Genomic DNA, 72,089 nt, shown 5'->3' on the forward strand with positions numbered 1-72,089 from the left:
TGTTTCCACTGGAAATCTCTCCTTCCGCAAGTAAACCATTACCACAATTCCTTCTCTGAACTCCTTATGTCTCCTATGTTCATCCGCTTTGGCCTTGTACCGAGCATTCATATCCTCGAGGCGCTTCTTCACATCCAACTAAGTAGTTTTAACCTCCTCTACTAAATTTTCTGTTGTCACACTTTTTCCAAGAAACTTTGGTAGGCGAGCTAAATCCACAACTTGCTTTGGAGCCTTTGAATAAATGATGGAAAAGGGTGATCTTCTGGTGCTCCTATAAACTGCACTATTATAAGCAAATTCGGCTTGGGGCAATGCATGATCCCAATGTTTTGGGCTGCTACCACAAATACAACGAATCATCATCACTTTAGTCTGTCCATCATCTGGGGATGCGCAGTGCTGCTGAATTTTAATGAAGTGTCAAACATCCTTTATAGAGTAAGTTAGAAGTAACTCAAAAATTTGGAATCCCGATCAGATGTGATGGATTGCAGGACTCCATGCAAATGAATAATCTCCCTGAAGAACAATCTTGCAATATAAGATACATTTGATGTCTTTCTGCACGGGATGAAATGTGCCATCTTGAAAAATCTATCTACCACCATAAAAACTAAATCCACACCTTGCTGCGTTCGGGGAAGACCCAACACAAAGTCTATCGACAAATCCTCCCAAATATCATTTGGCACAGATAGAGGCATGTAAAGACCGGTATGTTGAGGCTGTCCCTTCGCTGTTTGGCAAGTATAACACCTCCGGATGAACTTCCCAATATCTCTTTACAACTATGGCCAATAATACCTCTCCATCAAACTAGCAATAGTTTTATCCCGGCCTGGATGCCCACTAAGACTACCACTATGAAGGTCTCTAATTAGCTTCTCACGCAGCGACAACCTGGGAATGCACAATGAATTACCTCGGAACAAATAACCTTCCAGGATATGAAAATCTTCTATTGCATGATTGCTGGAACACTTTGCCCACACATCCTTGAAGTCGTCATCTTCAGCATACAACTCCTTCATGCATTCAAATCCTACAACCTCCATGTGCAAGGTTACTAACAAGGTGCTGCATTGACTCAGTGCATCCGCCACCTGGTTCTACTGCCCAGATCGGTGTTTCAACACAAAATTTTTTTTTTGCAAATAGCTCCCCCATCTGATATGCATGCGGTTTAGGTGACTCTGGCTATTGATATACTTCAAGGCCTGGTGATCACTGTATAGAACAAACTCTCTCTGAACCAAATAGTGCTCCCAATGCTTCAATGCCTGGATGATGGCATAAAACTCAAGTTCATATGTGGTCTACTTCTGCCGTGCTTCACTGAGCTTCTCACTGTAGTACTCCACGGGCTACCCCTCTTGAGTCAGAACAGCCCCTATGCCAACCTTTGAAGCATCACACTCTACCTCAAATAGCTTCTCAAAGCTTGGTAAGGCTAGTACTGGGGTCGAAGACAACTTTTCTTTTGTCAATTTAAAGCTTGCTTGTTGCTGCTCTCCCCACTGATACTAACCTTTCTTCATACACTCAGTGATAGGAGACACAATGGTGCCGAAATTTCGAATGAAGCGCCAATAAAATGTTGCTAACCTATGAAAGCTGCGGACTTGACTGACATTTGTGGGAGTTGGCCACTCCCGTATTGCTCTCACCTTTTCTTCATCCACATGTATACCATCAGCCCCAATAACATGTTAGAAGTATGCCCTATAAGCCAATTTGGCAAACGCATTGTAATTGTTCTGGGACATGAAATTTGTACTTGACATTTTTAATAATTAATAAAAGTAGGCATTTTGTTCATTCATGTTATTATGTGTCCATAAATCATCCTAAGAATTAATAAGATAATAACACATATTCTCAAGAGTTGAGAATTTAAGACATGTGTCATTAGATAGTTAATTTCTGAATTGCTCCTAATCGATGGATCATCACGAAGGACGGTGATCGATCCGACGAGATTAGTGCACAGATCACTTTTCTTGATGGACGAGTCTTAAGTCTACAGTGTGGGGACACTGGAGTGATTGTGTAAGTGCTTGTTAGAGAACAAGAGTACTGAGCGTGACCAAAGCAAGAAATCACTTGGATGTCTATCCACTTGTCAGTGACTTACTTGATGCTGTAGTTGTATGACTAGTACTTAGATCTGCGATGCCTCAGCTAATCATGGTGAGGTTGCTGTAGTTTGACGACACATAAACATGGGCCCTAAGGGTCCTTGTGGTGCAGATTGGCTGCAGTAAGTTTATTATCGGATTAGGATTGCATCTAGATGGAATCTATCGATCTTGATAGATTAGGAGTGATTCTACATAATTTATGAGACTAAGTTCGAAAAACCTTGACCAGGGCAGTTATGAAAAAAAAATTTCCAATCTCGAACTTAAGTCAAATAAATTTGATATAAAACAGACGATGAGATTTGACGAGTTATCCATAACCTCCGTCTTGTCGGGATCCACGATAGAAGTACTGTATCATACGTTAACTGCACCTAGAGATTCAGATATTCCGTTCTGCTGGGTTGCCACTATATGCTGCTAGGTATCACTAGTGGATTGTGAGACTCGAAAGCATTTACTTGATGATCAGTGAACCCTAAGAGAAGAGTTAAAATTATTTCAACCCATTGAAAGGAGTTTTAACAATATTATGATAGAGATCATAATATATCTTACTACTAGATAGAATAAAACTTACAGGGTTACACACATTAGATGTTTTGATCGTTCCAATGGTTGGATTGCGATTTAGAATCGTAATTAATCTTGATTGATAATTGGTTTAACCCACTAAGAGTTAGTGAGTTAAAGAAGAAGAATTTGCAATTGGATTGCAATTTAATTGATTCAATTGGATCTAATTAAATTAGACTTAATCTTATTGGATAAGGATGGGAATGTCTAATTAATTAGAACTGCTTATTAGATAAGAAACTTAATTCATGAAGTCCAATTTGAATCCTAATTGGATTAGGATTTACATAAATCAATTTGGAGGATACATTGGGTTCTAATTGGATTAGAATTCAATTGATTGAGTGGGACCATGTAATTTCTAATTGGATTAGGAGACCCATGCATGAAAGGAAGGAAAAGATCCCTTTCTTCATGCGTGTGAGGCAAAGAAAGAAAGAGGGAGGGGTGTCCGCCCCTCCTCCTTCTCACATGCCTAAAGGAAGGAGGGGCATCCGCCCCTCCTTTCCTTTTTGGTCCACACGCCAAGAGGAGGGGCAGATGCCCCTCCTCCTCCTCATCGTTCACGGTGATTGCCACACGGTGCAAGCTTGTGATGCCCCTCCTCCTTCTCACACTCCTAAAGGAAGGAGGGGCGTCCGCCCCTCCTTTCCTTTTTGCTCCACACGCCAAGAGGAGGGGTGGATGCCCCTCCTCCTCCTCCTCGTTCACGGGGATTGCCACATGGTGCAAGCTTGTCCCTTGGATTCTCTCCAATCTCTTTTAAGTAAGGGGTCTGATAGAATTAAGTAAGGGATGTGGTAGAATTTGGAGGGATGAATCAAGAAGTGATTCATCATTGAGATTATTCCTGATTTGTATGGGGCATGAGATGCCTATAAAATGGGACCAGGCGTGGGGCATAGAGCATAAAAAAAAAGTCCTCTTGCAGCCGGCCCACCCTTCCTCCTTCTTCCTCCTTGGCGTGAGCAAAAGAAAAAGAAGAAGAAGCATCTTCTTCTTCCTCCTCCTTGTCCTTCTTCGTCCTCCTTCTTCTTCCTCTCAAAGTAATCAAGGAGTTGATTAAAGGGAGAGAAAATCAGCCATCAAAGCGATCTCTGCAAGGGAGCTAGCACCCCAATGAGATCAAGGAGCGTGGAACGATCTACCTCGTGTAGATACCTGTAGAGGCCAGACACTTGTGCGACTTCCAGCGAACCAAATTCAACTGTTGAGTGATTGTTGTTCTCCTATTTGATTTTGATGAGCCTAAAATACTTGAGTATATTTCATATTATACTAATGAATTCAAATGAGTGTTTCAGGAAAATATTGTTGAATGTGCTAAAATGACTTAAAAATTGGTTCAAGGACTTTTTAAATTCCACCTTTACTATGTTTGGAACCAATCTCAATTTTCACCCTGCACTCGAGCCGATTCCGAAGATTCTCGAATCGACTCTGGCACAAAGGCTGTTAAATGACACACACTCGAGCCGACTCCCAGTTCGGGCAAGTCGACTCCTGATGGTTTGACAGAAAGCATGATTTCTAAGTGTAGAGCGCGAGTCGACTCCGACTTAGACCGAGCCGACTCTAAGAGCAAAGACAGAGAAGTATTTTTTAAGGTACAGTGCCTGAGTCGACTCCAACTGTAGGCGAGTCGACTCCTGAGAAAAGACAGAAGATCAGTTTTTAAGTCAACTGATATCGAGTCGTCTCCAACTGATATCGAGTCATCTCCAACTAATATCGAGTCGACTTCAACTGTGGATGAGTCGACTCTTGCGAAAAGACGAAAGACCAGTTTTCAAGCCAACTGATACGAGACGTCTCCAACTGATATTGAGTCGTCTCCAACTAATATCGAGTTGACTCCAACTGTGGACGAGTCGACTCCTGCAAAAAGACAGAAGCCTCATTTTTAAGCTAACTGATATCGAATCGACTCCAGCTATGAACAAGTCGATTCCGACAAAAAAGACAGAAGAATGGTATTTGTCCGACTGAGACCGAGCCGACTCGAGAAGATCACGAGTCGACCCCATACAGATGCGAGTGTTGGAAATTGTATCCTAAGTTTCAATCGTCAGTATGTTGATGATTAAATTTTGTAAATAAATTGACAAATTAATAAAGTATTATTTGGCATTATTCATCATTTCATTGTACATCTTCAAATGAACTCTTATATGATGAAGTTCTTAGGACTTATTTTATGATAAAGGAGGATTTATCTTTAAGTCCTTAAATCTATTCGCGATCAAATGATATGCTGTTACTAGAACGACAGCATTATCGAGATTAGGTCGTTGTGTGACATATACGTTGGTTGTCCTCTTAACCTGTCACGCCCCGGATCCGGATCCGTGACACGGCCGTGCTATTGCCGACTACTACCCGCAATAGCACGCAGCCTCATACCTGGGTAATAGGGTAGTCAAACCAACCGAATCTTTTCATATGAAAGCATTCTTAGTACAACATGCTGGTCAGTACCCAAATACAGAGCTTCTACATAGTTTATGTACACAAAAGTATACTTGCTTTACCCCAGAAGCCCTGATACCAAATTAACGTGTCTCTGGCAGCTATCAGTGGTGAGGATCTGAAAGAAAAAGTAAATGAACGGATATGAGCTACACGGCTCAGTAAGTAATCATACATAATCTTACCGGATCGAACATAACGATAACCATGTTTATGCAGGGTTTGAGAAGCTGACATGCATATTTATCTAATCATCTTCATGGCATAATATGTATGCAATTTAAAGGAGATATCAGTTATAGCAAAATACAACATTTCATAACGATATATTCAAAACCCGTTGTAAAACAATGTATGCTTTGGTCAGGCACGTTCATAAATGTCACGGCCCGCCTGCGCAGGGCACGTGACTATCGGGCCCACATGAGGAGGAAACACGGGGCTCCCCTGCCAGATGTTGGCCGGTTCCGGGGCTTCACGCAAGCGTCCTTCACCCCTCACCGATTTTGTTTCTCCCCAAAAACACATCTGCAGGATTTGGAAGCACCCGCCTCATATACCCAATCTCTGAAACGAGCCTCATGACCATGCTTCAAATATCATTTTCATAAATATGCATATGAAACCGTGCCCCCGGCATACCGTGGTCATGCTCTTAAATGCTACTGCGAAGTCATTCTTGGCCACTGGCGGGACCGGCTCAGTTATTAGGCGGCCACTGGCGGGGCTGGCTCAGTCATTCTCGGCCACTGGCAAGGCCGGCTCAGTTACATTGGGTCAGTAGCTCTTAAGAGTTCATAAATAATGCTCAGTATAGGTAGTACCTCATAGATGCTACGGCGAATTCATTAATGGTCACTGGCGGGGCCTGCTCAGTTATTAGTCGGCCACTGGCGGGGCTGGCTCAGTCATTATCGGCCACTGGCAAGGCCGGCTCAGTTGCATTCGGCCCGTAGCATTAGTAGTTCTTAGGTACCCCCTTACAAGCAATATGCAGCTAGGGCAAATCATTATCATTCTTTACACTCATGCTAAGAAAAATCATAACATGGAACTCCATTCATTTTGCATGTATCACAAGAGCTATGAAAACATAATATGTGCACAACTATGAATTATGTGACTGACATGTACCACTCATGTTCATATTTCATAACTCATATCTTAGCATGTAACGTAATCCCAGTATTTTGTAGGCATAACGGAATATAAAGCATATATCATCATATCTTGTGTAACTAGAGCATGTCAGATACACATATCGTTCTTAGCCTACAGTACATGCATAACATGTTAAATTTCATGTATGATCCATAAAGATTAGGGCAGATTACTTACTTTTCTCACCAATCATGTATACAATTCAAGTTGTATGAAAAGCACTGGTTCATCTTATAAAACATAATACAGGATCTACGATAAGATTAAGATAGATTACTTACTTCAATTCGCTTTCCAAATTGCTCAAGTCCAGGTGACTAATCCTCAATCACCTAAAACAACATCATAGGGATTACATTATTCCCCATTCATTTATTATAAAATTTCTTAGTTCATCATACTATGAACTTACTTGCTTGGATCCTATCCAAGGATTTAGCCCAAGTCCAATTTGAAGCCTTTGGGGTTCGATTTAAAACCAGATTGGGTCCAACCTTTTCTAGCCAATTGGGTCCTCTGATTTGGTCAACGTGGCTCATTTGGGTCTGAGTCAGGATTAGCCCAAGGTCAATTCGACCTTCTGTCAGTTAAATTGGGCTTGAATTGGGCCTGATTTACAATCAATTAGGTATGCTGAGACCAACTCAGCTTAATTGGATTCGGACCCAATTTGCAGTTTGGGCTTGTCCAGACTTAGCCCAATCTTATTGGGCTCGGGTTCAGGTTCAATTGGCTAAACCAATTTCTTATTATTGGGCTTACCGTGTTTCGGATCCGAACCCGATTCCGGCCCGTTAACCCACTCTTTTCTTTTCTCTTCTCATTTTCTTTCTTTTCTTTTCTTTTTCTTTTCTTTTCTTTTTTTTTTTGTTTCTCTTTTTCTTTCTTTTTCTTTTTCTTTTTCTTTTCCTTTTTCTTTCCTTTTCTTCTCTTCTCCTTTTTCTTTTCTTCTCCTTCCCGAAGCTTCCTCTCCTCCCTTCTTCTTTCATCCCGATCTCCCCTTCCTCTTCTCCTCTACTCTCCGGCGAAGAGAGGGCGACGGTCTCCTCTTCTCTTCTCCGACGAAGGGAGGATGTCGAGTGGAAGGGGGGCGGCGAGCGGAAGGGGGCCGGGCCACGACCGGCGGCGTCCCCGGCCGAGCCTGCATCGCGCGCCTGCGGCGACGGTGCTCGCGGCCGAAGCCAGCGGCCGCCGCACACGACGACGAGGATGAGTCCCCTCTTCCTCTCTTCTTTCTTTTTTTTTTTCTTCTTCTTCAACCTTCCTTCTCAACCCTCTCATTCTTTCTTCTTCTCTCTTCTCCTCCCTTTCTTCTCTCTCCCGAAGGCTCTCCCGAACCCTTTTTCTACTCTAATCTCCTCCCCTTCCCATCACAAGGAAGAAGATGAGGGGGCTCGGGAGAGGCCGAGCTTGGGGTCACGCCACGGCCGGCGGCGCCCGCGGCTGATTCCAGCGGCCAATGGGCTCGTCCGTGCTCGCAGCCGGTCCGCGGCCTGTACCTGCGGCCGAGCCGAGGCCGGCAGCGTTCACGCTGTTGGCGACGTCCCTGGCCGCGCACGGTAACCCCCTCCCCCTTCATCTTCTTTGCTTTCATTCTTTCTTTGTTATCCTAAATAAATCAGGAGGAGAGAAGGTAGAGGGCTTACCTAGCTTTTGGAAGAAGCCACGAGCATCTTCTCCGGCGACGGAAGTAGGTTTGGCAAACCCTCTCTCTCTCGTTCAGTGCTCTAGGGGGTCTCTCACTTGGGGTTGCCGGCAGAGGCTTAAATGATTATTTAGAGGATGAAACCCCCCTCTGAGAGGTCCCATCCTCTCCTTTCCTCCATACCTCGGGACTGGCCGCCGCCCCCCCTTGTCTCCGGTGCGCCGGCATCGGCTGCCAGCAGGGGGTGCGGGTCACCCTTCCCTGTCGGTCTTATCCCCTCGTTTTTTTTTTTTCCTAATCACGTAATTATACTGCCACAGTAAAATTTGGGCCCAAACCTTAACTGGGCCTATTCCTTATTGGGCCTAGTAGGTTGTGGGCCCGGACATTACATCCTACCCCCCTTAAAATAATTTCGTCCTCGAAATTAGTCATACCTTAAGGTTCAGGCTTTAAAAGTATTCAACCATCGAGTCACCCTCTAGTTCTCGGTTAGTCTCCCTCTTAAAATGCTTGCTGATAAGATTTTGGCAAAATCATGGCACCTCAAAACTTGATCCCTTCTATTTATGATATAGGAGTTCTTTTGATCTCTTCCAAAAGAAGACTAATCTTCCCACCTTAGATGCTATAATCCTTGGCCCGAGAAATTAATTGCTTTTGATTAAGTCCACACAAAGATCGTAATCGGCTTAACAAAAATAGGTGAGAGCATTAGCATCAAATACTTTTCATAATCTATAATCTTCTTTCTTCTCTTAACCTTGCCTACAATTTTATGATCAACTTTTATCCTAGCAAAACTTCAAACCCCTTTTAGATAGGTAGATCGAAGATGTCATAGCTAGGAGTAGGGAACATTTCAGGTCTAAGCCCAACCAAGGCACCATCAATCCGTTAATACTAAATTTAAGATGCCAAGATTCTCCCGGGAGTTACCAATAATAGAAAAACTCACGGGTGAAGATTATACAGCTCTCTCTCCAGATTATTCATAAAATCAACATCTTAATTCTGAATAAGAAGATCAAGTTTCTTTGTCAAAGTATCAACTGCTCTCGATTACCCGATCTATCACAAGATTAGATCATAAACAACTTCAATCCACCCTTGATAGTTATTCATCAAAGTCAATTGACAACCTTAATTTCTTTCAATCGAATAAAGGATGGATATTAATTAAAAAAATTCAAGCTTCAAATTTAGGAGGGAGAAGGTTCATACCAACATATTCTAGATCCAAGATCAAAATCGATGATCTATTAATTCATGTCAAAAGATGCTAAGAAGTTTCTTAGCATGACATAAAACTGGAGAATCTAGGATAGCACAGTGCTATCCAGAAATCAGAACATTCTCCTTTTATTTATCCAAAAAAAAAAATCTTACTATACAAGAAAACAGATCAAAACTTTCCGAATCAAAAGAATAATACTTCTGGCCAACTTAGATAAATAATTCCGATCACTATGTTTTCGCTGCGCATTCTGATCAAATTCCTTTGAATTCACAAATAACTTTTGATCAACATACTATTTGCCTACAAACAGAACTATTTAATTCCTCATCTGTATTTGCACTTCAAATCTTTCCTCCATCTAGATCGTATGTTACTTAGCCAAAACTTCTTTTTTACTTTTCCATGAGCGAGCAAAGAAAGGGTATCCCAACATAAGATCCTCTTAAATAAGCGACAACGCTTTAAAATGAATTTTACATTTTCAACAACTTCATTCATTGAAAATAAGCCTTCTTTCCTAATACGAGATAAGCTCTCAAGTCATCTTAGGACATTTTAAGCTCGAAATTGTGTAAACTTCTGAAAATTATTTCTCAATATCCCAATCTTATATTAGGTATTTTTAAATTGCATGAACAATAATCTGCCCTACTTTAGCATTGCTAGAAGGTGGTTCTGGATCTCACATCCCCGTTAAAAGAAAAGGATGTATACTTTTGTTGTAAGATCTCTATTTAAAAATCTTCTTCTATTGTACTCTTTCCACTAGACGATGATATGTGGAATTATCATTCATAATTTTTTTTTTTCACCTTCCTCATAAAACAATTTAGACTTGCTTCTTAGTGATAAATGAAAGCATTTAATAATTGCCCCTCTATTAGAGATAAAATAATTTATTTCAAATCTTACAAGCATGATCACTAATACAAACTCCTGCAACATCATGTGCTATTGGGCATGTTCCCGTATCAATTCTATTGCTGATTCCACTCGCATTTCCTAATGACCCCATGTCATCATCATTCTCTCTCTTTTTTTTTTATCAAAACATCAACTAATATTTGTTTAATTGATTTATCACAGGATCACAAACTACTGCACTTTATCCAATGTAGAACATTTGAGCCTAAAATATTCTTCAACATTAAAAATTATTCTCAGAATTTACTAAATGACTTCCAATCGAAATATTAATCTTGCATTATAATTTGCAAAGATCTAATATTTCACATTCCAAGTAAACAAAGGGGAAACTCTTAGATCTCATTTCTCAAATATACTTTCTTTCTATATAATAGTTGCCTGCATAATTTGTCATACAGATTTTATCCTCGAAGAATATTAAAAATATCTTTCCTTGTCCAAGCCTGAAACAACTTATGAATAAACCCTATCCTGCCATCAAAATAATTAACTTCAAACTAGAAGTATCATCCACAGTACCCAGTACCAAGTTAAACTTCCAATATCACCTATATACTGATACATAAATAATCACAATGTACTTTAATATTCCATGGCTAGTATTCCACTTAACATCAGTCAAAATCTAATTTAATCATAATCCAAAATACAATTTACTCCGTCGAGAAATCTCCAAAATAGCTTTTTCTTATTTTGGCATGGCTCGTTAGCATTCTGATTCAAAACACCAAAATCCTTAGTAGTCTTAAATCTTAAGCTCTAATACCATACCTGTCACAATCATGCCCCTAGAATGGCTTTGTATTAGCCCTAGCTTCTTTCTTTTTGTTGCTCATTATCACCTATCAAAATATTTGTGTCAAGCAATTTTCGTGACTGACCGATGATGCAACCAATAAAATCTTTTCTTTCTTTCCAATTATACGGAATTTCACTAAATGAGATTTAACTACCCCTGCCCTTATTAAAATTTGAAATTTTTTTTTACTCATGATTAACCTATTGCTCTGATACCACTAGAATGTCACGCCCCGGATCCGGATCCGTGACACGGCCGTGCTATTGCCGACTACTACCCGCAATAGCACGCAGCCTCATACCTGGGTAATAGGGTAGTCAAACCAACCGAATCTTTTCATATGAAAGCATTCTTAGTATAACATGCTGGTCAGTACCCAAATACAGAGCTTCTACATAGTTTATGTACACAAAAGTATACTTGCTTTACCCCAGAAGCCCTGATACCAAATTAACGTGTCTCTGGCAGCTATCAGTGGTGAGGATCTGAAAGAAAAAGTAAATGAACGGATATGAGCTACACGGCTCAGTAAGTAATCATACATAATCTTACCGGATCGAACATAACGGTAACCATGTTTATGCAGGGTTTGAGAAGCTGACATGCATATTTATCTAATCATCTTCATGGCATAATATGTATGCAATTTAAAGGAGATATCAGTTATAGCAAAATACAACATTTCATAACGATATATTCAAAACCCGTTGTAAAACAATGTATGCTTTGGTCAGGCACGTTCATAAATGTCACGGCCCGCCTGCGCAGGGCACGTGACTATCGGGCCCACATGAGGAGGAAACACGGGGCTCCCCTGCCAGATGTTGGCCGGTTCCGGGGCTTCACGCAAGCGTCCTTCACCCCTCACCGATTTTGCTTCTCCCCAAAAACACATCTGCAGGATTTGGAAGCACCCGCCTCATATACCCAATCTCTGAAACGAGCCTCATGACCATGCTTCAAATATCATTTTCATAAATATGCATATGAAACCGTGCCCCCGGCATACCGTGGTCATGCTCTTAAATGCTACTGCGAAGTCATTCTTGGCCACTGGCGGGACCGGCTCAGTTATTAGGCGGCCACTGGCGGGGCTGGCTCAGTCATTCTCGGCCACTGGCAAGGCCGGCTCAGTTACATTGGGTCAGTAGCTCTTAAGAGTTCATAAATAATGCTCAGTATAGGTAGTACCTCATAGATGCTACGGCGAATTCATTAATGGTCACTGGCGGGGCCTGCTCAGTTATTAGTCGGCCACTGGCGGGGCTGGCTCAGTCATTATCGGCCACTGGCAAGGCCGGCTCAGTTGCATTCGGCCCGTAGCATTAGTAGTTCTTAGGTACCCCCTTACAAGCAATATGCAGCTAGGGCAAATCATTATCATTCTTTACACTCATGCTAAGAAAAATCATAACATGGAACTCCATTCATTTTGCATGTATCACAAGAGCTATGAAAACATAATATGTGCACAACTATGAATTATGTGACTGACATGTACCACTCATGTTCATATTTCATAACTCATATCTTAGCATGTAACGTAATCCCAGTATTTTGTAGGCATAACGGAATATAAAGCATATATCATCATATCTTGTGTAACTAGAGCATGTCAGATACACATATCGTTCTTAGCCTACAGTACATGCATAACATGTTAAATTTCATGTATGATCCATAAAGATTAGGGCAGATTACTTACTTTTCTCACCAATCATGTATACAATTCAAGTTGTATGAAAAGCACTGGTTCATCTTATAAAACATAATACAGGATCTACGATAAGATTAAGATAGATTACTTACTTCAATTCGCTTTCCAAATTGCTCAAGTCCAGGTGACTAATCCTCAATCACCTAAAACAACATCATAGGGATTACATTATTCCCCATTCATTTATTATAAAATTTCTTAGTTCATCATACTATGAACTTACTTGCTTGGATCCTATCCAAGGATTTAGCCCAAGTCCAATTTGAAGCCTTTGGGGTTCGATTTAAAACCAGATTGGGTCCAACCTTTTCTAGCCAATTGGGTCCTCTGATTTGGTCAACGTGGCTCATTTGGGTCTGAGTCAGGATTAGCCCAAGGTCAATTCGACCTTCTGTCAGTTAAATTGGGCTTGAATTGGGCCTGATTTACAATCAATTAGGTATGCTGAGACCAACTCAGCTTAATTGGATTCGGACCCAATTTGCAGTTTGGGCTCGTCCAGACTTAGCCCAATCTTATTGGGCTCGGGTTCAGGTTCAATTGGCTAAACCAATTTCTTATTATTGGGCTTACCGTGTTTCGGATCCGAACCCGATTCCGGCCCGTTAACCCACTCTTTTCTTTTCTCTTCTCATTTTCTTTCTTTTCTTTTCTTTTTCTTTTCTTTTCTTTTTTTTTTTTGTTTCTCTTTTTCTTTCTTTTTCTTTTTCTTTTTCTTTTCCTTTTTCTTTCCTTTTCTTCTCTTCTCCTTTTTCTTTTCTTCTCCTTCCCGAAGCTTCCTCTCCTCCCTTCTTCTTTCATCCCGATCTCCCCTTCCTCTTCTCCTCTACTCTCCGGCGAAGAGAGGGCGACGGTCTCCTCTTCTCTTCTCCGACGAAGGGAGGACGTCGAGTGGAAGGGGGGCGGCGAGCGGAAGGGGGCCGGGCCACGACCGGCGGCGTCCCCGGCCGAGCCTGCATCGCGCGCCTGCGGCGACGGTGCTCGCGGCCGAAGCCAGCGGCCGCCGCACATGACGACGAGGATGAGTCCCCTCTTCCTCTCTTCTTTCTTTTTTTTTTTTTTTTTTCTTCTTCAACCTTCCTTCTCAACCCTCTCATTCTTTCTTCTTCTCTCTTCTCCTCCCTTTCTTCTCTCTCCCGAAGGCTCTCCCGAACCCTTTTTCTACTCTAATCTCCTCCCCTTCCCATCACAAGGAAGAAGATGAGGGGGCTCGGGAGAGGCCGAGCTTGGGGTCACGCCACGGCCGGCGGCGCCCGCGGCTGATTCCAGCGGCCAATGGGCTCGTCCGTGCTCGCAGCCGGTCCGCGGCCTGTACCTGCGGCCGAGCCGAGGCCGGCAGCGTTCACGCTGTTGGCGACGTCCCTGGCCGCGCACGGTAACCCCCTCCCCCTCCATCTTCTTTGCTTTCATTCTTTCTTTGTTATCCTAAATAAATCAGGAGGAGAGAAGGTAGAGGGCTTACCTAGCTTTTGGAAGAAGCCACGAGCATCTTCTCCGGCGACGGAAGTAGGTTTGGCAAACCCTCTCTCTCTCGTTCAGTGCTCTAGGGGGTCTCTCACTTGGGGTTGCCGGCAGAGGCTTAAATGATTATTTAGAGGATGAAACCCCCCTCTGAGAGGTCCCATCCTCTCCTTTCCTCCATACCTCGGGACTGGCCGCCGCCCCCCCTTGTCTCCGGCGCGCCGGCATCGGCTGCCAGCAGGGGGTGCGGGTCACCCTTCCCTGTCGGTCTTATCCCCTCGTTTTTTTTTTTTTCCTAATCACGTAATTATACTGCCACAGTAAAATTTGGGCCCAAACCTTAACTGGGCCTATTCCTTATTGGGCCTAGTAGGTTGTGGGCCCGGACATTACATAACCAAGGAGTGTTGAGACACTGATATGTCACACAGGTGAAGTGTAGAAGTATATTTCACTAAACGTGACTAATTTCGGAACGCTATACTGTCAAGAGATGTTCCGAGTGGATATGGATATAAGTATCCCTCAGACCTGAGATCACTACAATGATTAGCAAGCAACTCACTGTATTTGGTACCGAACTAGCAGAATTTCTAATTCTGGAATGGAAGGTTACTGGGTGTAGTCAAGTACTTGCAAAATCGGTGTGTGAGTCAAGATGGAATTGACCCCTCCTAGAAATAGGAGATAATGCTTTATGTTCAATTTAGCAAAACCTTGGCCAGGGTAATCGTTGTGATGAGTTACAGAATATCTAAAATTGATCACATAGTGAATGTACTGATTAGAGAGTTAACAGAACTCTGAAGTCATCCTAACATTAGGAGTCAAAGAGATGAATTATATAGTAACCATAGTCCAGGATTTTAGAATATTTGCTTCGCATATATTCGGCGTATCCGGACGTCGGGTACCATTGCTAGATGGTCACATCGATTAGTGCAGAAAGTCATTTCTGTACTGCCGACTTAGGTTCGAACCTATGAGGTCACACACATAGAAGTTTCCTGATTGATCAAGATGGCTGATGGATGATTGAGAATCATTCAGGGATAATTTGATCAATTCGATTGGCAAATTATCCTATAAAATAATTAAAATAATTATTGGAGGATTAATTAGTAATTAGATTACTAATAAACTCAATTTGATTGAGTAAATGGACTAAGGATGAGCCAAATTGAATTGGATTCAATTTTGGGTTCAATCAGGGTTTTGACCTGATTCGGGTCGACTCAAAGTAAAGAGGGGTCGACTCAAGATGGGATCGACTCAAGCTTGGCTGGGGTCGACTCTCTCAGAGAACCTAGAGGATGACCTCTTCTGTTTTCCTAGGTGGGGTCGACTCGAGTTTTTTTGGGGTCGACTCGAGCAAGTTGGGGTCGACTCAAGCTCTGAAGGGGTCGACTAGCTGGGTGTATCAGGGGAAGAAGCTCTCTGTTGTCTCAGCTACGGTCGACCTGCGAAGCTCTAGGGTCGACTCGGGTCGACTTTGGAGTTGACTCGAGGCGACTTGGAGTCGACTCGAGATCGGAAAGGTCGACTCCTTCTGAAAATTCTGGAACTCACAGACGGGCTGAACTTGAGGGATTCGATCCGGATATGGTTTTTCAATGAAAAGTGATGAGATTTAGATCGTGGGAGATGTGGAAGATTGGCTAGATGATTATCAATGGAATTTCGAATTAAATTTGAATGAAATCAAATCAACACCATCCATTTCAAATGATCTCACCCGCATGAACTATCTATTGTTTGAATTTTTAATTCAAGCAAGATAGGATCTATCTTGTTACAACCATCCCCTTCATGCGCCAACAAGATACCAGATTTCCATTTGAATTTCGAATTCAAATGATCAGATGGCGTGCTTTTAAAAAGGGATTAATTTCTTGTGTTGCAAAAAATGAAAATCAGCCTTCCATCTAGCCGACTTCATTCTCCTCTAAGTCCATCTCACCATAGCTGATAGGGATCCCTAATAAGAGCCTTTAGAACAGATCTAAGTCCTCTTTAATCCCTACAAACCATTCCTCCAAGTTCTTCCAAGAAGGCGAATCAAAAGTTGATAGCGTCGGAAAGATCAAAATTCAGCAAAAGAAGATCCCGCGCAAGCTAGCACTTCCACGGGATTGGATTACTCCAAGAGCTTCGCGTGGATTACTCGTAGAGGCCAAATGAGTGTGTGGCTACGAAGCTCGAGCATCAGATCCATTACTTTCAGATTTTATAAAGGTATGAATCTAGATCAAAAGATATTTCTTATAGGTTCCAATCTCCAAGGGTTAAACCTCTTTTGGGGCTCTTCACAGAGTAATCTTCATAGCCTATTCGATGGGCATTCGAAGATTAGTTGGGTGTTAAATTAATTGAGTTTAGAACTTAATTAATAATCTCATTTTAGATCTGAAATTAATCGTGCAATGATTTTAGCATAATCGTTTAAACGATTCCGGCATATTGATCATATTGAAATTTGATTTCTTATGCATGTTAGAATTAAAATGTTTAATTCGATTTTTTCGCTGTGAATTTTAAAATTAAAAGAACTACGTATGACTTGATCCCCCTTGTGAAGGGGTATGTAGGCAACCCGAACAGGTACAGCCATTGATTTTGAAAAAGTTTTAATTTCAGCATGCTATCACTACTAGCATCATAGGATTGCTTTCAGTGGTATCAGAGCCAGGTTCTTTGTTTAATCTTTTATGTTTTAATTATTGCAATTAAATCTGGAATCATTAATATGTTTAGATTAGATCCAAAGTATTTTTATAATTAATTTAATTGCTGATGATGCATGATTAACTAGATCTGAAATTTGAATGCATGTGATGCAATGTTTATGTTAATATATGTAACATGAATAAATTTGAAATTATAAAATTGTTTAGATTAGATCTAAATAAAATATATGATTCATTTAATCACTGATTTTAAAAGAATTATCATATCTGAAAATAAATGCAAAAGTTGTTTGATGTTTCAATTAATTCATGATAGTTTATGTATATGATGTGTGAACATAAATCATAATGATTTAAACATGAATTAAAAGGTGAATTACACATGATTAATTATCAAACTCAGATCTGAAAAAAGTTTTAAGAACTGAAAGTTTATAATTAAGGTGTAATTAAAAGGATTATACAAAGATCTAAACTTTCATAAGCTTACACTTAATTAAGAATTAAGTGATATGAAAACCTAGATCTAGAATTGTAACTCAATTAAATGATGCTAACCCTAAAGGATGAATTTTGATGATTACAAAATACTTGAGATGATGTTGTGTACTAACGATGTTGGCTTAATTGTGAAGTTTTCTAAGTCAAGAAAAATTAGAAAAAATGAAGCACTGCAAAATTATAAGTTCTTCGCAAATAATTCATTTGATGTGTTCTTAAAGGAAAATGATCTTAATCCAATCCATGGAGATCAAAGATGAAGTCTAAAGTTTTCTGTTTGAAAAACTTGAGTCAACCCCTAAGCAAAAAGGACAAGTTTGAGTTGACTCTGACATGTTTTCTTCGAGTGGCACAGTCAATGAGTCGACCCTCGCATTATATGAATCGACCCTTGTGTAGTTAAAACTTAACAGAAAGCCTTTACCGCCTAAGACAAAGTTTGAAGAGTCAACCCTTATTCCAAATGAGTCGACCCCCGAAATTGAAGAGTCGACCCCAGTTCAGTCTCAACGTCAGCCAGAAAAATTAGTGCATGAGTTGACCCTTGTGTTTAAAGGGGCGACTCCTGAAGAAGATGAGTCGACCCTTTGAAGTTATCACAGCAAGAGCCGTCTCAATATCTTGAAGTGTCGACCCAGGATATGTTAGATGTATGCCCTAGAAGCCAATCTAGTTGACACATTATTAATTCTGGGACATAATTTTGTACTTGACTTTATTATTATTAAATAAAGATGGGCGTCTTTTTCATCCATATTATGTATGTGTCTATGAATCGTCCAAGGAATTAAAAAGATGATGATGCATATTTTCAAGTATTGAGATTTTGAGCTATGTGTCATTGGTGATTAATTCTTAAATGCTCCTTATTCATGGATCATCACGAGGACGGTGATCGATCCGATGAGATCAGTGCGTAGATTGCTTTCCTCATGGATGGACGAGTCTTGAGTCCATGGTGTGGCGACACTGAAGTGATAGTGCAAGTGCTTGTTAGAGAACAATGGTACTGAGCGTGATCAAGATAAGAAATCATTTGGATGTCTATCCACTCATCAGTGACTTGCTTGATGTTGCAGTAGTGTGACTAGTCCTTTGATCTACGGTACTTCGGCTGCTCACAGTGAGGTTACTGTAGTTTGATTACACGTATACATGGTCTTTAGTCATATGGGTCCTTGTAGTGTAGATTGGCTGCAGTAGGTTCACTGGAGGAGTAGGGTATGCACTTACAAGAAATTTATCGACCTTGGTAAATAAGGAGAGATCCTATATGATTTATAAGACTGAGTTCGTAAGACCTCGGCCGGGGGTAGTATGTACTGTGGAGAAAGAGTTTTTCATTCTTGAACTTAAGTCGAATAAATCTTGATATATGACAGACGATGGGGTTTGACGAGTTATCCATGACCTCCGTCCTGTAGAGATCCACGGTAGAAAGACTGTATCATACGATAACTACACCTAGAGGTTCATCATTCCATTCTGCTGGGTAGCCACTACATGCTGCTAGTGAAGGGAATATCTCCCGAGTTGTCCGATAAAATCGAATGCCAGGCATAAAAATCAGTTTTAATTTTTTTTTATTTATAACTGTTGCCCAGATAGACAACCCAAGAGGGGGGGATGAATTGGGTTTTAAAATAATTTTGCAATTAAAACGTTGTGGATGACTAATTAATGCTTTACCAAGATGATTAATTAATTGCTATGTGCTGTGAATGAAATGAGAGTAAAAGAAAGAGACAAACAATCACAAACATAAGGCTTTTATAGTGGTTCGGAGCTAACCCTTGCTCCTACGTCCACTCCCCAAGTCTCACTTGGGAATTCACTATAACCCCTTGGATTACAGCCGGTTGTTTTACAAGCTCACAACCAAACTTATTGTTTTACGAGCTCACAACGAACTCGGTCGGTTTTTCCTGGCTCACCGACTAGAACCACCCCGATTGTTTTCCCGGGATCACAATCGAACCCTTACACGTTGGTTTTACACTCGGCTCACCAACCAACCTCTACACCCTTGATTCAATCCCCCGATTGAACCAAGCAAAGACAAGATGGAAATAATGACAACAAACAGAAAAACAGAGCTTCTCAAAAGCAGATAAATAACAATATAAACTAGAGAGAAGTCAAGAGCCCTCAAACACGTTTGAGTTGGAGTAGAGTAGGGCTTCTTGAACTTCGGGTCTCCTCTTGAATGTCTAGTCGACTTGAATGCAGGAGGAGATCTCTTTCAATGTTTGGGAAGAGGTAGTTGGATGGAGTTATGGCGCTCTTCCCTCTTTTCGTTGAAAAACCACTTGCAGAGAATGAATGCTTGATTACTTTGAATGGAATGGTGCTTCTCTTCCTTGCTACAGTCCTCTGTGGCTATTTAAGCCATCCCCCACGGAAACTAGCCGTTAGACACCTTTTTCTGCCCGTTCTGCACACTCTGCACAACCTGACAATATGTCCGTTGGGGGTCGGAGTCGACTCGCGCGATCAGGAGTCGACTCGGCTGTAGCGGGAGTCGACTCGGCAACTGTTCCGGATTTGAATTAAAATGGCCTCTTCGACTGGGAGTCGACTCGTCTTGACCCGAAGTCGACTCGCCAACTTCTGGAGCTGACTTGGCATTTTCGGAGTCGGCTCATCTCATGAAATCCATGGAGCTAATTTTCAACTTGGCCCACTCGAGTCGACTCGACAATCCTGGGAGTTGACTCGGCGCTCAGAGCCCGAACTCCCGATCTTCTGTCTTTTGGCTCGTCCAGTCTTGGAGTCGACTCGAACTTCCCCGGAGTCGACTCGGCTCTCAGTTTCTGAAACATAGGCTTCTGCCTTTTTGGTGTAGCGCTGCCTTGGAGTCGACTCGAGCTGTCTGGGAGTCGACTCGGCTCTCAGAGACAGTAAATCGGTCTTCTGTCTTTTTGGGGTCGCGCTGTCTCGGAGTCGACTCGCGTATTGCGGGAGTCGACTCGAATCTCAGAGTCCGAAAACTCCTCTCTGACTTTTTGCCTTGTGTACCACTGAGAGTCCACTCTCGCTTTCTTTGGAGTCGACCTGCCAACCATCGGAGTCGACTCGCGTTCCACAGGAGTCGACTCGAATCTCAGGGTCGAAATTCGCTCTCTGACTTTTCTGTCTGTAACTCCTTGGAGTCGACTCATACTACTCCGGAGTCGACTCGGTAAACATCGGAGTCGACTCGCGCACTTCAGGAGTCGACTCGCTGACAGGTTTTGAGTTGATGCTTTCTGCTCGTCTGTCTGTTCTCAGTCGAAGTCGACTCGTAATGATCCGGAGTCGACTCGAGCCCGTGCCAGTGATTCTGATACGCTTGGAGTCGACTCGTAATACTCTGGAGTCGACTCGAGTCTCAGACTTTGGTTCAAACTGACTTCTTAACTTATCCAAAATATTATGAACCAAGTCTAGAAACACTTTAGACAAGATTTTCACTGAAACACTCAATTGAATTCATTAGTAAACAAGAGATATACTCAGATGCTTTGAGCTCATCAAAATCAAATAGGGTTATGATCAATCACTCCACAATCTCCCCCTTTTTGATGATGACAAAACATTGAGTATATGTAAAGTGAATTGCTCAATAAACAAGGAAATAAAATCCATAAATGAATTCAAGTGTCTGGTTATTTGATTTATCCAATCTTGAAAGGTGTGAAACAATAAATTTTGGAATTAAAGCTCCCCCTTTCATTTGGAATTATATAAGCCTTCATATCATGCAATCAATTGTTTGGCTTATATATATTTAATGATTTAGCTTTCTTAAAAATTCAGATTCTCCCCCTCAACATATGCATTCAACTTTGTTTTGATTCTCTGAATTTCCTTTTAATGCATTGAAGTTTTTGAACTGAAATTTTTTGGTTTTTAGAGGGAAAATCTGACAATTTGTTCTTGAGTTGGATTCAACTAATCTCCGAATATCCCTTGAATAGATTCTGGAGATTACTCCATTAGGAGCCCCAACAGAGAGATAATGAGCCTCGAGGTACCAAATCCACTAAGAACAAATTATGTTTGAATTCTCATTATTCCTTTTATGTTGATTCCATTTACATATCTATTAAGTATTTCTCTCCCTTTTTGTCATCATATCAAAAAGGAGGTAAGCAGAACAAACAATCACTTAGAGATCAAATTGCACATAATTGAAGAGAATATGTCTACTCATTGTATTGATGTGTATGTAAATACATTTTAGAATACAATAAGTAAAGCAAAAAAGTACATGTCAAAATAACACAAAATGATCTAAGGCTTCCTCGAGGAGGATGCGGCTCCTCCTCTCGAGGATGTGGCTCCTCCTCTCAATCTGTTCTGCTCCATGAGGAGGGTGACCGCATCTGTAACATGCCCGAGCTGAGAGATAATGGACGAAGTGGCCCTGCTATGTGTAGTGGAGAGCTCGGTCACCGACTTCTGAAGTGCGTCCAGCTTGTCGATGAGCATGTTCGACAAGCGCTCGGTCCCCTGAGTAGTGGTGCTCATGTCCTTCCGGATGTCATCGCGCATCTTCCGAGTGATACCCGTGACCTCACTCATACTGGAGAATTGAGCCTGGATCAGGCTCCGGACGTTGTAAATCTCTTCCCGCACATGGGCCGTCATCTCAGTCACAGCTGTCAAGGAAGGGACCAACGCTGACGAAGGTGCAGGAGTGGGAGCAGGCACTGAACCCCGGAGCTCCCGAAGTAGATCATCTCGCAGATCTCGGACAATCTCCTGCAGCAACTCCCGGAGCTGCTCAGGAGCGATCCGGACCTCCATGACCTGAGGAGCTGAGGAGGAGGGTCCGGCTGAGGTGGTAGGAGCAGAAGTGGAGGGAAAGTCAGGATAATCTGAGTCTGGCTCAGGACTAGGGGAATGTCTGGTGGTATGTGTGGAGGTGGAAGACTTCCTAACCCAGGTTCCCTCTACCTTCCAAAACCCCATCCTGTGTAGGGTCCCCGGACGCATGCGATCTGTCCATCGCAATGCGCGAGAGGGTTCCCCCTCAGGAATGGGAATCTCGGCCTCCCTAAACAAAAGGGTGAACATCATGCCGTAGGGGAGGGTGAGCCTAGGTCTATCTAGTGGCTCACATAGATATCTATAAATAAGTTTTGGGAAGTTGACTGGGGTGTCCTGGAGAATATAGAACATAAGGGCGATGTCCCTCTCAGAAACAAAGTCGAAGCGCCCAGTCTTCGGGAAGAGGGACCTAGACAGGATGCTCAGGAGGATCCGCACCTCAACTGGAAGTGAGCTAGCGGATACCTCATCCAAGGGGACTGGGGTGGATGCCCTAGAATGGCCGTAAGGGCCTCAGTCCTATCCTCAGGGTGTGCGGGTGCCACCCCAACTTGGGGAAGATGGAGGACCTGAGCAATGATATCCTCCGAAATGAATAATGGGACACCGGCTACCGTGCCCTCTATACCCCCATCGCCCCTGTGGACGGTACCGTAGAACTCCCTAACTAGTCCAGGGTATGTGGGGAGATCTAAGGTGAGGAAATACTCTAAGCCTTGGGCCCTAAGTCTCTCTCCTATCGTAAAGCCCTTCCGGGAGAGATAGTCGAAATCGACGTATCTCCCGGTGGAGACCGCCTTCCCGGCGCACGGCCTCGAGGGAACCGCCCTCGGCGGGGAACGAGCTGGAGGTTGTGGCCTCGCGGGATCGTTCTGAGCCTTGGAACGTCGCTCGGTGCCGGTTGCGGATTGGGGCCTCTTCCGGCTTGGGACAACGGTTTTACGAGGCATGGTCGACCTAGAATGGAGTAAAGCGCTAATGGATGGTGAAAGGTCGACGGGAAAAAGCTTAGGGACGGCCGGAGACGATCTAGGAGTCGGCTCTAGGGTTTTGAACAGTGGCGGCGGTGAAAATAAGTGTTTTCTAAACGATGGAGTTAGGGTTAAAAAGTCGGATCCCGACTGCGAGTCGACTCCTCTGAGTCGCGAGTCGACTCGACCTCGAGTCGACTCCAAAATAGGCGCGAGTCGACTCTCCTTATGTGCCTGTTAACCTCGAGTCGACTCCCGTCTGTATGCGAGTCGACTCCCCCTCTGCTGCCATCGATCTCGAGTCGACTCCCGCAAATGCGCGAGTCGACTCCCCCTTACGAGCCGACTCTGAAACTTGCTCGAGTCGTCTCGAACTCTGGCACGCACCTAAAAATCATGCTATGTTCGTGCCGAATGAGGGAAAATCACTAAATTATGATCTGATTTGATGATCATTGAAACGAAACTCTATATTAATCACAATCTAATCATCAAAATCAAATGAATCTAGTGAAAAATACCACTAGGATGGATCAATCACTCCTAATCCCCTCCTAAGCACACTAAATCTCTCTTCACTTAGGGGTTTTGTAAAAATGTCAGCTAATTGATCATCAGTACAAACAAATTGTAGTGTCACATCACCATTCAGTACATGATCTCTTATGAAGTGATGTCTTATCTCAATATGTTTAGTTCTTGAATGCTGAATTGGATTCTTAGTTAGATTAATGGCACTTGTATTATCACAATTAATGGGTATTTTATCTTGTTTAATGCCATAATCTTCTAATTGTTGTTTGATCCATAAGATTTGAGCACAACAACTCCCGGCTGCAACATATTCAGCTTCAGCAGTAGATAATGCAACCGAGTTTTGTTTCTTGCTAAACCATGAGATTAAGTTTTCTCCTAGAAATTGACAAGACCCGCTGGTACTTTTTCTATCAGGTTTACATCCAGCAAAGTCTGAATCTGTGTATCCTATTAATTTTAGGCTAGATTCTTTAGAATACCATAAACCTATATTCTTAGTTCCTATTAGGTATTTAAAGATTCTCTTAACTGCAATTAGATGTGATTCCTTAGGATTAGACTGATATCTACCACACATGCAAACACTAAACATGATATCAGGTCTACTTACAGTAAGATACAATAAAGATCCTATCATACCTCTATATAGTTTCTGATCTACAGATTTACCTGATTCATCTTGGTCTAATTTGCATGATGAGCTCATGGGGGTGCTGATTGACTTGTTTCCCTCCATATCAAACTTTTTTAAGCATCTCCTTGATATATTTGGCTTGATTGATGAAGATGCCTCCTTCAGACTGTTTGATTTGAAGCCCGAGGAAGTAGTTCAGCTCTCCCATCATGCTCATCTCAAATTCACTCTGCATCAAATCAGCAAATTCTTCGCAGAGGCGATTGTTAGTAGCACCGAAAATAATATCATCAACGTAAATCTGCACTAATAACATATCTTTGTTTTGCTTTTTCAGAAATAGTGTTGTATCTACATTACCCCTAGAGAACTCATGTTCTAATAGGAATTTGCTAAGTCTTTCATACCATGCTCTAGGTGCTTGTTTCAAACCATAAAGTGCTTTGTTCAATTTATAAACATGATTAGGGTATTGATGATTTTCAAAACCAGGGGGTTGTTCTACATATACGTCCTCATTAATATACCCATTTAAAAATGCACTTTTTACATCCATTTGAAATAGTTTGAAGTCCTTAGAGCATGCATATGCTAATAATAATCTAATAGCCTCAAGTCTAGCTACAGGAGCAAAGGTTTCATCAAAATCTATACCTTCTTCTTGATTATAGCCCTTTGCTACTAGTCTAGCCTTATTCCTTATGACAATTCCATTTTCATCAAGTTTATTTTTATAAATTCATTTGGTACCTATAATTGGATATTCAGAAGGTCTTTCAACTAGATTCCATACTTTATTTCTAGTAAATTGGTTTAATTCTTCTTGCATTGCATTTATCCAATTTACATCTTTTTCAGCTTCTTCTATGCGTTTAGGCTCAAAATGTGAAACGAAAGCTAGATGATTGTTTAAGTTCCTAAGGGATGCTCTAGTCCTAATATGTTGCCCAGTAGATACAACCCAAGAGGGGGGGTGAATTGGGTCTTTCAAAACTTTTATGCTACTTCTAAAACTTTTTGATTAACTATGCTAAGTTGTATAGATGCACAGTGAAAGTTAAACTTAGCAAGGGTTTGATGTATAGACTTCGACTTGATTAAATATGCTTGCAACTAAAGGATGTGCGGATAAGAATTAAGCAAGCAATTTATCTAAGTAAGTAAGTGTGTTAGTTAGACAATAACTAGAGGCATTACAAACACAAAGGACATATAGTGGTTCGGTGCACCCCAGCACCTACATCCACTCCCCAAGACCTCTTGGGAATTTCACTATAATCCTACCGATTACAGCCGGTTGTTTTACAAGCTCACAACCCAACTTGTTGTTTTACGAGCGCACAACGAACTCGGTCGGTTTTCACAGGCTCACCGACTAGAACCAACCCCGATTGTTTTTCCGGGCTCACAATCAAACCCTTACACGTTGGTTTTACCCTCGGCTCACCAACAAACCTATCTCCGTTGGTTTTCCCCTTTGGCTCACCAACAAACCTATCTCCGTTGGTTTTCCCTTTGGCTCACCAACAAACCTTACACCGTTGGTTTTCCCTTTGGCTCACCAACAAACCTTACACCGTTGGTTTTCCCTTTGGCTCACCAACAAACCTTTAACCCCTTGATTCAATCCCTTGATTGAATCAAGTTACAAGATATTAAAACAAAGAATAAAACAAATCAAAGCTTCTTAAACAAGCAAATATAACAATATAAACAGATAGAGTAAAGAGAAGCCCTCAAACGAGTTTTGAAGATGGAGGAGCTCGGCTTCTTCTTTACTTGATCCTCCTCTGATTTGGCATGAAGTAGAGGATCACTGAGGCAGCACACGGATGGAGAGGAAGCTTTGGGATTCACTTGGATGCTCTTCTTCCCTCTATTTCACTTTGAATGGCCCTTTTGTGCTTTTGGGAGATTTCCCTTGTAATCTGTTTGGAATCTCTTCCCTAAAAGTTCTCTCCCACTTCCATGAGTTCTCCCCTAGCTCTCTTCTTGTTTTTATAGCTTTAGATGGAGTGGAAACAAGAATATAGCCGTTAGAGACAAAAATATAGCCGTTGGAACCAGTCTGCACCTCCTGACAATATTACCGTTGGGATCGGAGTCGACTCGCGCGATCAGGAGTCGACTCGGCTGTAGCGGGAGTCGACTCAAGCTTTTCCGGAGTCGACTCGGCAACTGTTCCAAATTTGAATTTTGTCCACTCGAGTCGACTCGACTATCCTGGGAGTCGACTCGAATCCCAGAGTCCGAACTCCCGATCCTCTGTCTTTTGGCTCGTCCAGTCTTGGAGTCGACTCGAACTTCCTTGGAGTCGACTCGGCTCTCAGTTTTCGAAAGTTGGTCTTCTGCCATCTTAGTGTAGTGCTGCCTTGGAGTCGACTCGAGCTGTCTGGGAGTCGACTCGAATCTCAGAGTCGGAAAACTGATCCTCTGTATTTTGGAGCCGCGCTGCCTTGGAGTCGACTCGAGCTGTCTGGGAGTCGACTCGAATCTCAGAGGCAGTAACTTGTTTTTTCTGTCTGTTGATGGTCGCGGAGTCTCGGAGTCGACTCGTGCAATGCGGGAGTCGACTCGAATCTCAGAGTCCCAAAAATGCTCTCTGACTTTTTCTTTGTGTTCCGCTGAGAGTCGACTCTTGCTTTCTTTGGAGTCGACCTACCAACCATCGGAGTCGACTCGCGTTCCACTGGAGTCGACTCGAATCTCAGACCCGAAAACTGCTCTCTGACTTTTCTGTCTGTGACTCCTAGGAGTCGACTCATACTTCCCCGGAGTCGACTCGGTAAACATTGGAGTCGACTCGAATTCCTCAGGAGTCGACTCGAAGACTATTCTTTCGAATTTTTCCTTTGATTTTACTCCTCCAATTTGAACCTTTTGAACTTTAAACTTGGGCCAATGAATTGTAGCTTTCTTCTAACTTTTCTTGAGAGCTTTTGGAGGCCTTCTTGTGTTCTTCCAACTTGCTATGTTCCTTGCAAAATAAATATCTTTCTCCTTGCAACATAAACATTAGTATCCATACTTCAAGGTTTTGTGATCATCAAAATCAATCTATGAATCAATCTTTGGGTCATCAATCTCCCCCTTTTTGATGATGACAAAACTTGGAGTATATGCAATATAAAAGATATTGTATTTCTAGAAGTAATACATAGCTAAGTTGCATGAAGTGGAAAAACATATATATTTAAAAACATACTTCATGATAATGCTTTAGATTTAATCAGCTTAACACAATCAACATATTTAAATTTTAAGCTGATTTGTATTCAATTCAAAGTAATAAAGCATTCTGAGTATATAGCATATACTTAGATATTTCTCCCCCTTTTTGACAACATCAAAAAGATAGTGAAACATTAAGTACAAAGATCAGATCAGAACACATCGAGTGTGAATTCAAGAGATTTTCTAATTTGATACCACAGATAGTTTTCTAATCAAGTGTAGGTGGAATCTTCCTTAGGTTAATTCAAGAAGTACCACAAATGATATTCAAGGAAAAACATGAGTGGAAATCTAACCTCTCTTTAATAATAAGTATGAAAGCTTGTTCATTGAAGAACGTTTGCCCAATCTATTAAGTATTTTATCAACATGAGAGCAATTTAATTGATTTTCAGAGTAAAAGATCAAAACTTATATACTTGAAAAACATATCATCATGTTGGATCATGACTTCAAAGTTCTTTTTATGATAATAAGAGCATTGGGGCACAAATACCAAAATATGAATTCATGCAATTTATGATATATCTTAGAGCTCTTTTAAGGACTTTCTTTTATTCCTTTAGAAAATAAGCACGATTTGATACATAAAATAATGAATTTGCACAAAATTGAAGTTCCAAAAAGCAAGCCAATTAGAGCTCATTAGTGAAGTTTAAAAAAAAATAGATTTTCTAAGAGATACTCAAGAAAATTTAACACATTATTCTCCTCCTTTTTCATTAAATTAGAGGCTCTTAAGATTTGCAATTTGGTTCAAGAGTGATGCATGAGATATACTAACCAAATAACACGCCTCAAGGTGTATCATAAAGATTTTCAGATTTAAATTTCAGATGATACATATTGGAGAGTATTAGAATCACTTTTCATTTAGTATTCTTTCTCTCTCCTTTAGTTATAGATTTATGCGATTAAGTTCCATAAGACCTCTCCTTCTGAAATTTTCTTTCTCCCCCTCAATTGATCATTCCATTTAAGAGTTTAGAATCCTAAGATAATGTTCAATAAAATTGTCAATCTCAAAAATTTATTTTCTATAAGTTTCAGCTTATTTTCATAAGACTCAAGGTTTGAGATAAGACAACCTTTATAGAACTCATCTCAAGGTAATTTAAAGCATGTCTTGCAATATAAGGAAGTTCATAAAAATCAATCCATAAGATTTAAGGTATACATCAAATTGAAGTAACTTTAGGATAAGATACTGAATATCTAAAGCTCCCCCTCAAAAGATGCGTACTTCTTTAATCATTCTTTTCTTTTGTTGAATTTCAGATTTCAATGACAAACGTGAATAGAACTGAAATTCTATGATATCGAGAATGGAGAGTGATCAAGAATTATTCAAAATTTATAGCAATCACCCTTTTTAATCTATCAAGAACAAGTTATACTTCCTCTTAATCTTTGAGAAAATGTACTGAAATATTAATCAGAAAATGATTCATTTGACGCTCAGTTTCTTTCAAAAGCATTTACATTTTCTTTCTTTTAGAATCATTTGAGTGAGCTGAAATATTTCTAGCTTTAAGATCATTCACTCTATTTTATCTTTAATAATGTAGGAGAGAAAAACATATAGATGATCATTGAAATATATATATTTATAGAACTCAATTTCTTAATCATAGTTTTTCAGCAATGTATACATGAAGCATAATAAATATTTTTAATATCAAAATAAAATCATATATTTAAAAATATTTGCTTGCAATCAAGATCATTGATCATTTAGACCAATATTAGTAGATTTTAATGATAAGAAAGGATATGTTTCGGATGCGTATCGGAGCAATCAGCCAAGACATCAAAATTAATTCTGTTTTTCTTAAATTAAGATTTTATTTAGAAATCATATTGAGTTTAAGCTTTTATACAAAATCAGATTCTGAATTTTCATAAGAATTTTCAAGAAGGCTCTCAAAATTTGAGATATGTATCTTCTACTTTGTAGCTCATCTTAAATTACTAAGATTGAAAACACATATTTCAATAACATTAGAGCACTTTCAGAATCTTTGTATTTAGTATTGAGTTTCGATACAAAATGGAGGATATTTTAACAAGTATTAGGATATTATGTATCAAAGTTAGGCAAGTAGAAAGATAGATCAAGATCAATTCATTTTGCCTAAATAGAGATATCTTTCTCTTCTCATTTCAACTTTCACATTTTAACGATGATTGTGAATGACAAATCTGAATTTTCTTAACAAACAAAAATTTTATGTAGTATTTCAAACAATCAATCAAATTGTCCAAGCATGAAGCATTACAAAATATTGAGAATCCATAATTTAAAGCATCATGCCATATGCAAAATATATTATGTGTTAAGTCATGCATTAGAATATTAAGAGTAAGAATGTTAAGGATCAAAATCAATTCTTTTCAAATAAACTCCCCCTATTTAAATATAATTTTGCACTGATTTCATCCTTAAAGTGTGTTTTCAAGTGATTAAAAATTTGACTTAATTCTACTTTCATTTACTTTGTTTTTCATTTATAACTTTCTTATGCTCTATACTCTATTTGCTCCCTATCCGGTGGAGTTGGGAAGGGGCACGAGGTACTACCACTAGCCTCCCTCTTGTGCCGTCCCTAATATGCCCTACACCGAATAGTTGGGTCAAATAGTGCCGGGTACTACCACTAGCCTCCCCATTGGCACCATCCCTATGATAAGCAATATAGAAAGGTTAAACTATTTACTTTAAACTCTCCCTCTATTTAAGTGTAATTCATTACGGATTTTATCCTTCCAAAAGAATGCTCACACAAGTGCTGAATATATTATGCTTGTTTTGCTTTTTCTTAAGATTGGAGTATTTGCCTTTACTTAGATTTTACTTCTCTTGAATAATATCCATTATCTTTTCTTTATCTCTCTTTCTCTTTGTTATTCTCAAGTAATTTACTTGAAAGAGCAGAATAAAGAATTAATCAAATGTATCATATAGAGGTATATCATGCAAACAACATTTTCATTATGCTCAAGAATTCATAGCTTCTCACAAGTCATTTTAAATCAAAAATTTTAAGCATAAACTTGTGTAGTTCATGGTTATGACATAGGCAAAGATATATTTTAGTTTGGGCAAACCATGAAACAATTTCTAAAAGCATAAGTCAATCAATACATATATATAGACATGATATCAAGGAATTAATAATTAAAGATTTTAACCATGCCATACTAAGATTTAAGTTATTGACTTTGCTCAATTAATTTATGAGAGAGGTATCTAGAATTACCAATCCATTCTGCATTCTTCAGTCAAATACCTACTAGATTTCTTATGTATGAACTTTTGGCTGAAGAAGGTCCTCTCTCTTGTTTGCATGAGAATGTTTATTGTATCTTACGTGGAGATATCCTTCAAGTTGAAATCTCTCATTTTCTTGCTCAAGGATCCTGCAAGCTCCTTTTCTTCCTTGAAAGAAAGTTATTAGTTTCTTCAAGATACAAAACATTCATCCACCATATTTTTAACTAGATGACTCGATATAAGATATGATACTAGTTGAATGTTGAGTCACTTTACTCAAGAGATTCCCTAAGTATAAGCAAGCACATATCACTTGAACTAAAGAGATGGTTTCATTAACCAATATGGTTCAAGTACAAGCATGTGAGACAATAGAATGATTTATCAAGATCAAATCAATTTCTTATTTTCAACATCAATTTAGCTTAGATTCTATTTGCTTAAGATAATTGTCAATAAGGCATGCTAGCTAAGTTTTGATCAAATTGCCTTAAACAATTGTTTCTATCAAAATTCAGATTATGATTCATTTGTTATCAATAAATTATGATTCATTAGAGTTAGATTGAAGTCTTGCACAAGGGCACATAATGATCACACAATCTGGTCTATTAGGTATATGATAAAATAATTATTCTATCATGCTTTTGATGCTTGTTCCAAATCACATATTGCTTTATCATATATGTAATGTGTAATCTTTAAATATGGTGGTTATTTTACATAGATCTCCTTTTTTTTTTTAATGAAATAACCACATAGGAGTGAATTCTACACATTCATTTGACAGATTATAAAGCTCATGAAGCAAACAAATAATAATGGTGATCTTTACTTCTAATCATGCAAAAATCTTATCAAGATCTATCTTTTCTTGATTTAGTCTTTTAGTAGTTATCAATTTTTCTTCATTAAGTGCATATCTGAAAAATCCAATTTTGGTTCTAATTATTAACAAGTTTTTCAGATTGTTATATATAAAAGATTAACCATATACATATATAATTTGTTTTTAGTATTTTGATAATAAATCATTAGTCTCATAAAGAATAAAATGAATTGATACCTCTACAACTAGAATTTTTCATGAATGTTCTATATGCATTGCTTGATGAATGATATCCAAGGATAGAAGTATCTTTATCAGATTTGGCATTATTTTCATAAGAGCATATCAAGCATAACATGTACGACTGAAAAATATGAAAGATATGCAATGGTTCATTTTCCATTTTTCAGAAGATCAAAATTTTCATCAAAAATAGATCTAATAGAAATCATATGTATGACAAGCAGTGATGATAGTCTTTTAAAAAATTATTTGAGTAGATGACTATCATACATAATTGTCTTTTTCATTTCTTCAAGAATTCTATTAACCCTATTTTACTTATGATGTCCTTGGAGCTGAAATAATTGAATTTAATATTATTTTCTGTATAACCTTAATCAGGATTTTGGTTTTCAACACTGTGCCATGATCTTCACAGTTTGGAAACCTTTTTCATTTGAAACGCTTTTACAAGATTCAGTAAATACAGAAAAATACTTCAGTTTTATTTTCCAAGAACAAATCCAATGTAAGCTTTTGAAAACTTAGTGATGGAAACAACATCTTTAGATTTAGAAATGATTTTTGTTTGTTTCCTTAGTTAGCATGCATAGCAAAACTTTGACCTTTAAGTAGATAATCTAAGTAAGCCTATGGCAAGGTCTTTTGAGATTAAGTACATACTAGCATGAGTTGATTCTATGTGCCAAGGATGGTTTCTTTAATCTTGGTATTCATAGTGCATATATTCAAAAGCATACCAAGTACACATTATCATATCTATGATCAATAAACAATAATGCCATGGATAAAAACTCTCAATCAAGCATATAGAGAATTCATAGAATTAATCTTAATAATGATTAATCATTTAGCAACTTTATCCAAGGGTGAGTAAAGTATCCTATAAAATGAAGTGATTTGATTATATTTCCAAAAGTAGTTTCTATATCACAAAATTGATCAATACTAGCAATTCATACTAAAGCAAAAATAATGATGAGATGCAAGGATTACTGATTTCATTATTATTATTATTTAAAATTACTTTTCATAAGTATATTTTAAGTTTCAATGTGTCTAGAATACCCATTTGTATGAATCTATTTGTTTCATGGGTATCTTGGCACATCTATGTCTACATCCTCATATTTTCATTTTGGGTACCCAAGCTTGCTTGGATCCTTGAGAGTTAGGACATATAGTTCCTTTTGGAACCCAAATTTGTTTAATTGTAATAACTTTACTACTTGATTTAATTATGTTAGAACGATAGGTAAAGTTGTTATGCCCATTCTTTTCATGTTTGAAATAAGTTATCTTATTTAATGGATTGCTTGGTGAATTGATAACCTTTTTCTTTAGGGATTCATTGCTAAGTGAAGGAGTTAAGCCAAATTTTGATTTATCAAAATCTGTATGTTGGCTTTCAAACATCATTTTTAATCTTGCTGAACTTACAGTAAATTTGTTAATAAAAGACTTCAATTGGTTAATTTCTTTACTTAAGTTTTGATTTTCTTTAATTAAATTTTGATTTTTCTGAATTAATTGTTCTGAATTTAACCTTAAAATTTTATTTTCAGAATTTAGTTTATCTTGTATTTCATTATTAGAATTTCTTTCTTTTGAAATTTTCAGATTTAGTTTCTTAAGATTTTTATTCTTCACAGCTAATTTTCTACATTCACCATACAAATCATGAAAAGTATTTAATAATTCATCATAAGATAATTCTTCTTGAAAATCATTTGAGGTAAGAGTAGATTCAGATTTTACCTTGTCTTCTTGTGCCATAAAGCACGAGTTAGTTACCTCTTGTAGTTCCTTGGAGCTAATATCATCATTGTTGCTCCTAACTTTTAATTTCTTGCTTGACTCTTTCTTGGTCAAGGCTTTCTTCCTTTTTATCTCTTTCTTCCTTTCTTCTAGCTTCCTCTTCTTCTTTGTCTTTAGGAAGCTTTTGAATCTTTCTTCCTGATTTAGAGTGTTTCCTGCATGCTCAATGTTAGTCTTGCAATTATCCTCAAGTAAACTAACATGGGGTTCTTCGAAAATATCATAAGTTGCTTCAAGAGTATCCCATATTTGTTTGGCAGATGAACATATATAAATTTGGTTGAAAATATTTTTATTAAATGCACAGTAGAGAAGGTTCATAGCCTTAGCATTTAGTTCAGCCAAATTTTTATCGAACATACTTTCAATTAATTTCGTGGGTGTGTGTAGGCCATTTGTTATGACATTCCATAACTCATAGTTTTGTGATTGAGTAAAGATTTTCATTCTAGCTTTCCATTGAATATAGTTAGATCCATCAAACAGTGGAGGTCTGTTTGTGGAAAGTCCCTCAGCAAGTAATACGTTATGTGGGGTTGTCATGATCTTTGGCTCTAGTCGGTTAAGACTACAAATAATATTTGAGCACCTGCTCTGATACCACTTGTTGCCCAGTAGATACAACCCAAGAGGGGGGGTGAATTGGGTCTTTCAAAACTTTTATGCTACTTCTAAAACTTTTTGATTAACTATGCTAAGTTGTATAGATGCACAGTGAAAGTTAAACTTAGCAAGGGTTTGATGTATAGACTTCGACTTGATTAAATATGCTTGCAACTAAAGGATGTGCGGATAAGAATTAAGCAAGCAATTTATCTAAGTAAGTAAGTGTGTTAGTTAGACAATAACTAGAGGCATTACAAACACAAAGGACATATAGTGGTTCGGTGCACCCCAGCACCTACATCCACTCCCCAAGACCTCTTGGGAATTTCACTATAATCCTACCGATTACAGCCGGTTGTTTTACAAGCTCACAACCCAACTTGTTGTTTTACGAGCGCACAACGAACTCGGTCGGTTTTCACAGGCTCACCGACTAGAACCAACCCCGATTGTTTTTCCGGGCTCACAATCAAACCCTTACACGTTGGTTTTACCCTCGGCTCACCAACAAACCTATCTCCGTTGGTTTTCCCCTTTGGCTCACCAACAAACCTATCTCCGTTGGTTTTCCCTTTGGCTCACCAACAAACCTTACACCGTTGGTTTTCCCTTTGGCTCACCAACAAACCTTACACCGTTGGTTTTCCCTTTGGCTCACCAACAAACCTTTAACCCCTTGATTCAATCCCTTGATTGAATCAAGTTACAAGATATTAAAACAAAGAATAAAACAAATCAAAGCTTCTTAAACAAGCAAATATAACAATATAAACAGATAGAGTAAAGAGAAGCCCTCAAACGAGTTTTGAAGATGGAGGAGCTCGGCTTCTTCTTTACTTGATCCTCCTCTGATTTGGCATGAAGTAGAGGATCACTGAGGCAGCACACGGATGGAGAGGAAGCTTTGGGATTCACTTGGATGCTCTTCTTCCCTCTATTTCACTTTGAATGGCCCTTTTGTGCTTTTGGGAGATTTCCCTTGTAATCTGTTTGGAATCTCTTCCCTAAAAGTTCTCTCCCACTTCCATGAGTTCTCCCCTAGCTCTCTTCTTGTTTTTATAGCTTTAGATGGAGTGGAAACAAGAATATAGCCGTTAGAGACAAAAATATAGCCGTTGGAACCAGTCTGCACCTCCTGACAATATTACCGTTGGGATCGGAGTCGACTCGCGCGATCAGGAGTCGACTCGGCTGTAGCGGGAGTCGACTCAAGCTTTTCCGGAGTCGACTCGGCAACTGTTCCAAATTTGAATTTTGTCCACTCGAGTCGACTCGACTATCCTGGGAGTCGACTCGAATCCCAGAGTCCGAACTCCCGATCCTCTGTCTTTTGGCTCGTCCAGTCTTGGAGTCGACTCGAACTTCCTTGGAGTCGACTCGGCTCTCAGTTTTCGAAAGTTGGTCTTCTGCCATCTTAGTGTAGTGCTGCCTTGGAGTCGACTCGAGCTGTCTGGGAGTCGACTCGAATCTCAGAGTCGGAAAACTGATCCTCTGTATTTTGGAGCCGCGCTGCCTTGGAGTCGACTCGAGCTGTCTGGGAGTCGACTCGAATCTCAGAGGCAGTAACTTGTTTTTTCTGTCTGTTGATGGTCGCGGAGTCTCGGAGTCGACTCGTGCAATGCGGGAGTCGACTCGAATCTCAGAGTCCCAAAAATGCTCTCTGACTTTTTCTTTGTGTTCCGCTGAGAGTCGACTCTTGCTTTCTTTGGAGTCGACCTACCAACCATCGGAGTCGACTCGCGTTCCACTGGAGTCGACTCGAATCTCAGACCCGAAAACTGCTCTCTGACTTTTCTGTCTGTGACTCCTAGGAGTCGACTCATACTTCCCCGGAGTCGACTCGGTAAACATTGGAGTCGACTCGAATTCCTCAGGAGTCGACTCGAAGACTATTCTTTCGAATTTTTCCTTTGATTTTACTCCTCCAATTTGAACCTTTTGAACTTTAAACTTGGGCCAATGAATTGTAGCTTTCTTCTAACTTTTCTTGAGAGCTTTTGGAGGCCTTCTTGTGTTCTTCCAACTTGCTATGTTCCTTGCAAAATAAATATCTTTCTCCTTGCAACATAAACATTAGTATCCATACTTCAAGGTTTTGTGATCATCAAAATCAATCTATGAATCAATCTTTGGGTCATCATAATAGGTTGAGACGGATCATCTAGAATTAATTCCTTAGGATGCCCGTGAGCATACCTCCAAGCTTTAGTTAGCCCATGATCTACTATAGTCTCTTGGCTTGATGATGCATCTTCAATTAATTTTTGACTGTTATCTTGTAATGTCATCTCGTCAATCTTTTCTTCAAGAATTTCCGTATCATCATCAAAATTAACTCTCTTACTAGAAGAGATATCGCTAGAATCATCGAAGACAACATGTATGGATTCTTCTATAACTAGGGTTCTTTTATTAAAGACTCTATATGCTTTACTAGTTGTAGAGTACCCTAAGAATATGCCCTCATCAGATTTAGAATCAAATTTTTCTAGATTATCTTTCCCATTATTATGAACAAAACGCCTACATCCAAAGATATGAAAATAGTTTACTTTTGGTTTTCTGTTTTTCCAAAGTTCATAAGGTGTTTTCTTTATAATAGGTCTTAATAAAACTCTATTTAATATATGACAAGAAGTATTAATGGCTTCTCCCCAAAAGTACTTAGGGAGGTTACTTTCACATAACATAGTTCTAGCCATTTCCTCTAGAGTTCTGTTTTTCCTCTCCACAACTCCATTTTGTCGTGGTGTCCTAGGTGCAGAAAAATTATGTGTTATCCCCTTTTTACTACAAAACTCATCAAATAAATAATTTTCGAATTCGGTACCATGGTCACTTCTAATAGCTATGACTGAAGTATCTCTAGCATTGGTTACTTCTTTATGAAATTTCTTGAAAACTGAAAAAGCTTGATCCTTATGAGCTAAGAACATGACCCAAGTGTATCTAGAATAATCATCTACAATAACTAGACCATATTTATTTCCACCTAGGCTTGTGGTTCTAGTTGGTCCGAATAGGTCCATGTGTAGTAGTTCTAGAGGTCTAGAGGTTGAGACACAATTTATAGATTTAAAGGAGTTCTTTGATTGTTTGCCAAATTGACATGCTTCACATATTTTATTCTTTTCAAACTTTAATTTTGGCAAACCTATCACCGAATCTCTTTTAACTAGTTTAGATATTGTGTCCATGCTTGCATGACCTAACTTACGGTGCCATAACCAACTAGCATCATTGTCCTTAGTTTCATTAACAACTAAGCATGGGTTGTGTTTGGCAAGATCCTCAAGGTCTACAACATACACATTTCCACGTCTTATTCCTTTAAAAACTAAACTATTGTCATTTGGGTTTGTTACGATGCATAGTGATGGTTTAAACATAACATCATAACCTTTATCACATAATTGACTAATGCTTAATAAATTATGCTTAAGACCGTCAACATATCTAACATTATCAATAAAAGTAGAAGGGATAATTTGTACTTTACCTATACCAATGATGTGACCTTGGTTGTTGTCTCCAAAAGTCACAGCACCTCCCTTCTTAGCTTCAAGGGTGAAGAATTAATCCTTGTCACCCGTCATGTGTCTTGAACAGCCACTATCCAAGTACCAGCAATTTTTGTTGACCTCGGCTGCAAGACACTCCTACACAAGCAGATCATATAATTTTAGGTACCCAAGTTTTCTTGGGTCCTTCATGGTTAGTCATGTTGGTTCCTTTTGGAACCCATACCCTTTTGATTTTTCTTTTAGTTTTTTCTTTCCTATAGTCACATACATTTGCTTTATGTCCTACAGTTCCACAACAAAAACAGGTTATTTTTTTAATTTTACTTTCTCCTGCTTTAACAAAGAAGTTACTAAGAAGTTTTTGCTTGTTTTTAGGTTTGTATCCTAGACCTGCTCTATTGAATACAGCTCGTTGACTATTAAGTATCATATTTAATTTTTCAAAACTATATGTAAATTTTTCAACCAAGGGTTTATATTTCTCGAGTTCTTTAGTTAGTGTTTGTTTTTCTGCTTTTAGATCATTTAGTTCTTTTGTGATACTCTCATTTATATGTTTATAGTTTTTGGGTTCTAACGTTTCTTTGTTCAGCCTTTCATTTTCTTTAGTTAAGGTATTATTCTTTTGTATCAAGATTTGGTTGCTTGTTTTAAGTTCTGCATTTTCTTTGGTGATACAATCCTTATCCTTAACTAACTTATCGTATTTATGTAGGTAAGATTGATTAGCTATTTTTAGTTCTTTATTCTTAAGATTTATGGCCTTATATTCAATCATTAATTCATTAAATGCATCATACAATTCATCAAAGGTAAAATCGAGATGCGTGTTGGATGTTACCTCATTTTCATTGGCCATGAAACAGAAATTGGCCTTTTCTTCTTGTTCCTCATCCGATGATGAAGATGATGCGTCGGAGTCCGATAAGGTGGTGACAAGGGCTTTCTTCTTCTTGTACTTGCTGCCCTTCTTTAGTAAGGGACACTCAGCTCTGATGTGCCCCGGCTTCTTGCACTCATAACACCCAATCCCCTCATTTTCCCTTTCCTTACCTTTATCCTTGCGATAGGAATTTGAGGGGCCTCTCCTTTGATGATAGGACTTCTTGTGGTTGATGAATTTTCTGAACTTGCGCACAAGAAGAACCTCATCATCATCTCCCTCATGATCTTCTTCTTCACTGCTGCTACTGCAAGACAAATCTTTGTTAGATGATGTGGATTTGAGAGCTATTACCTTTTTCTTATGGGAGGACTCTTCTTCGCTGTGCTGCTTCATTGTTAGCTCGTGAGTCATTAGGGATCCAAGGAGCTCTTCAAGTGGAAGCTTGTTCAAGTCCTTAGCTTCTTGGATTGCCGTCACCTTGGCTTCCCATGACCTTGGTAGACAGCGAAGAATTTTCCTGACAAGATCACTGTTAGTATAGTTTTTGCCAAGGCTTTTTAGGCCATTGACAATGTCAGTAAACCTAGTGAACATGCTAGTGATTGTCTCATTAGAATCCATCTTAAATAGTTCATACTTATGAACTAATATATTTATTTTGGATTCTTTGACTTGATTCGTGCCCTCATGGGTCACTTCAAGTCTGTCCCAAATCTCTTTTGCAGAATTGCAAGTAAAGACTCTATTGAGTTCATTCCTATCTAATGCACAGTAAAGCACATTCATTGCTTTAGAATTGAGTTGTGCCTTTCTCATCTCATGTTCATCCCAATCCTTTTCTAGTTTAGGTACAGTGACACCCTCTACATAGATGGATGGGATGTATGGTCCATTTACTACAATGGTCCACATCTCATAGTCTTGGGCTTGGATGAATATTCTCATCCTAGCCTTCCAATATGAGTAGTCGGATCCATTAAAGAATGGGGGTCTTTGGGTGGACTGACCCTCAATGTGGGAAGATCCAAATGGGGTTGTCATTTTGATCTTTTACTCTTAGGGTAGAAGAGTTTAGGCTCTGATACCACTTGTTGCCCAGATAGACAACCCAAGAGGGGGGTGAATTGGGTTTTAAAATAATTTTGCAATTAAAACGTTGTGGATGACTAATTAATGCTTTACCAAGATGATTAATTAATTGCTATGTGCTGTGAATGAAATGAGAGTAAAAGAAAGAGACAAACAATCACAAACACAAGGCTTTTATAGTGGTTCGGAGCTAACCCTTGCTCCTACGTCCACTTCCCAAGTCTCACTTGGGAATTCACTATAACCCCTTGGATTACAGCCGGTTGTTTTACAAGCTCACAACCAAACTTGTTGTTTTACGAGCTCACAACGAACTCGGTCGGTTTTTCCTGGCTCACCGACTAGAACCACCCCGATTGTTTTCCCGGGATCACAATCGAACCCTTACACGTTGGTTTTACACTCGGCTCACCAACCAACCTCTACACCCTTGATTCAATCCCCCGATTGAACCAAGCAAAGACAAGATGGAAATAATGACAACAAACAGAAAAACAGAGCTTCTCAAAAGCAGATAAATAACAATATAAACTAGAGAGAAGTCAAGAGCCCTCAAACACGTTTGAGTTGGAGTAGAGTAGGGCTTCTTGAACTTCGGGTCTCCTCTTGAATGTCTAGTCGACTTGAATGCAGGAGGAGATCTCTTTCAATGTTTGGGAAGAGGTAGTTGGATGGAGTTATGGCGCTCTTCCCTCTTTTCATTGAAAAACCACTTGCAGAGAATGAATGCTTGATTACTTTGAATGGAATGGTGCTTCTCTTCTTTGCTACAGTCCTCTGTGGCTACTTAAGCCATCCCCCACGGAAACTAGCCGTTAGACACCTTTTTCTGCCCGTTCTGCACACTCTGCACAACCTGACAATATGTCCGTTGGGGGTCGGAGTCGACTCGCGCGATCAGAAGTCGACTCGGCTGTAGCGGGAGTCGACTCATGCTTTTCTGGAGTCGACTCGGCAACTGTTCCGGATTTGAATTAAAATGGCCTCTTCGACTGGGAGTCGACTCGTCTTGATCCGGAGTCGACTCGCCAACTTCTGGAGCTGACTTGGCATTTTCGGAGTCGGCTCATCTCATGAAATCCATGGAGCTAATTTTCAACTTGGCCCACTCGAGTCGACTCGGCGCTCAGAGCCCGAACTCCCGATCTTCTGTCTTTTGGCTCGTCCAGTCTTGGAGTCGACTCGAACTTCCCCGGAGTCGACTCGGCTCTCAGTTTCCGAAACATAGGCTTCTGCCTTTTTGGTGTAGCGCTGCCTTGGAGTCGACTCGAGCTGTCTGGGAGTCGACTCGGCTCTCAGAGACAGTAAATCGGTCTTCTGTCTTTTTGGGGTCGCGCTGTCTCGGAGTCGACTCGCGTATTGCGGGAGTCGACTCGAATCTCAGAGTCCGAAAACTCCTCTCTGACTTTTTGCCTTGTGTACCACTGAGAGTCGACTCTCGCTTTCTTTGGAGTCGACCTGCCAACCATCGGAGTCGACTCGCGTTCCACAGGAGTCGACTCGAATCTCAGGGTCGAAATTTGCTCTCTGACTTTTCTGTCTGTAACTCCTTGGAGTCGACTCATACTACTCCGGAGTCGACTCGGTAAACATCGGAGTCGACTCGCGCACTTCAGGAGTCGACTCGCTGACAGGTTTTGAGTTGATGCTTTCTGCTCGTCTGTCTGTTCTCAGTTGGAGTCGACTCGTAATGATCCGGAGTCGACTCGAGCCCGTGCCAGTGATTCTGATACGCTTGGAGTCGACTCGTAATACTCTGGAGTCGACTCCAGTCTCAGACTTTGGTTCAAACTGACTTCTTAACTTATCCAAAATATTATGAACCAAGTCTAGAAACACTTTAGACAAGATTTTCACTGAAACACTCAATTGAATTCATTAGTAAACAAGAGATATACTCAGATGCTTTGAGCTCATCAAAATCAAATAGGGTTATGATCAATCACTCCACAATAACAATTATAAATATTTAATTTAACTTTTATGTAAAATTACCTCAAGCCCGCAGCGGAAGTTGGTCGAGGTAATCTGGATCTGGATCTGGATCTGGATCCCTGAAGGTAGCTCTGCGAGGCCTGGATCTGCAAGCCCTCTACTTCGCACGCACGTCGAGCTTCGTAGGAAGGTTGGACGATATCTGTATTTTGCAAAACCACTTTTTGCAAAAAGGACCCTAGAAGAAACACTTTTCTTTTCTTCTCCTTTTTCTTCTTCCTTCTCTCCCGTTTCCAACCCGAGAGCTTCAATTTTGGACTGATCGCAGAGAAGAAGAGAGGAGACTAGAAAGCCGGATTTGAATGCTTGCCACTGGGAGAAGATTGAGAGAGAAGGACCACTTCTTCTCTCTTCCTCTTCTCCTTTAGAAAAAATCCCACTGAAGCTACCTCTGTCTGTGAAGTTTCTTCCAAAATTTCACAGACAGATTCACTTCTTTTTTTCTCTGATTCGTTCTGTATTCAAGAGGAAAACGTTGGTCTATCTGTAGGCCAACGCAGAGAGGATTTAAGAGGAGTAATGACTGTCTTTACGAATCCATACGTTATGAATTCATAACATTCGTTTCAGAAACAAACGTGGGGAAAAAATAGTAAATCCATCCGATAACAGCCGGATTTCAAAAATCAAATTTAACCGGAATGTAGCTGGTTCAAAACCAGACATTCCGGTCCAGACGGCAGAGCGGCCGGAGGCCAGACGGTGGCACGATGTGGAGACGAAGCCGGGAGGAAGAAAGCTCTGTTTTCTCCTCCCAGGCTTGTTGCCCAGATAGACAACCCAAGAGGGGGGGTGAATTGGGTTTTAAATTAATTTGGATAATTAAAACGTTATGGATGATTAATTAAAAACTATTGCAAGTTATTTAATTAATGCTAAGTGCTGTGAGTGATGTGAGAGGAAGAAGAGAAGAGACAATCCAATGCAAACACAGAGTTTTATAGTGGTTCGGAGCTACCCGTTGCTCCTACGTCCACTCCCCAAGTCTCTCTTGGGAATTCACTATAACCCCCTTGGATTACAGCCGGTTGTTTTGCAAGCTCACAACCAAACTTGTTGTTTTACGAGCTCACAACGAACTCGGTCTCACCGACTAGAACCAATCCTGATTGTTTTCCCGGGCTCACAATCAAACCCTTACACACGTTGGTTTTTAACTTGGCTCACCAACCAACCTTAAACCCCTTGATTCAATCCCCCGATTGAATCAAGTAAATACAAGAGATAGAAGAAAATAGAAAATAGCTTCTCAAAAAGCAGATTTAAAACAATATAATCGTAAAGGAGTTAGAAGCCCTCAAACGCTTTTAAGCTGGTGAAGAGGTATGGCTTCTGGAACTCCGGTCTCCTCTTGAAAGAGTGGTCGACTTGAATGCAGGAGGAGGAAGCTTTGATTGTTGGGAAGAAGTTGTTGGAGCAGTAAATGCAGATCTTCCCTTTTTCGTTTAAGAGCACTTGGAGAGCTTGAAAACTTGAATGCTTGGAGTGGAATATCTGTTCTCTACCTTGCTACAGTCCTCTGTGGCTATTTAAGCCAACCCCCACGGAAACTAGCCGTTACTCTGCTTTTTCTGGCCGTTCTGCACACTCTGCGCAGCCTGACAATATGACCGTTGGTGGGTTGGAGTCGACTCGCGCGATCAGGAGTCGACTCGGCTGTAGCAGGAGTCGACTCACGCTTTTCTGGAGTCGACTCGGCAACTGTTTCAAATTTGAATTAAAGTTGCAGTCTTGACTGGGGTCGACTCGTCTTGACCTGGAGTCGACTCGCCAACTTCTGGAGCTGACGTGGCAATTTTGGAGTCGGCTCATCCACTGAAGTCCGTGGATCCAAATTTGAATTTTGTCCACTCGAGTCGACTCGACTGTCCTGGGAGTCGACTCGAATCTCAGAGCCCGAACTCCCGATTCTCTGTCTTTTGGCTCATCCAGTCTTGGAGTCGACTCGAACTTCCTTGGAGTCGACTCGGCTCTCAGTTTCCGAAAGTTGGTCTTCTGCCTTTTGACGTGAAGCTTGTCTCGGAGTCGACTCGAGCTATCTGTGAGTCGACTCGAATCTCAGAGGCAGTAACATGGTCTTCTGTCTGTTGATGGTCGCTCAGTCTCGGAGTCGACTCGCGTACTGCGGGAGTCGACTCGAATCTCAGAGTCCAAAGATCGTTCTCTGACTTTTTCTTTGTGTTTCTCTTGGAGTCGACTCTTACTACCCTGGAGTCGACTCATTGAACATTGGAGTCGACTCGCGCACTTCGGGAGTCGACTCGTTGACAGTTTCTGAGTTGAAGCTTTCTGTCCTTCTGTCTGTTCTCAGTCGGAGTCGACTCGTACTGATCTGGAGTCGACTCGAGCTCGTGCCAGTGAACTTGATACGCTTGGAGTCGACTCGTGATACTCGGGAGTCGACTCGAGTCTCAGACATTGGTTCATGCAGACTTCTTAACTTATCCAAAATACTATGAACCAAGTCTAGAAACACTTGGACAGGATTTTCACTGAAACACTCAATTGAATTCATTAGTAATCACAAGATATACTTAAATGCTTTGAGCTCATCAAAATCAAATGGGGTTTTAATCAATCACTCCACAATTTCCCCCTTTTTGATGATGACAAAACTTTGAGTATATGTAAAGTGAATTGCTCATAAAACAATGAAGTAAAATCCATAAATGAATTCAAATGTCTGATAATTTAATTTATCCAAGTTTGAAAGGAGTGAAACATTAAATTTCGGAGTTAAAGCTCCCCCTTTCATTTGGAATTATATAAGCCTTCATATTATGCAATCAATTGTTCGGCTTATATGTCATTAATGATTTAGCTTGATTAAAATTCAGATTCTCCCCCTCAACATATGCATTCAACTATGTTTTGATTCTCTGAATTTTCTTTTAATGCTTTGAAGTTTTTGAACTGAATTTTATCTTTTTAGAGGAAAAATCTGTCAATTTGTTCTTGAGTAGGATTCAGCTAATCTCCGAATATCCCTTGAATAGATTCTGGAGATTACTCCATTAGGAGCCCCAAAAGAGAGATAATGAGCCTCGAGGTACCGAATCCACTTAGAACAAATTTGTGTGTGTTATTAAGAGTTTATCTTTTTATTTATTTCCATTGATTTCTTTTACATATTTTTTCATATTTCTCCCCTTTTTACATATTTTATACATATTTCTTCCCCTTTTTGTCATCATACCAAAAAGGAGGTAATCACACACAATCAATGGCACAACCAATCATCAAATGGCACATAATTGAAGATAAAATGTCTACTCATTGTATTGATATGAATGTGAATACATGTGAGAATACAATAAGTAAAGCAAAGCAAGACAAAACACAACTCAAACACATCTATGTCCTCCTCGAGGATGAAGCTCCCCCTCTCGAGGATGCATCTCCTCCTCTGGAGGGTGTGGCTCCTCCTCTCGAGGATGTGGCACCTCCTCTGGAGGATGGTGCTCCTCCTCTCAATCGGCTCTGCTCCATGAGGAGGGTGACTGCATCTGTCACATGTCCGAGCTGCGTGATAATAGACGTGGTGGCTCTGCTATGTGTAGTGGAGAGCTCTGTCACCGACGCCTGAAGTCCAGTCACCGATGTCTGTAGTGCGTCCAGCTTGTCGATGAGTACATTCGACAAGCGCTCGGCCCCCTCGGTGGTGGTGTGCATGTCACGACCTATCTCCTCTCGCATCTGTCGAGTGGAGCTCGTGACCTCACTCATGCTATGGAACTGGGCCTGGACCAAACTCCGGATATTGTAGATCTCTTCCCGTACATGAGCCGTCATGTCAGTCACGGCTGTCAAGGAAGGGACCAGGGCAGAGGAAGTGGGCGCAGAAGAGGGAGCAGGCACCGAGCCGCGGATCTCCCGAAGCAGCTCGTCCTTCAGATCTCGGACGATCTCCTGCCGCAGCTCCCGGAGCTGCTCTGTATCAATACGGACCTCCATAGATGGTGGAACTGAGGAGGAAGGTCCGGCAGAGGTGGTAGGAGCAGGAGGAGTGGATGGGAGGTCTGGATGGTCTGGAAGGTCTGGGTAGTCTGAATCTGGCTCAGGACTGGGTGATGGTCTGGTGGTCTGAGCAGTGAGAGTGGACTTCCTAACCCAAATCCCTTCTCTCTTCCGAAACCCCATCCTGTGCATAGTCCCCGTACATAAGCGATCAGTCCATCGCAAGGCACGAGAGGGTTCCCTCTCAGGAATGGGAATCTCGTACTGCCTAAAAAGAAGAGTGAATAACATTCCGTATGGGAGTGAGAGCCTAGGTCTATCTAGGGGCTCACACATATACCTATAAATGAGCTTTGGGAAGTTGATCGGGGTGTCCTGAAGGATATAAGACATAATAGCTAAGTCCCTCTCATTCACAAAATCAAATCTCCCTGTCTTAGGGAAGATGGACCTGGACAGAATGCTCAAAAGGATTCTCACTTCAATAGGAAGTGAGCTAGCAGATACCTCATCTAGGGGGGACTGAGGTGGATGCCCTAAGACGACCGTAAGGGCCGCAACTCTATCCTCAGGGTGTGCGGGAGCCACCCCTACTAATGGAAGGTGAAGGATATGGGCAATGAGGTCCTCTGTGACACGCAACGGGACACCTACTACCGTGCCCTCGATACCTCCATCTCCCCGATGGACGGTACTGTAAAACTCTTGAACTAGGCCAGGATAGGTGGGAAGGTCCAAGGTGAGGAAGTACTCTAGGCCCTGGGCTCTAAGCCTATCGCCTATGGTGAACCCCTCCCGGGAGAGATAGTCGAAATCGACAAACCTCCCGGAGGTGACGGCCTTCCCGGCCAACGGCCTAACGAGAACCACCCTAGGCGGGGAACGATCCGGAGGTGGTTGCCTCGCGGGATCGTGCCGCGCCTTGGAGCGCCGCTCGGGACCGGCCTCGGGACGGGACCTCTTCCTAACGACGGTCTTACGAGGCATCTTGACCTAAACGGGAAGAAAAATACCTAGAGGACGGTGAAGGGTCGACGGAGGAAGCTTGGGACGGACCGGAGACGACCTAGGAACGGACGAAAACCCTAAGAACCGGTGAAAAATCGACGGAAAAAGGGTTGGAGACGATCGGGGACGACCTAGGAGTCGGCTCTAGGGCTTTTTGAACAGTGGCGGCTTGAGAGAAAAGTGTTTTCGAAACGACAAATCTAGGATTAAAAAGTCGGATCCCGACTGCGAGTCGACTCCCCTGAGTCGCGAGTCGACTCGACCTCGAGTCGACTCCAGAATATGCGCGAGTCGACTCTCCTTATGCGCCTGTAGACTTCGAGTCGACTTCCGACAATGTGCGAGTCGACTCCCCCTCAGCTGCCATCTTTGCGAGTCGACTCCCGCAAATGCGCGAGTCGACTCCCCCTTAGGAGCCGGCTCTGAAACTTACTCGAGTCGTCTCTAACCTTGGCACGCACCTAAAAGTCATGCTATAACCGTGCCAAATGAGGGAAAATCACCTAATTGGGATCTGATTTGATGATCATTGAATGTAAACTCTATTTTAACCGTATTCTAATCATCAAAATCAATTAATCTAGTGGAAACTCCCACTAGGATGGATCAATCACTCCTAATCCCCTCCTAAGCACGCTAAACCTCTCTTCACTTAGGGGTTTTGTAAAAATATCTGCTAATTGATTATCAGTGCAAACAAATTGGAGTGACACATCACCATTCAATACATGATCTCTTATGAAGTGATGTCTTATCTCAATGTGTTTAGTTCTTGAATGTTGAATTGGATTTTTAGTTAGATTTATGGCACTTGTATTATCACAATTAATGGGAATTTTATCTTGTTTAATGCCATAATCTTCTAATTGTTGTTTAATCCACAAGATTTGAGCACAACAACTCCCGGCTACCACATATTCAGCTTCTGCAGTGGATAATGCAACCGAGTTTTGTTTCTTGCTAAACCATGAGATTAGGTTTTCTCCTAGAAACTGACACGACCCGCTGGTACTTTTTCTATCAAGCTTACATCCAGCGAAGTCTGAATCTGTGTACCCTATTAAGTTTAGGCTAGATTCTTTAGAGTACCATAGCCCTATGTTCTTAGTTCCTATTAAGTATTTAAAAATTCTCTTAACTGCAGCTAGGTGTGATTCTTTAGGATTAGCCTGATATCTAGCACACATGCAAACACTAAACATAATATCAGGTCTACTTGCAGTAAGATATAGTAAAGATCCTATCATACCTCTATAAAGTTTTTGATCTACAGATTTACCTGATTCATCTTGATCTAATTTGCATGATGAGCTAATGGGGGTGCTGATTGATTTGTTTCCTTCCATATCAAACTTCTTGAGCATCTCCTTGACATATTTTGCTTGATTGATAAAGATGCCTCCTTCAGATTGTTTGATTTGAAGCCCGAGGAAGTAGTTCAGCTCTCCCATCATGCTCATCTCAAACTCACTCTGCATCAAATCAGCAAACTCTTCGCAGAGGCGATTGTTAGTAGCACCGAAAATGATATCATCAACATAAATCTGTACTAATAGCATCTCCTTATTTTGCTTTTTCAGAAATAATGTTGTGTCTACATTTCCCCTAGAGAATTCATGTTCTAATAGGAATTTACTAAGTCTCTCATACCATGCTCTAGGTGCTTGTTTTAATCCATAAAGTGCTTTGTTCAGTTTATACACATGATTAGGGTATTGATGATTTTCAAAACCAGGAGGTTGTTCTACATACACTTCCTCATTAATATACCCATTTAAAAATGCACTTTTTACATCCATTTGAAATAGTTTGAAATTCTTAGAGCATGCATATGCTAATAATAGTCTAATAGCCTCAAGTCTAGCTACGGGAGCAAAGGTTTCATCAAAATCTATGCCTTCTTCTTGATTATAACCCTTTGCCACTAGTCTAGCCTTATTCCTTATAACAATTCCATTTTCATCTAGCTTATTTTTATATATCCATTTTGTACCTATAATTGGATATTTAGAAGGTCTCTCTACTAGATCCCACACTTTGTTTCTAGTAAATTGGTTTAGTTCTTCTTGCATTGCATTTATCCAATTTACATCATTTTCGGCTTCTTCTATATGTTTGGGCTCAAAGTGTGAAACAAAAGCTAGATGGTTATTTAGATTTCTAAGTGAAGCTCTAGTCCTAACCGGTTGAGATGGATCATCTAGAATGAGTTCCTTAGGATGCCCGTGAGCATACCTCCAAGCTTTTGTTAGCCCATGATCCACAATAGCCTCTTGGCTTGATGATTCTCCTTCAATCAACTTTTGATTATCATCTTGTAATCCCATCTCATCTATCTTTTCCTCAAGTATTTCAACATCATCATCAAAATTAACTTTCTTACTAGAGGAGATGTCACTAGAGTCATCAAATACTACATGTATAGATTCTTCTATGACTAAGGTTCTTTTATTAAATACTCTATAGGCTTTACTAGTTGTAGAATAACCTAAGAATATTCCTTCATCCGATTTAGAGTCAAATTTACCTAGATTATCTTTCCCATTATTATGAACAAAACACCTACATCCAAAAACATGAAAGTAATTAACTTTTGGTTTTCTGTTTTTCCAAAGTTCATAAGGTGTTTTCTTTATAATGGGTCTTAACAAAACTGTATTTAATATATGGCAAGAAGTATTAATGGCTTCTCCCCAAAAGTACTTAGGGAGGTTACTTTCACATAACATAGTTCTAGCCATTTCTTCTAGTGTTCTATTTTTCCTTTCCACAACTCCATTTTGTTGTGGTGTCCTAGGTGCTGAAAAATTATGGGTTATCCCCTTTTTACTACAAAACTCCTCAAATGACTGATTTTCGAATTCGGTACCATGGTCACTTCTAATAGCTATTACTGAGTTATCTCTAGCATTGGTTACTTCTTTATGGAATTTCTTAAAGACAGAAAATGCTTGATCCTTATGTGCTAGGAACATGACCCATCTAGAATAATCATCTACAATGACTAGACCATATTTATTTCCACCTAGGCTTGTTGTTCTAGTTGGACTGAATAGATCCATGTGTAATAATTCTAGAGGTCTAGAAGTAGAGACACATTTTATGGATTTAAATGAGTTCCTAGATTGTTTGCCAAATTGACATGCGTCACATATTTTGTTCTTTTCAAATTTTAATTTTGGCAAACCTATCACGGAGTCTCTTTTAACTAGTTTAGTTATTGTGTCCATGCTTGCATGACCTAACTTACGGTGCCATAACCAACTAGCATCATTATCTCTAGTTTCATTTACAACTAGACATTGGTTATGTTTTGCAAGATCTTCTAGGTCTACAACATATACATTTCCACGTCTAATTCCTTTAAAAACTAAACTATTATCATTAGGATTTGTTATAATGCATAGTGATGGTTTAAACATAACATCATATCCTATATCACATAATTGACTAATACTTAACAAGTTATGCTTAAGACCATCAACATATCTAACATTATCTATAAAAGTAGAAGGGGTGATTTGAACTTTACCAATACCAATGATATGACCTTGGTTGTTGTCTCCAAAAGTCACAACACCTCCCTTCTTAGCTTCAAGGGTGAAAAATTGATCTTTATCACCCGTCATGTGCCTTGAGCAGCCACTATCCAAATACCAGCGGTTTTTGTTGACCTTGGCTGCAAGACACTCCTACACAAGCAAATCATGTCATCTTAGGTACCCAAGTTTTCTTGGGTCCTTCATGGTTAGTCAAGTTGGTTCCTTTTGGAACCCATATCCTTTTAATTTTTCTTTTTGTTTTACTTTTCCTATAGTCACATGCATTTGCCTTATGTCCTATAGTTCCACAACAAAAGCAGGTTATTTTCTTAGTTTTAGTTTCTCCAGCTTTAACAAAGAAGTTACTAAGAAGTTTTTGTTTATTTCTTGGTTTATACCCTAAACCCGCTTTATTAAATACTGCTCGTTGACTATTTAGTATCATATTTAACTTTTCAGAACTATACGTAAACTTTTCAACTAAAGGTTTGTATTTTTCAAGTTCTTTAGTTAATGTTTGATTTTCTGCTTTTAAATCATTTAGTTCTTTTGTGAGATCCTTGTTTAAGATTTGTTTATGGTTTTTAAGTTCTGAAAGTTCCTTAGTTAGTTTTTCATTATCTTTTGTTAAGTTGTTAGTCTTCTTAATTAAGAGTTGATTGCTTGTCTTAAGTTCTAGATTTTCTTTGGTAAGATTATCTTTATCCTTAATTAATGAATCATGTTTATGAATGTAAGTTTGGTTAGTTACTTTTAGTTCTCTGTTTTTAACATTTATATTCTTATATTCAATCATTAATTCATTAAACGCATCATAAAGTTCATCAAATGTAAAATCAAAATGTGTATCGGAAGTTACCTCGTTTTCGTTGGCCATGAAGCAGAAATTGGCCTTCTCTTCTTGTTCTTCATCCGATGATGAAGATGATGCGTCGGAGTCCGATAGGGTGGTGACAAGGGCTTTCTTCTTCTTCTTGTACTTGCTGCCCTTCTTTAGTAAGGGACACTCAGCTCTGATGTGTCCCGGCTTTTTGCACTCATAGCACCAAATCCCCTCATTTTCTCTTTCCTTACCTTTGTCCTTGCGGTAGGAATTTGAGGTTCCTCTCCTTTGATGATAGGACTTCTTGTGGTTGATAAATTTCTTGAACTTGCGCACAAGAAGTGCCTCACCACCATCTTCCTCATCTTCTTCTTCTTCACTACTGCTACTGCAAGATAAATCTTTGTTAGATGAAGTAAACTTTAAAGCTATTACCTTTTTCTTATGGGAGGACTCTTCCTCGTTGTGTTGTTTCATGGTGAGCTCGTGCGTCATAAGGGATCCAAGAAGCTCCTCAAGTGGTAGCTTGTTCAAGTCCTTGGCTTCTTGGATTGCCATCACTTTAGCTTCCCATGACCTTGGTAGACACCGAAGGATTTTCCTGACAAGCTCACTGTTAGTATAGTTCTTGCCAAGGCTTTTTAGGGCATTGACAATATCAGTAAACCTAGTGAACATGCATGTGATTGTTTCATTTGAATCCATTTTAAATAGTTCATATTTATGAACCAAGATGTTTATTTTGGATTCCTTGACTTGATTCATTCCCTTATGGGTCACTTCAAGTCTGTCCCAAATTTCTTTTGCAGAATTACAAGTTGAAACCCTATTGAATTCATTACGGTCTAAGGCACAATAAAACACATTCATAGCTTTAGAGTTTAATTGTGCCTTCCTCATGTCATGTTCATCCCAATCCGTTTCTAGTTTGGGTACCTTGACACCATCTACATATATAGATGGGATGTATGGGCCATTCACTACAATGGTCCACATCTCATAGTCTTGGGCTTGGATGAATATTCTCATCCTAGCCTTCCAGTATGAGTAGTCGGATCCATTGAAGAAAGGAGGTCTTTGGGTGGACTGACCCCCAATGTGAGAAGATCCAAATGGGGTTGTCATTTTGATCTTTTAACTCTTGAGTGGAAGAGTTTCCTGCTCTGATACCACTTGTTGCCCAGATAGACAACCCAAGGGGGGGGGGGGTGAATTAGGTTTTAAATTAATTTGGATAATTAAAACGTTATGGATGATTAATTAAAAACTATTGCAAGTTATTTAATTAATGCTAAGTGCTGTGAGTGATGTGAGAGGAAGAAGAGAAGAGACAATCCAATGCAAACACAGAGTTTTATAGTGGTTCGGAGCTACCCCTTGCTCCTACGTCCACTCCCCAAGTCTCTCTTGGGAATTCACTATAACCCCCTTGGATTACAGCCGGTTGTTTTGCAAGCTCACAACCAAACTTGTTGTTTTACGAGCTCACAACGAACTCGGTCGGTTTTTCCAGGCTCACCGACTAGAACCAACCCCGATTGTTTTCCCGGGCTCACAATCAAACCCTTACACACGTTGGTTTTTAACTTGGCTCACCAACCAACCTTAAACCCCTTGATTCAATCCCCCGATTGAATCAAGTAAATACAAGAGATAGAAGAAAACAGAAAATAGCTTCTCAAAAAGCAGATTTAAAACAATATAATCGTAAAGGAGTTAGAAGCCCTCAAACGCTTTTAAGCTGGTGAAGAGGTATGGCTTCTGGAACTCCGGTCTCCTCTTGAAAGAGTGGTCGACTTGAATGCAGGAGGAGGAAGCTTTGATTGTTGGGAAGAAGTTGTTGGAGCAGTAAATGCAGATCTTCCCTTTTTCGTTTAAGAGCACTTGGAGAGCTTGAAAACTTGAATGCTTGGAGTGGAATATCTGTTCTCTACCTTGCTACAGTCCTCTGTGGCTATTTAAGCCAACCCCCACGGAAACTAGCCGTTACTCTGCTTTTTCTGGCTGTTCTGCACACTCTGCGCAGCCTGACAATATGACCGTTGGTGGGTTGGAGTCGACTCGCGCGATCAGGAGTCGACTCGGCTGTAGCAGGAGTCGACTCACGCTTTTCCGGAGTCGATTCGGCAACTGTTCCAAATTTAAATTAAAGTTGCTGTCTTGACTGGGGGTCGACTCGTCTTGACCTGGAGTCGACTCGCCAACTTCTGGAGCTGACGTGGCAATTTTGGAGTCGGCTCATCCACTGAAGTCCGTGGATCCAAATTTGAATTTTGTCCACTCGAGTCGACTCGACTGTCCTGGGAGTCGACTCGAATCTCAGAGCCCGAACTCCCGATTCTCTGTCTTTTGGCTCATCCAGTCTTGGAGTCGACTCGAACTTCCTTGGAGTCGACTCGGCTCTCAGTTTCCGAAAGTTGGTCTTCTGCCTTTTGACGTGAAGCTTGTCTCGGAGTCGACTCGAGCTGTCTGTGAGTCGACTCGAATCTCAGAGGCAGTAACATGGTCTTCTGTCTGTTGATGGTCGCTCAGTCTCGGAGTCGACTCGCGTACTGCGGGAGTCGACTCGAATCTCAGAGTCCGAAGATCGTTCTCTGACTTTTTCTTTGTGTTTCTCTTGGAGTCGATTCTTACTACCTTGGAGTCGACTCGTTGAACATTGGAGTCGACTCGCGCACTTCGGGAGTCGACTCGTTGACAGTTTCTGAGTTGAAGCTTTCTGTCCTTCTGTCTGTTCTCAGTCGGAGTCGACTCGTACTGATCTGGAGTCGACTCGAGCTCGTGCCAGTGAACTTGATACGCTTGGAGTCGACTCGTGATACTCGGGAGTCGACTCGAGTCTCAGACATTGGTTCATGCAGACTTCTTAACTTATCCAAAATACTATGAACCAAGTCTAGAAACACTTGGACAGGATTTTCACTGAAACACTCAATTGAATTCATTAGTAATCACAAGATATACTCAAATGCTTTGAGCTCATCAAAATCAAATGGGGTTTTAATCAATCACTCCACAAGGCTTTTCTCCATCGCGGTTCACAAAAAAATCCTTAAGGGTCCATGAGGGGAAGTGGTCCACGGGTCCATGGGAGTTTAAAAACAAGTCAGCCGTAACCATTTAAATGGGATTAGTCAAAGGAAGTAGAAGGCTAGTGGAAGGTACAGTAACCATTCGGGTTAGCAACAGGACAAGAGTTGCTGCTGTGGCTGTGGGCACTTATCTTTTGCGACTACCGTCTGGTTTTAGTTTATTGCTTAGAGACTGTTATTATGTACCTGTTGCTAGCAGAAATTTGATTTCTGTTTTGTGTCTAGCACAGGATGGTCATGTTTTTACATTTGACAAAGACTGCTGTTTAATTTATTTCAAAAATAAATTAGTTGCACGTGGTTTTATGATTGACAGTCTCTATCATTTGCATATGGATATATCTGTGAATGTATCTGAGCAAGAAGTGAGTGCCAAAGGAGCCAAAAGATCCAGAGATCAGATAAACCAGAAGTATTTGTGGCACCTCAGACTAGGCCATATTGGAGAAGACAGAATGAACAAAATGGAGAAAGATGGGCTTCTTGGCTCATTGACTACCGAGTCATATCCAGTTTGCGAATCCTGTCTTCAAAAAAAAATGGCTAGATTACCTTTTGTAGGACATGGGGAGAGGACCACTGAAATACTTACCTTGGTACACACAGATGTGTGTGGCCCATTTGATGTGCTAGCCATGGGTCGTTATTCGTACTTCATAACCTTTACCGATGATTATTCACAATATGGGTATGTGTATCTTATGAGACACAAATCTGAATCTTTTGAAAAGTTCAAAGAGTTCAGAAATGAAGTAGAAAAACAAACTAGAAAACCTCTTGAAGCTCTTCGATCAGATCGAGGAGGGAATAGGAAAGGTAAGCTTCTAAAGAGTCCTTATTATAAGTTTGTAAGAACGTCTCCTGAACCAAACTTTCAATCATGTCAACTTCATTGATTTTTTTGTCGTCTGGTGGTTGTTTACTTATGTTGAAGACATTAAGCTCGACTTTCATGTTGCCAAAAGATAACTTCAACATCCTATTTCGACAATTGTTCACAACATTTGCTGCGGCTAAGAAGGGTCTACCTAAAATTATAAGTGTGTGATTGTCTGAATACCTTAGTAGAAAATTCCAGGACTATCTTAAGGAGAATGGCATAGTCTCACAATGGACTCCTTCGGATACACCTCAACTCAACGGGATGTCAGAGAGGAGGAATTGGACTCTATTGGATATAGTTCGGTCCATTATGAGCTCCACTGATCTACCTATATTTCTTTGGGAAGATGCCTAACTTTCTGCGATTTATTTATTAAATAGAGTTTCCTCTAAATCTGTTTCTACCACACCGTATGAGATATGGTATGGTAAGAAGCCGAGTCTTGGTCATCTCAAGATTTGGAGATGTCCGGCCTACGTCAAGCGACTGCAGGCGGACAAGTTAGAGGCTAGGACCATAAGTGCTCGTTTTATAGGATATCCTAAAGAGTCATTAGGATATAATTTTTTCGTTTTAGAGGATCACAATGTGTTTGTGAGCCGACATGCTATTTTCTTGAAAAACAGTTTATCCTTGCTAGAGGCAGTGGGAGAAAAATTGAGCTTGAAGAAAAAGTCTCTAAAAAGCAACGAGTTATGGATCTTGTAGAACCTATTTATAAAGAGCCAGTACCATTGTACCTCCTCCACCTCGTAGATCTAGTAGGGTCTCCCATCCTCCTGATAGATACTTAGGTATGCTTATAGAGGATACCAAGAAAATGTTCCTCATGGGAGATAGAGAACATATACAGGATCCCAATACCTACAACGAGGCGATATCATATATCGATTCCGAGAAATGGCTGGAAGCTATGAAGTCAGAGTTAGACTCCATGCATTCCAACCAAGTCTGGACTTTAGTAGATCCACCAAAAGGTATTGTACCTATTGGATATAAATGGATCTACAAAAGGAAGATAGGTTTGGATGGAAAGGTAGAGACCTATAAGGCAAGGCTAGTGGCGAAAGGGTATAGTCAGCGCGAAGGCATTGACTATTAGGAAACCTTTTCACCTGTAGCCATGCTGAAATCCATTCGATCATTGCTTGCCATTGCAGCATTTCATGATTATGAAATTTGGCAGATGGATGTGAAAACTGCTTTTCTGAATGGATATCTTGATGAAGATATCTATATAGAGCAACCTTTGGATTTCACTTCCAGTGATGGAGATCACAAGGTCTGCAAGCTGCAAAGGTCCATTTATGGACTAAAGCAAGCATCTCGGAGTTGGAACACTCGTTTCAATAATGCAATCAAAACATTTGATTTCATCAAAAACGAAGAGGAACCATGTGTTTACAAAAAGATTAGTGGGAGTGCTGTCGTGTTTCTCATATTGTACGTGGACGACATCCTCTTAATAGAAAATGATATTTCTATGCTAACCTCGGTATTGTAGGGTCTCCCATCCTCCTGATAGATACTTAGGTATGCTTATAGAGGATACGAAGGAAATGTTCCTAATGGAAGATAGAAAACATATACAGGATCCCAATACCTACAACGAGGCGATATCAGATATCGATTGCAAGAAATGGCTGGAAGCTATGAAGTCAGAGTTAGACTCCATGCATTCCAACCAAGTCTAGACCTTAGTAGATCCACCAAAAGGTATTGTACCTATTGAATGTAAATGGATCTACAAAAAGAAGATATGTTCGGATGGAAAGGTAGAGATTTATAAGGCAAGGCTAGTGGTGAAAGGGTATAGTCAGCGCGAAGGCATTGACTATCAGGAGATCTTTTCGCCTGTAGCAATGCTGAAATCCATTCGAACATTGCTTGCCATTGCAGTATTTCATGATCATGAAATTTGGCAGATGGATGTAAAAACTGTTTTTCTAAATGGATATCTTGATGAAGATATCTATATGAAGCAACCTTTGGGTTTCACTTTCAGTGATGGAGATCACAAGGTCTGCAAGCTGCAAAGGTCCATTTATGGACTAAAGCAAGCATCTCGGAGTTGGAACATTCGTTTCAATAATGCAATCAAAATATTTGATTTCATCAAAAACGAAGAGGAACCTTGTGTTTACAAAAAGATTAGTGGGAGTGCTGTCATGTTTCTCGTATTGTACGTGGACGACATCCTCTTAATAGGGAATGATATTCCCATGCTAACCTTGATATTGTAGGGTCTCCCATCCTCCTATAGATACTTAGGTATGCTTATAGAGGATACGAAGGAAATGTTCCTCATGGGAGATAGGAAACATATACAGGATCTCAATACCTACAACGAGGCGATATCAGATATCGATTCCAAGAAATAGCTGGAAGCTATGAAGTCAGAGTTAGACTCCATGCATTCCAACCAAGTCTGGACCTTAGTAGATCCACCAGAAGGTATTGTACCTATTGGATGTAAATGGATCTAGAAAAGGAAGATAGGTTCGGATGGAAAGGTAGAGACCTATAAGGCAAGGCTAGTGATGAAAGGGTATAGTCAGCGCGAATGCATTGACTATCAGGAGACTTTTTCATCTGTAGCCATGCTGAAATCCATTCGAACATTGCTTACCATTGTGGTATTTCATGATTATGAAATTTGGCAGATGGATGTGAAAACTGCTTTTCTGAATGGATATCTTGATGAAGATATCTATATGGAGCAACCTTTGGGTTTCACTTCCAGTGATGGAGATCACAAGGTCTGCAAGCTGCAAAGGTCTATTTATGGACTAAAATAAGCATCTCGGAGTTGGAACACTCGTTTCAATAATGCGATCAAAATATTTGATTTCATCAAAAATGAAGAGGAACCATGTGTTTACAAGAAGGTTAGTGGGAGTGCTGTCGTGTTTCTCGTATTGTACGTGGACGGCATACTCTTAATAGGGAATGAAATTCCCATGCTAACCTCGGTCAAGGTCTGGTTGTCAAAAGAGTTCTCCATGAAAGACCTTGGGGAAGCATCCTATATTTTGAGAATTAAGGTCTATAGAGATAGATCTAAGATGATGCTTGGCCTATCACAGAAGTTGTACATAGAGGAGGTGCTGAAAAGTTTCAGCATGGAAAACTCCAAAAGGGGTTTATTACCCCTTAGGCATGAGATTCATTTCTCCAAGAAGATGTGCCCCAACACATCTGAAGAGATTCAACGCATGAGCAAGATCCCTTATGCTTCAGCAATAGGGAGCCTCATGTATGCCATGCTGTATACACAACCTGATATAGCCCTTGCTGTGAGTGTCACTAGCAGGTATCAGTCGAATCCAGACGAAGAGCACTGGATAGCTGTGAAGAACATTCTTAAGCACTTGAGAAGAACTAAAGATTTGTTCTTGGTGTTTAGAGGAGCATCAGAGTTTAAGGTAGAAGGATACACAGATTCAGATTTCATGACTGATATTGATGATAGAAAGTCTACATCTGGATATGTATTTTTGTGCAATGGTGGTACAGTAAATTAGAAGAGTTCCAAACAACCGATCATTGCTGATTCTACTATGGAAGCTAAATATATCGCCGCCTCAGAAGTTGCAAAGGAAGCTTTCTGGTATAAGAAATTCATTGCAGAGTTGGATGTAATGTCATCAGATGCCATAATACTCCACTGCGATAATAATGGCGCCATAGCTCTTGCTAAGGAGCCAAGGTCTCATCAGAAGTCCAAGCACATAGAGCGGCGCTTTCACCTCATACGTGACTATGTCGAGAAAAAATATGTCGAGGTGCAGGTGTCACGGCTCCTCGAATCGGGGCTGGATCGGACGCGGATCAAGGTATAAACCAGATCAGGTCGCTGGATGGGTTCGAGGTCTGACGGTGCTCTCTAGAGATTTGGGCAACTGGGAGACCAAATCTGGGCCCTAGGATCACCTAGGGAAACGTGTGCAAGATGTAGGTGGAATACCAAGAGCATGGGGCCGTGGGCACGTGCTCCAAGGCATATATTGTTGAGAATACATGTTGGTTCATCATTAGGAGGAAAGCTGCTGCAACGAGACTGATTCAGCGTTGTGGGCTTATCTCAAAGCATGGACTGAATTCGGGAAAGTGGGATGCATGGAAATGTGTGCCATTGATGGAGGAACGTGGCATAAGTCTCCAGAAGGCAAGGGACACGTTTTAACACGTTTTTATAACTGAAAACGTGTATGGTTAGAAGACGTGGCTGTAACGCTGTTTCCACGCGCTTTCACTTTGAGGGGCATTTAGGAAACTCTACAGAAGTCCGTTCAAAGTAGAAAAGGTGCCATCTAGAAGGGTTTTTCATTTCGAATCCAACGAATCTAGTTTCATGGTAATCCGAGTTTGTTTGAGCATGAACTTGGCTGTTTTATCTGATTGCGCAGAATCCTGCGGGAATCGGGGTTTTCCTATCTTATCTAGAATTCATCCTTATCTTGTGCATGGGAAGTTGAGTTCGTGAGGGACTTGTAACTGGAGGTTGCTCCTCTATAAGAGGACCCTCAAAGGGGAGGGATGGATATCCGGTAGAGCTGGAGAGGCCAAGAGAGCTTATTGTAATCAGTTGAGTGGTTATTCAATAAAGTTCTCTTCCCCTACGTTTCTTCTTCTCCTTCGTGGTATTTTCTGGTGTTGTGTTTCGCTGCATTATTGTTGTTAGGCGTGACCTAAGTCATAGAGACTAGGTACCCACGCTAGGAAGGCTGATCGGTTATCTTCGATAGATCGAGCCGCACGTTGTTGGGATTCGCTTTGTAATCTCTTCGTTCGTGTCACTTGGTATCAGAGCCATACCAGAAATGAAGGAGACGACCTCTACGGTAACTTCCATGGTGGGAATGACAGACGCATCATCCTCGACCATGGATCCCAATCCAGCCTCAGGAGGAGGCACGGCGATGGGTGGAGCGCATCCAGTTGATGATTCTCTGTATGGGTTACGTATTGCATCTCCGGTTATCTCTGCCGACAATCGATTACGGAGGTGCGAGGCCCAAATAGCTGAGGTTGAAGGACGGATGGAGGACCTTGAGGGTAGGGACGCAACCCTCCGAGGTGAAATCGCCGCTCAGCTGAACCAGATTTCCTTCGATATGGAGCGGCGCTGTAAGAAAGTGCTGCGACGTAACGAGGAGTTGGAGATCATGGAGAGGGCTCTCCAAAATCAGGTGGTTGACCTTTTAAAGGAGAGGACCACCACAGGCGTATCCTCTTCTCCATTGACAATGGAGGTCGCAAGAGAGGCTACGCGCCCCCTACACAAGCTTGATGTTCCGAAGCCACAAGAGTTCTGCGGACGACGGTCCGCGAAGGAGGTGGATAACTTTCTTTTTGCCGTGGAGCAATACTTGCAGGTTACCGGCGTGAGGGAGGAAGCCATGAAGGTGAGCACGGCGGCCATGTTCTTGAGGGACGTGGCGATGCTTTGGTGGCGACGTCGGGCCGACGATGTGAAGCGAGGGGCTGTTCCAATCACCACTTGGGTACAGTTCCAAACTGAACTTCGAAAGCAATTCTTCCCCGCGTTCGCTAAGGATGATGCTCGAGCATGACTACGGCGACTCACGCAAAAGGGTGATGTGTGTGAGTATGTGCGAGAGTTCAGCGAATTATTGTTGGAGGTACCAGACCTCAGCAACGAGGACTCTCTCTTCACTTTCTTTGATGGTCTCAAACCGTGGGCAAAGATGGAATTGCAGCGAAGAGGAGTCTAGAGTTTGAACGAGGCGATAGCTCAAGCGGAGGCTCTCATCGAGTTCAAGACTCAACCCACAGCTCCCAAAGCCCAAGCATCGAAACAGGGCAAAGGTGGGGGAGCGAAATCAGGTCACAAAGGAGGTACAAAAGGCTCGAATCCGAGCTCCTCGAGTGGAGGGGCTTCCCAAGCGAAGGGCAAAGGGGTGGCGCAAGGTACCAGCACTATCTCATGCTATATTTGCAATGGACCGCACAAGATGAAGGACTGTCCATTGAGGGGCAAGATAGCATCTATGGCGGTGGAGGAGAAGGAAGAGACCGACCAAAGGATGGGCTCACTCAGTCTCAATGCCCTGAAGGCCAAGGGGCCATGAGGTCTGCTCTATACACCTATCTGCATTGGTGGTCACATCTTCCAGGCACTCATTGATACAGGTGCCACTGACTTCTTCGTGGACCTAGCTACGGCAAAGAGGTTAAATCTGAAGATTGAACATGATGAACACACGTTCAAGGCGGTCAACTCTGCAGAAGTGGCTACCAGCGGAACATCGAAGGATGTTGAGATCCAATTCGGCGCATGGACCGGACGGGTAATAGCGGTGGTCGCCCCGATCGACGACTACGAGGTGGTCATCGGCATGTCTTTGCTTACCCAGCTACAAGCCATGATAAAGCCGGATTCAGATGTGGTGGTGGTCCTGAATCCGAGTGGAGCTTGCGTAGTTCCAGGAAAGCGAGTTAAAGGGACTCTGCAGCGAGTCCTATCGGTGATGCAACTTGCTAAGGGGCTGAGAAGGGGACTTCCAACATATATTGCATCCCTTCAGGAGGAAGAACTACTGGAAGGAGAGGAGATTCCAGTGCCCATCGAGGGTGTTCTCAATGAATTCGGGGATGTGATGCCCCCCGAGTTACCCAAGCAATTGCCGTCAAAAAGAGAAATCAATCATCGGATTGATTTTGTGCATGGAGCACGTCCACCAGCTCAAGCACCATATAGGATGGCCCCACCTGAACTCCAGGAGCTGAGGAGGCAGCTAATGGAGTTGGTGGACAGCGGGTTCATTCGACCTTCGAAGAGTCCGTATGGAGCACCGGTACTTTTTCAGAAGAAGCACGATGGTTCGTTGAGACTCTACATCGACTACAGGGCCCTCAACAAGCTCACTGTGAAGAACAAGCACCCCATTCCTCAGATTGATGATTTGTTCGATCAACTTGGCAAGGCACGATGGATTTCCAAGTTGAATCATTGCAGCGGGTACTATCAGGTTCGCGTGGCGGAGGAGGACATTGAGAAGACTGCATGTGTGACAAGGTACGGGAGCTTCAAGTACCTTGTCATGCCTTTCGGCCTCACCAACGCACCAGCAACTTTCTGTGCTTTGATGCAGCGTGTACTCCATGACTTCATCGATAAATTCGTGGTAGTATACTTGGATGACATTGTTGTATATAGCCGGACATTGGATAAGCATGTGGCACACCTGAGGCAAGTCTTCTCTACCCTACGGCAACACCAACTCTTTGTGAAGAGGGAGAAGTGTGTGTTTGCGCAGCAGAGGGTGCCATTCCTCGGGCACATCATTGGGGATGGAAGGCTCATGATGGATCCCTCAAAAATTTCAGCCATAGCCGAGTGGGAGGTACCTACGCGTGTTACACACGCTCTTTTCTTGGCTTGGCAAATTACTATAGGAGGTTCATCATCGGATATTCGAAGTTATGCGCCCCACTGACGGATTTGTTAAAGAAGGATCGACCATGGCGGTGGTCAAACCAATGTTAGGAGGCATTTGATCGTCTCAAGCAGGCGGTCACGGCGGAGCCGGTCCTCGTGCTACCGAACTTTTCTATTTCTTTTGAAGTCCACACCGGCGCATCAGATTTTGCCATTGGAGGGGTGCTCATGCAGGAAGGGCACCCAGTGGCCTACGAGAGTTGGAAGTTGAACGGCACCGAGCGCAGGTATACGGTTCATGAAAAGGAGATGACTGCAATTGTGCACTATCTTCGAACCTGGCGTCATTACCTACTCGGATCTAAGTTTGTGGTGCGCACGGATAACGTGGCCACAAGCTACTTTCAGACCCAACCAAAACTCACCCCCAAGCAGGCGAGATGGCAGCTGTTTCTAGCTGAATTCGATTTCGACATCGAGTACAAGCCGGGCCGAACTAATTCAGTCCCTGATGCTTTGAGTAGAAAGGCACAGCTGGCTACAGTCTCTTCCTTTTCCGGACCAGCAAGTAACCTAATGGAGAGGGTCAAGACCGAGATGGAGAAGGATCAATGGGCCACTTCCAGGGGTGAACTCATCAAAGACGGCAAGGCGCGCCGTTTCTGGACCGAAGGAGGGCTGATTTTGACACGAGGGCGACGTGTCTATGTGCCTTCAGGTGGAGGGCTGAGGCGCGAGGTGTTGCGAGAACACCATGATCTATGGGGGCGGGACACCAGGGGGTGCATCGGACCCAAGCTCTCATAGAACATAACTACTATTGGCCGAAGATGCGGGATGACATCGAGGAGTATGTGCGCACTTGTCTACTATGCCAACAAGACAAGATTGAACATCGACGGCCTGCAGGGTTGTTGGAGCCATTACCTATACCAGAGCGTCCGTGGGAGAGTGTCTCCATGGACTTCATCATCGGGCTACCTCTGGCGGATGGGAACAGCTCTATCATGGTAGTGGTTGATCGCTTCTCGAAGTACGGAGTCTTCATTGTAGCACCTACTACTTGCCATGCGGAGGACGTGGCGCGGTTGTTCTTTACATATGTGGTGAAATATTGGGGGATACCGCGGAGTATCGTTTCTGATCGCGATGCTCGCTTCACGGGGAGGTTCTGGACAGAGTTATTTCGGATACTCGGAACAGAGCTGAAGATGTCCACGGCCTTCCACCCTCAGACCGATGGCCAAACAGAGCGAACCAATGCATTATTGGAGATGTATTTGAGGCACTATGTGAGTGCCAACCAGCGGGATTGGGTGCGACTCTTGGACCAAGCCCAATTCAGCTACAACTTACAGCGATCGGAGTCAACAGGTAAATCACCATTCGAGGTGATTACAGGGCTGCAACCAGATACTCCGGGAAGTATCGCAGCGGACTACATGGGACGTAGTCCGACCGCCTACAGGTTCGTGAGGGATCTGAAGGAGGATACAGATTTGGTTCAGGTCTCCTTGTGGAAGGCGACCAAACGGATGAAGAAGTGGGCTGACATAAAGCGGCGGGCAGTTGAATTTCAGGTTGGTGATCGGGTATTGGTGAAGCTTTACCATCACATGAAATTGAAGTCGGGCTACCACAAAGCACTTGTGAGGAGGTATGAAGGTCCCTTCATCGTCACACATCGAATTGGAGAGACAGCATACCGATTGTCGCTGCCTTCCAAGCTGAAAGTGCACCCGGTGTTCCACGTGTCCCTATTGAAACCGTTCAAAGAGGACACAACTAACCCTTCTCGGGCTCGAAGCGGGCGAGCTCCAGTGGCCGTACGAGTTCATTACACCAAGAAGGTTTTTGAAATCAAGGCGGACAGGAAAAAGGGTAACCGTGTGCAATACTTAGTCCGATGGAAAGGACTATCAGATTCAGAAGCAAGCTGGGAATATGGTGACGAACTATGGCAGTTCGAGGACATCATCAACGAGTACTGCCTAGCCTCGTCAGGGGCGACTTCGGCTTAGGTGGGGGAGGGTGTCACGGCTCCTCGAATCGGGGCTGGACCGGACGCGGATCAAGGTATAAACTAGATCAGGTCGCTGGACGGGTTCGAGGTCTGACGGTGCTCTCTAGAGATTTGGGCAACTTGGAGACCAAATCTGGGCCCTAGGATCACCTAGGAAAACGTGTGCAAGATGTAGGTGGAATACCCAAGAGCATGGGGCCGTGGGCACGTGCTCCAAGGCGTGTATTGTTGAGAATACATGTTGGTTCATCATTAGGAGGAAAGCTGCTGCAACGAGACTGATTCAGCATTGTGGGCTTATCTCGAAGCATGGACTGAATCCAGGAAATTGGGATGCATGAAATGTGTGCCACTGATGGAGGAACGTGGCATAAGTCTCCAGAAGGCAATGGACATATTTTAACACGTTTTTATAACTGAAAACATGTATGGTTAGAAGACGTGGCTGTAACGCTGTTTCCACGTGCTTTCACTTTGAGGGGCATTTTGGGAACTCTACAGAAGTCCGTTCAAAGTGGAAAAGGTGCCATCTGGAAGGGTTTTTCGTTCCGAATCCAACAAATCTAGTTTCATGGTAATCCGAGTTTGTTTGAGGCATGAACTTGGCTGTTTTATCTGATTGTGCAGAATCCTGTGGGAATCGGGGTTTTCCTATCTTATCTAGAATTCATCCTTATCTTGTGCATGGGAAGTTGAGTTCGTGAGGGACTTGTAACTGGAGGTTGCTCCTCTATAAGAGGACCCTCAAAGGGGAGGGATTGGTATCTGGTAGAGCTGGAGAGGCCAAGAGAGCTTATTGTAATCAGCTGAGTGGTTATTCAATAAAGTTCTCTTTCCCTACATTTCTTCTTCTCCTTCGTGGTATTTTCTGGTGTTGTGTTTCGCTGCATTATTGTTGTTAGGCGTGACCTAAGTCATAGAGACTAGGTACCCACGTCAGGAAGGCTGATCGGTTATCTTCGATAGACCGAGCCGCACGTTGTTGGGATTCGCTTTGTAATCCCTTCGTACGTGTCAATGTTCCCTCCAAATGTAAAAGACCGCAGCTGCCACCATAAGCTTTAGGGATTGATCGACATGGTTGTGATTGTGGTACAGCTGGAGGATCTTCATCTTCAGCATAGTATCCTTCGTAAAGCTGCAGGTCTTCAACATTGAAACTTTGGCTAACCTGCAAGTCTTCAGGCAAATCAAGCACATATGCGTTAGGTCCCATTCGTTTCAGTACGTTGAAGGGACCGGCGCGACGAGGATGAAGCTTCTGAAAATTTCTGCGAGGGAAGCGTTCAGCACTCAATCATATCATCACAAGGTCTTCTTCTTTGAATTCCAGCGGACGTCGCTTCAAGTCTGCTTGTTGCTTGTAAATCTCGGTGTTGGTGACCTAACGACGTCGAACTTCTACATGGATGTCTTGTATGTGCTTGGTGAAGTCTTCACCACCGTCACTGATCCTTGTGTTGATGGGGAGTGGTACAAGATCAATAGGCTACCGCGGCTTCATCCCGAGAACAATCTCGAAAGGTGACAATCCTATGGTCCGATTGATACTGCTGTTATAAGCAAACTCGACATGGGGTAAAATCAGATCCCATGACTTCACATGATTTCAGACCAAGCATCGAAGAAGGTTCCCAAGACTGCGGTTGACCACCTCGGTCTGCCCATCGGTTTGGGGATGATAGGCGCTGAAGAAGGAAAGACGGGTGCCAAGCTTCGCCCAAAGTGTCTTCCAAAAATAGTTAACGAACTTGATATCATGATCAGATACAATAATCTTCGGAGTTCATGTAGACGAACCACTTCTTTTAAGAACAAATCAGCAACTCGAGATGCATCATAAGTCTTTGCACAGGGCACAAAGTGCGACATCTTTGAAAACCTGTCAACAATGATAAAAATAGAATCATGTCCTCGTACCGTCTTGGGCAACCCAAGCACAAAGTCTATGCTAAGGTCCTCCCATGGTGATCTCGGCAGTGGAAGTGGAGAATAGAGGTCGGTGTTAGTCTTAGATCCCTTGGCAAGCTGACAAGTGCGACACTGCTTGATGACTCGACTAACGTTCCTCCGTAATGTTGGCCAATAAAATCGGTCCTCCACCATGCTGATAGTCTTATCACGGCCAAAATATCCTGCAAGACCTCCACCGTGAACCTCTCTAATGATGTGATCTCGAAGTGATGACTCTGGGACATGCAGGCGAGTGCCCCGAAAGAGGAAACCATCGTGCATAGAAAATTCTGGGTACTGCCGTCTGTCTCCTGCTGAGATTTCTGCAAAAATAGACTGAAATTGTGTATCTGTAGAATATATGATTTTCTGATCTTCAAACCCTATTACTTCAGCTCCCAATAGAGTTAGGATATGTGACTTCCGGCTGAGAGCATCAGCGACACGGTTTTCTGCACCCGGTCTATGTTTCAGCATGAACGTAAACTGCTGCAGCACCTCAACCCATCGTGCATGCCGTGCACTTAACTTCTTTTGGGAGTTGATGTACTTCAGTGAGTCATGGTCGGTGTACATGACGAACTCTCGGTGTAGGAGATAGTGCCTCCAATGCTTAAGAGTTTGAACCACAGCGTAGAACTCAACGTCATACGTGGAGTATCAGCGCTTTGCATCATTGAGCTTCTCGCTGTAGAAGGCGATGGGATGACCTTCTTGACTTAGAACTCCACCAATTCTATTGTAGGATACATCACAAGCAACCTCAAATACCTGCTCAAAGTTTGGAAGTCGAAGAATTGGAGCTTGAGCTAGCAGTACCTTGATTTCTTCAAAGGCTTTGGTGGCTGTCGGACTCCAATGAAAGAATTCAGCTCGCATGCAGTTTGTGATTGGGGCCATTATACTGCTGAAATTCTTTATGAACCTTCGGTAGAAGGATGCTAGACCGTGGAAGCTCCTTACTTCATGAATGTTGCAGGGTATAGACCATTCTTGAATGGCTTTCACCTTTTCTGGATAGGCAGAGACTCCATTGGCTGAAACTATAAACCCAAGGAAAGGAACTTGTGGCTCGGCAAAGAAGCACTTCTTCAAGTTGATGTATAGTTTTTCTGATCTGAGAGTGCGAAGTACTTGGCGAAGATGCTGCTGATACTCCTCACGGCTATGACTGAAGATTAAAATATTATCAAAGTAAACAACCACAAAGCGTCCAATGTACGGTTTCAGCACTTGATTCATAACTCGCATGAAAGTACTTGGCGCATTGGAGAGACCAAAGGGCATAACCATCCATTCAAAAAGCCCATCTTTGGTCTTGAATGCCGTTTTCCACTCATCTCCAAGTCTGATTCTGATTTGGTGGTAGCCACTTCGAAGATCCAATTTGGAGAAGATGGTGGCTCCATGCAACAAATTCAGCATGCCGTCGAGCCGCGGGATCGGGAAACGGTACTTCACAGTGATTTTGTTGATTGCTCTGCTATCCACGCACATTCTCCATGAACCATCCTTCTTAGAGCTGGAACTGCACATGGGCTGAGGCTCTCTCGGATGAATCCTTTGTCCAAAAGTTCTTGGACTTGGCGTTGAAGCTCCTCATGTTCTCTTGGATTCAGCCAGTATGTAGGAAGATTCGGTAAGCTTGAACCAGGCACCAAATCTATGGCATGTTGGATGTCCCTCATTGGTGGAAGCTCCTTGGGAAGATCCTCAGGGGTTACATCAGAAAAATCGTCTAAGATAGACTTAAAATCAGAAGGAACAGCTTCTGAAATTTCAGTCCTGACTTTCCTAGACACTAGTGCATACATGACTCCAATCTCTCGGCTACAAGTTTCAAACTTTCTCATGGTTAAAACCCGTTGGATTATCAGATTTTCAGAGGTAAAATTAGTGATTTGAAGAGGTTTTAACATAACTCTTTAGTTGGCACAATATAAAGAATAACAATTGGATCGACCGTCATACTCGACACTACGATCATACAACCATGGTCTTCCTAGAAGAAGATGGGATGAGAGCACAAAAGTACAATCTTCATACCATCTTAATTAGTATTATAGCTAATCATTATTGATAAAATTGATTAATTAATGTTTTATTTGTGTTTGAGTGCAAGTAATCCAAGAGACCAAATAACATTGGGTTTGAGCCCAATGACCGGCAACCCAAGCTCAACAAATTCCCCATTGTCCGCAGCATGGGGGCTTTGAAGCTTCCCAACTTCTCAACCCAAGTATTTGCTTCCTAGCCGAGCAGGCATCTCAACTCCCCAAGCTCTTTTGACACAAAGCAAAACTTCCTAAAAGTCAAGAATTCCCAGCGTCCGTCCGTGGCATCTCAAGCGTTGTGGCATCTGAGCGTTTCATCCAGCCACTCCCTTCCCAGCAAACAAATTCCATCCATCTGAGGAGTCTTCTAAACACCCCAATGGCCAGCCACGATTCATCCCATCCAACTGTGGCTTCCAACAAACTGAGAATGCGTCCGTGAGGAGCTTCCCAGCATTTGTGGCGATGTGCGCTTGGGACGTTCGTGATCTCCAAGCATTTCTTCCGCGTGGTTTTATTCTCAACGTCTGCAGCTTCCCAAACTTCTGCAATGTCCCTAGCATTCATCTCCGTCCGAGTTAATCCAAATCTTCTTTAAATCCAATTCCAGCCATTACCAGCAGGACGCATCTATGAGGAGTCTTCCCGTATTCGCAACTCCCTCCACCCCGCGTCTCAGCCGTGTCTCATCAGCGTTCAAAACCATCTCAAGCTACCGCAGCATTTATAATTCGGAGCATTCGTGGCGTCCGCAATTCCCTCTAATCCTTGCATTTAGTAACAGCAAAGAGGATCATCCTTATCTTTGTTTTGAAATAGGGGAGGAGAGAGAAGAAGGGGCAGCCTATAAAAGGGCCCAAGCGAGAGGAGGAGGGGGGACGAAACAAGGGGGAGAGGCGACGAAGGAAGGAGCCATGATTCATCATCCATTCGGTAGAGGATTTCCATTCAAAACCATTCGGGAAGAGAGAGGAAGCCACGAAACCATCGGAAGAAAAAAAAAAGAAAACAGAGCACTCTGTTTTCTGAATAGAAGAAAGAAAAAAAAGGATTTATGCTTTATTTTAATTATTCTTTGCTAATTCTTTTTATAAAAATGCTTCCATCTCATATGAGTAGCTAAACTTTTTTTAGCTAAGGCTAGGAAAAAGCCTAGCATCTTCTTTATGTATTTTCTTTAATCATCAATGGGATTTCAATGTTAGTGATTTGATTTATGGTGCAGTAGATTTATAGAAATTATTTCAAACTTATATATTTTTCTAATTTGTTATTTTTTTCGGGTATAACAGATACTTAGAAATCCCTATAGTTTAAAATAGAATTACTGCATTGCTGCCCATAAAACTAAATCTATTTTATTATGATTAATTGGTATTTTCACCGCTCCACTTTCTGGTTAGGACTTCACTCAGATCTAATTGAGATAATAGATGATTTTAAGAAAAGCATGATGAAGTGCTAGGCTGAATCCTGATGCCTTAGTTATATTTTTGTCAATCCAAATATTATTTAGCCTTTAGTTTTTGTTCACTGTCAAATTCCTATGGATTCGACCTCGGACTCACCGAGAATATTACTTTGCTACACCCTATACTTGGGATATTCTACATTTAATTTCTCTTTTCAAAAGGGCAAGATCAAAAAAGTAGCAAGTTTTTGGCGCCGTTGCCAGGGATTTACAACGTGCGGATGAGAACAAGGCTGCAAATCTCAATTTTTAATTTTTGGTTCTTCAATCTTTCTTTATTTTTAACATGGTTGAAATTTCAAATCTTTTTAGATTCAAGGACGACACAAAGCAGGACTAGTAACAATGAAGATCAAGATCAAATTTTTGGATTTTCGGAGTGAACAAACTCCGACCGTGAGTATTTAAATTATTTTTTCTGTTTTGTTCATACTAGTCCTATTTTAATAATTCCTAGATTAGAATTTTACTCTTGCTAAAAAAAAATTTATTAATTAAAATAATAATAAAATAAATAAAAAATAAAAATAATTAGCTAGTTTGCTTGATCAACTATTCAAATGCAATTTAATGTCATAACATAAAATGTTAAAAATTTTCTTGATTATTGCATATAGTATAAAGCATTTGCATAAAATAATCTAAGGGCTGAACCCATTAAAAAGATTAGATCGGAATTTCATCACTCATCCTTAGCTCAAAAAATCATCCCAGTGCATAAATATCCTAAGCTTAATTAAAATTAACTAGACGTTGGCCCCTAAGGATATTCGAGCTCAATAGAACGAAGACTACCGAAAATTGCACCAATTTCGCTCTGTGGCCCAGTCGATGTCTAGGCAAGCTTTATCCCTCTAAGTGATTGAAGGGAGACAGTTTCTGTTCGAGGAAAGTAGATTTTAAGTGGGACATTTGCTACACGCATCGTGACCCCTCCACTTATCTGAGAGCTTACCTGGTCGACTAAGGTTACTAGACCGGATTGGAGGCCTAGGTGTCCTCTTCAAACTAGTTAGAAGCTGTCTAGAATTTTTAGAAAAACATTAGAAATTGTCTGTTTTAATGCATGTTTAATTTTAATTAAATTTTTGTTTTACTGTATTAGGGTGTTTGTTTAAAAAAAAATTCAGTTTATGCTGTTGTGGGAGAGAGATAAAACGAATAGATTATTTCGAGTTGAATCAAAAGATAAAAATTTAATTGTTCAAAATTTAAATAATCAAATTAAAGATAATAATAGTAATCAGGAAGATAATGAATTTCAAAATGACTTACCTATTTGAATGCTTCGTGATTATCTACAACCCACTAGGACCAGTATCCCATCCTGTATGGTTATTCCTACTGCTGCGGGAGCTTTTGACATGAAATCAGGAATAATCCAATTACTCCCAAAGTTTCACGGACTTGACTCTGAAAGTCTTTATTTGCACTTGAAAGAATTTGATGAAGTGTGTTCAACACTTCATTTCAATGATGTCACTGAAGAGGTAGTTAAGCTTAAGAGAGAAATTAAATGTTGCTCCATTGACAAAGAAATTCCGACAAAAGATGACAAACCTAAAAAATCTATTGAAAAAAAGGATGAAAATGATAATGAACAAGATGATCCAATACCCCATCACAAGATAGTTGCTCCATTCCCTCAGCGCTTGCTTGCAGCTAAAAAGGGAATACCTGACCAAGAAATTCTGGATATCTTTAAACAAGTAAAGATTAACATTCCTTTATTAGATGCCATTAAGCAGATCTCATCTTATGCCAAATTTTTAAAAGATCTTTGTACCATAAAACGAAAGCTTTACGTACAAAAGAAAGCTTTTCTAACTGAACAGGTGAGTGCTTTTCTCAAACACAGCACCCCACCTAAGTATAAAGATCCTGGTTGTCCTACCATATCTTGTATCATAGGAAACTTCAGGATACAAGGAGTCCTTCTTGATTTAGGTGCAAGTGTTAACTTACTGCCCTATTCAGTTTATGAACAGTTAGGACTTGGTGAACTAAAACCCACCAAGGTTACTCTCTAACTTACGGATCGATCTATAAAGATACCAAGAGGAGTAGTCGAGGATGTACTTGTCCAAATTGATAAA

This window comes from Phoenix dactylifera, chromosome 6 (assembly GCF_009389715.1).
Source record: "Phoenix dactylifera cultivar Barhee BC4 chromosome 6, palm_55x_up_171113_PBpolish2nd_filt_p, whole genome shotgun sequence".
NCBI lineage: Eukaryota > Viridiplantae > Streptophyta > Magnoliopsida > Arecales > Arecaceae > Phoenix > Phoenix dactylifera.